Source organism: Melospiza melodia, chromosome 5, assembly GCF_035770615.1.
Source record: "Melospiza melodia melodia isolate bMelMel2 chromosome 5, bMelMel2.pri, whole genome shotgun sequence".
Lineage (NCBI taxonomy): Eukaryota > Metazoa > Chordata > Aves > Passeriformes > Passerellidae > Melospiza > Melospiza melodia.
In genome coordinates this window covers 42,717,028-42,777,975 of record NC_086198.1, presented here as the reverse complement: position 1 = coordinate 42,777,975, position 60,948 = coordinate 42,717,028, and the positions used below count along the sequence as shown (strand labels likewise).

The 60,948-nt window shown below is 42.5% G+C and overlaps 1 protein-coding gene across 2 annotated transcripts; it reads right to left on the bottom strand.

Annotated features, from left to right (window-relative positions):
- Positions 1 to 378: 378 nt before the first annotated feature.
- Positions 379 to 34,963, bottom strand: UGT8 (UDP glycosyltransferase 8). Of its 2 annotated transcripts, XM_063157194.1 has the most exons (8): positions 34,838 to 34,891; positions 32,868 to 32,937; positions 32,648 to 32,702; positions 19,227 to 20,050; positions 6,576 to 6,718; positions 4,946 to 5,022; positions 3,611 to 3,830; positions 379 to 2,681 (listed from the first exon to the last, which is right to left on the bottom strand). In XM_063157194.1, exons 4-8 carry the CDS (start codon positions 20,046 to 20,048, stop codon positions 2,318 to 2,320), a joined length of 1,626 nt encoding a protein of 541 aa, XP_063013264.1. In that variant the 5' UTR covers positions 20,049 to 20,050; positions 32,648 to 32,702; positions 32,868 to 32,937; positions 34,838 to 34,891; the 3' UTR covers positions 379 to 2,317. The 2 variants fall into 2 exon arrangements, with proteins under 2 accessions (XP_063013264.1, XP_063013263.1); XM_063157193.1 differs by lacking the exons at positions 32,648 to 32,702; positions 32,868 to 32,937 and having other exon boundaries at positions 34,838 to 34,963.
- Positions 34,964 to 60,948: the final 25,985 nt, after the last annotated feature.

Genomic DNA, 60,948 nt, shown 5'->3' with positions numbered 1-60,948 from the left:
CCAATCCATCATCTCAGCTAACATCACTGTGAAAAACTCTTCAGCCCTGCTTTTGAAGTGAAGATTTTACCAAGTACAGGAAAATAACAAAACAGAAACCACTGTGCCAGCTATGTCCACCAACCTCAAAAAATTGGAATTGCTTTCAAGAAATGTAATTAACCATTTTCTCTTTCAATTCAAAGCTCCTACAGGAAATGGAGCTACACTCACAAAAACCAGCAATATTTTTGATTTCAAATATATATCATGCACCACAGTAAACACTGAAAAGTTGTGTGTATATCAGTAAGCATCCACGTTAAAGTACACACATACAGTGGGTACTTGGAGACAACCAGCATCCAGCTGAACAAAAATATACTTCCAACAACAGAATTTCTCTATTAAATCCATGTTTATTGCTTAAGTTTTATCACAGTGGAGATTAAATTATGCTTAATCATCCGGTCAGTGCTTTTGTACCTTCTTTAATGCCAAAAAACCCCCACATTTTAAACCAAGTCATTCATACACTCGAAGTCTTCTCACCATCCCACCATTCATCGCCTCTGTGTGCTCCTGTAGTTGCCACGGGCTGCGAGATTGTAAAAAGGTATAGCTAAGAGGCTTATATTTATAATACCATTTTTGTGTTCAAGTATTCAGAGAGCAGCACGAGGAGCCGCCCTGCGTATTAGAAACATATCTGCACTGTTATTTATTGCTGTAGGACCGAGGCTCCTGATGGAATGGTGATGAAATTTTGCATCACTGTGTATGAAGATGAGCTCAGCATCCCGTCATCATCCCAACTCCTCCCATGTTAGTGAGCGACACAAGGCAAAACCTCTGGACTTCCCTCCTTTCCCTCTCAGCCACGGGACCTCGAACTACAAATAAATAAAGCGTACACTCACAACGTGTGTAGTGCAAATTCCAAGTAAACAGAATGACGCAGAAATAAAACTCAGAGTTGCCAACTTTGGTTCAGCAGGGCAGCAAGGATCCCGCGCCCGGCATTCCCACCCCAGTAGCGCGGGGCCCCGTGTCAGCGACAGTGATTGAAGGAGGCTGCTGGGGGCAGGGGGACACGGGGCCACCTCCACAGCCAGGTGACCAGGCCTCACCCCACACATGCCACCAGCCCCAGGCAGGACGGCCGGACACAGCCCGCAGCACAGAATTCCTATTGGCAACTAGGTGGAACATGGATTGCGTGGCCCAGACTAATAGAAGGTAATGTTGCTGTTTCTCCAGAGACAACTGTTGAAAAAGAACATCTACAAACATTGCGATTCAGAAAGAACTTAATGAGAATTAACAGGAAAGACATTCAACTCTGGGGGAGCGCTGTGTGGGGGTCATTCCCTTTAAACAAACCCCAGGGAGTGGATCGAGTCTCGCACAGCTCTGGGCCATCACAAAACCTCCTGCGCTAAGCACAGAGCTAGATTTTTGTAAGTTTTTTTTTTTTTTTTTCTGTTGCTGTTGTTTCACTTATTTTTCTTAATTATGCGAATCTACTTCCCACACAGCCGTATTTGGAACTGAAATAAGACTCCCTAATATTTTTGTGGCATAAATTCTGTATGCAGAGAAAGGCGACAACATTTTGTCTCAGTTAAAGTTAGGACACACTGTAGACTCACTCAGGACCCTTTTCTCCAAAGTACTGGTAGCGAGCAGAAGAGTCATGCAGCTTTATCAGTAAAACGAGTACATATTTTTGCCATTTTTCTTCAGTGCTCTTTAAGATTATTCCTATTTTTTTAACGTTTGTTTTCTCAGTCCACAACTTGCTATTTCTCACATAAAGACTGGGGGAAATCACTTGTGTTTTAAACAGCATTCTTACAACAGGTTGAACCTTCCACAAAGGAAACACAGAACTAGCACTAGAGAGTTCTCTCAGCTAAAAGGATGGAGATATTAAAATAAAAAAATAAAAGGAGAACACCTCTGCAAATAAAAAGAAACCTCTCCTCATTTAGGACACACACACTGAGCTTTTAAAAGCTGAAAATTCATAAATACGGTCATTGTATAGAACTTTAGAGAATTAAGGCTTCTAAAAACTTCAGTGCCAAAATAACCTCTCTGCATATCAGTATTAAGAATAAAATATTTTCCATTTTAGGTTGTGCTTGCCTTTTTTTTTTTGTTTTGTTTTTTAAAGACCTCTCTTAGTTCCGTAGAATTTTGTCACATAATATTACATACTGAAGGGGAGTGTTAGAACTGCTTATTGAGGTTTTAAGTAGTTGTTAGACTAAGTTACAGCGATAAAATTCGATTACTGATCTGATTCATTACTACTTTACATGGGGCTGTTGGCTCATTTCACCTTTTTTTCATGCTTAATGTGGCCGTTCCTTCTATACTTGCCATTGGGGATCCCGTTCTGGTAGTGTCCATTAACAGCACTATGTTTGTCATTGGACCAGAGATGCTTGCTCTGCTTGCAGATTAACTTGGCCATCCTGGCCAAAACATAGTAAAGTAAGGCAGCACCCACTAGTAGGACCAAGGCAATATCCAGTAAGAAATACTGAAAGAGGGATATGCTGTAAACAGCAGCACGCAGGTGCTGGGCTCCGTTGTGGCGCAGGATGTAGTTGATCCAGTACACAGTCCGGTTCACCGGGTGGCCAGGCTGGTCCTTGTGGATCTCTGACAGCCGCCGTGCCCGCTGCCGATAGCTGGGGGAGGGAAGCAAACAAGGAAGAAAGGAAAAGCTGTCATCTCATTGTGCTACTGAATCACCAGAGAAATGGACAACAGTGAGAAACCTGGGGTTGATTTTGCAATAAACCAGTTCTGCCCAGGTCCGGAGTTTCGCTCAAACTTTTGGGTTTTCACCCCAGCAGCTGACCCTGCCAATTTCTCCCTCTCCTGTCTGCAGCTTATTTACACAGGACTTGCTTTCACACCAAGGATAATTGCACAAGGGGAAGGTGATGCAACTGATGTTATCGAGGTTGCTTTCAACATTCCCCCTCTCTGCTGCTTGCTCCTGACAGCAATCTCCTTTCCCAGAAAGACTCAGCTGCCATGAAAGCAAGAAGCATCAGTAGCACCAGGCTCCGAAGTTAGGGTTATCCCAATACAATATTCTGCCAGATAATCCCTCACTCATTTTTATCTGGATATGAATGGTATTATCAGCCAGAACATGAAAATAACACTAAGTATAATATTTTAACAATAAAATCACAGAACTTAGAGTCACTCTTCCTGAATATCTCCCCATTTCAGCTAAAACCCAAACCATGTACATGTATCTTGCTTCAGGCAGCACCACAGCCAGACTGCTCGTGTGGAGTAATCAAAACAGACACAAAGGGACCTTGGTCTGCAACACAGAATAAGTTGGGACAGGTTTGTTTCCATAACCTCTGTGCCCTCCACATGGCAACTGCTACAAAGCGCAAGCAAGACAATTGAGTTTTGGTGCTGAGCAACTAGCCCAGCACCCACACAGAAACTTCAGTTGTTGGGTAATCCTGGGAAATAGGACAAACACCCAGACTTGCCCCAACTGCACACACAAATCATACAAGGCAGTTTTTTTCCACTGCACAACGGTTTCCTATCCATTCACACACAAACACAATGGCTCATTCCATACCTGGGGTCATTAATAACTTTTACTAGGGCTTCATAGAGCTCACTCTCAGTCATGGTCTTCCAGTTGAGCAGAATTCCCATCCCTTTGGCCTGCACACGGGTCATGGTGTCGTAGTGGTCTCCGAAGAGGGGGATGCCCACCACCGGCACCCCGTGGTACATGGTCTCAAAAATGCTGTTCAAGCCTCCGTGACTGAGGAAAGCTTTGATGTTAGAGTGACCTGGAACCACAAGAGGCATGAAGGTTACAAAATGCACTTTATCTCCTGTTGTTGAAGCACCTGGGTACAACAAATTGATCACCATGTTTCTGTAACTGCAACTCAGGCAGATTAAAATTACTGCAGCTTGTTCTGAAGTTCTACCTAAACTCACTCTGCTGAAATTCCTCATGCATTAAATCATTTCCTTACACACTGAGAGAGAGAACAGCCAAAGTAAAGAAAGAAAATTCTTATGTGTATGAGTAGTGTAAAATGATTAATGGAGTAATTCATATGCATTGCCCACTCCTGAGGAGCTGCAGGTGGTGAGTCCAGAAGGTCCAGCAGTACATTTGAGCAAGGGGGAGCACACTTTTGTATGGAATATCATTTTTTTAAATGGCAGGACAACTGAAGTCACACTCTCCCTAAAGTCTCACATGCCTTACTTGAGCTTAGCAAGACCTGACAATCACAGCAACAGCCTCATGTGATGGGAAAAGCAGCCTGGCTGCCTCAGAGCAACGCTGTAACCAAAACAAATCTACCTGCTCTAGGAGTCATCTGCCTACTCACTACCTTCTCCAGCTCACACACACTGATGCTTAATGCACTCATCAGCTCCCATCAGAGCTGTTTTGGGAACACACAGACATCCAGGTGTACCAGAAGCAGTCAAATACTCAGCAGCCTCTCAGATCTGCAAGGGGCTCAGGCACCCTTTGACAGGGAAAAGAAAGAAAAATAAAACATCAAGTTTCATTTTCCCCTGAGAACCTGAAGCACCTCAGTTCAACAGAAAGGTTATCAGCTTGCATCACATACCCAGGTTCTGGTAGAGCTTTCTTGCCTTTATAAAACAGTATTTACAGACTCCTAAAACTTACTCTGATGCTCAGTTTCAGGACTCCTTGAACAGTGCTTGAACTTAGGGAAAACATGCAATTTGCATCAGGGAAAAAGACATTTAACAGAGAGGTGTTGATCTCTCTTCAGACCCTAATTTCATATTCTTGCTCCGTGACAGAAATTATCCTGGCTTTATAACAACTGCTAATTCAGAAGAGTATTTTTGGAAGAACAAACTGAACTCAAGAGAGAATAAGCAATAAATAATGGAAACAGATACTCACCAAGGAGGTCATTTTGTGGCAACCATTCGATCAGCTTGGTATTGTTGCCTAAATTCCTCGGTTTGTTTCCTGAAAACCTAAACCAGTAACATGAAATGGAAACAGTTATCAAACCCTCCCAAGTAACTACCAAAGGAAAGGGTTGTTTTGTTTATTACAGAGGACTGGAACTGCAACTTCAGAAAGAACCAGCTACACTTTCCCAATGAAGCAAAACGTACATTGTTGGAACTCTGGTTACTGAACAAAGAATCCACAACACATCTTTGTAAGTGACCTGTACTTCTGTATGTTGAAAAAAGCCTAAATTATTTATGCTAAGTTATATAAAAGCAATTAATTATGTTAACTAGATAAATAGTTTTTTAATGCCCTAACTAGAAGGGCATAAAAACCTATAAAAATCCCTTGATTTAACACTATGACATTAAGACTGCCAAGTAGTACTCACTATTTTTCTGTCCAACACACAGGTCCATGACCTAAGGAACAAAACCAACCCCAAATCCCCAAAAATTCCAAGTTACACTTGACTGATCTATAAATATCTAAATTTTAATAGAAGGCTTTAAATGAAATTGTTGGGTTGGCATTAAAAAAAAAAAGCTGTCCTTATGAAAAATCCTCCAGATTTATTTACTACAAAACATGGATGCTTCCTAAAGAGGCATATTCCAGGGAAAACATAGTAAAAGGACAGAAGAAAAGCACTAAGATAAATTGGGATTATTAATTAGAAGCCAAGAAGTGTTGTGGGATTCGTAAGAAAACAATGGCTCTACTCCTAACAAAAACTGATGTTACCTTCACTACTGCAGATTCTGTGACAGAGCCTGAAAAAAATTCCATTTTTCCTGTTCATTAGTGAGATTTGATCCTTGAACTACAGACAGCAGCAAGGACAGTCCCTAAAATATTGTGGAGAACAGACCACCAAAACTATTAATACAACTCCAAGAGTGTGGCAGGGTTGTGAGACACTCACATGAAGTCTAAGACACTGCATATTTGAAAAAAAAGAAATAGTTCACATGAACTCCACCAAATCATATCAGAGATGCTTGACACCAAGCAGAGCTGACTAAACAGTTTCTGGATTTTTACAGGGAGTTGTGAGCACCACTCAAGATGTTTTTAGAACTAAGAATGCTTCTTACTGACTCTGACTTCAGAAAATTTCTCTTCCTTCAATTTCTCACAGAGAACAAGCAAGTGGGAAAATCAATAATGAAAGGCTATGTTTACACATAAAAGAGGAAAAGGGCCTAAAAGAGTGAGAGAAAAGGGGAAGAAGAAAGAAAATGGAGGCTTTTCATCATCAGAATTCATTCTTGAGCCCTGGGGTAGTTTCTTCATCAAAAATAGAGACACTATGTCCTTAACGGTATAACCTTAGCTTGTTTTCACTGTCTCTAATCCTTCCAAGGACATAAACGCAGCCCAGGAGTGTAACCACGCCTTATTCTGCCACAACAGTAACTGCTTCTCCTTGTTACCAGGATATTGCAGTATTTTCATGTCAAGCGTTTTTCAGGAGTGTCACATTGTCTGTGCCACCCAGGCAGCCTCAACTCCAGTGGGAAACAAGCACTCTCCAAACCCCCCCAAGTTGCTCCAACAGGGCCTTTACCTCCAGATGACCCTCTGGGGCAGCCTTGCCAGGGCGTGTGCCAACTTATTGGCGATATCTTCTGACAGGTACTTGACTCCAGCGCCGAAGGAGACGAGGACAAAGCCGTTCTCGTGAGCGCCGCTCACCCACGCCTGCAGATCCTGTGGGAAACAAAGTTCACACTGAGCACTGCAGGCAAAGCACAGGAACAATAAGGAAACGTGGCTGTGAAGGAGCAGTTGGTGGTGCATTTGATGCTTCAGAAGCTAAGGTCCACAAATCTCAAACATCCTAGAAGTCACCGGGAACAATGGCTCGAGGTTCAGAATCCAGAGCAGAGACCACGAAAAGCAAAACCTTTCCCTGTTTGTTTTAGCTGCACTATTAACCACCAGCAGCTTCAGACAATTTGTCCCTCCTTAAAGGAGCAGTTGACACACATTGACAAGTTACCAGGCTGCATTTTAACTCAGCAAGGCTTAAACAGATCCATCTCATAGTCTCAGCTTGGAAGCCCCGCACGGGAGAAGTGCAAATGAAGCCAGGGACTCAGCTGCATGATTTCCAGCCTTCAGCAATGGGAGAGTGCTTCAAACGCCTCATTTTGCTTTCATCTATATAAAAAGAATTAACACAACTTGAAAGAAGCCAGAGCTTCTAAAAACACTGTCAGTTCCTACTGCACAAGGAGTAAAGAAAACATACCTTTTACTTTTTAAAGCATAGATTTAAACTCTGGGTTTTTCCTAACACATATCAGTCGGAAGAAGAATATCTCAGGATATGGTTTAATTCTGGTCTCGTCAAGTTTAAGCACAAGCCTGCTCAACACCAGTGCAGCAATAGGAAATGAGCAAAGAGAAAGTGAAGAGCCCTGCTCACAATGTGCCTCTTGTCATGGTAATCAATAGGAGGGCAGACAGAAATGGAGTAACGCTGTGCTGTCGTATCCCAGCACAAAATCCAGCACACTGCACCGGGGGCTGTGTACTGCTCTCTGCTGTAAAGCAAAATAATTTCCATTTTCTTTAAATCCACTGCTTGTCCTTCTCCAATGCATTCTTTTCCTTTTTTTTTTTTTTTTTTAATTCATGTGGAGGGAGAGAGAGAAGGCAAAGGAGGGGAAGTGGCTCTGACCTGCCTCAAAGCTGAATCATTTATTAGGGCCTGAACTTCTGACACCAAAGTTTCCAAGTGGTTTTGTGATTTATTTAAAGCTCGTCCTTGAATCTTACTTCAGGACCTAAGGCACACTGCAAATGTCATTATATTAGTCACTGTAGTGCTTCAGCTAGTTACATCTTCAAGTCTTTCCCATCAGCTGTTTAAACTAAAGAGAAATGAACTTTTTGTGGGCTCTAGGACAAACCATCCTGAAAAGCTCAATATTCACAGGTCCTGGTCTTCACAGGCACTCACCCAGCCAAAGGTGAATGGGACTAAGGACCTGATGTCAAGAAGCTCCAAGTGCTTCCTGCTTTCCTCACTTCAGCCTTTATTGGTTTGACCTTTGGCAATGCCAGGTCCCTCAGAGCAGAGGGAAAGTCTAAATAAACTGGACATAGACTGCTTACACAGGGCCTGATAGGATGAACCCAGAAATGCCAGGTGCCTGGAAACTGGTGTGGAATGGGTGAGGAAACAGGAAAAATAGCAAGTGTCACTTGTGCTTTTATAGAGGAAAATCCATGGAGCAGTCTACTAAGCCCCAATTTGATCCCTAGAAAGTGATGGAAAAGAATCCTGGACCGTCCCGGCATCAGAAGGTCCTACCTGTGACTACCTCTCCTTGGCCAGACACTCAATTTCTGCTGCTGGAGAGGAGCCTGTTCTAGCTGAGAACTGGCTCCCAATGCCACTGCTCCTCTGTGCTTAATGAGAAATTCTGGGAGAATTCACAGAGCCCATGTATTCACACAGTAACAACCACACTTCATTATAGAAGCATAGAGGAAGTATAAATATTTCCCTGTAATGGAATTTCTAAAACAGCATTCAAAAAGTCACCATATATAATACAAATAGCTGCTAAGTATTTATAATTTTATGTAGAAAAATAATAATTTTTAAAAAAGGAATTTAATCACCTACAGACTTTTGCATTTTGCTGTGCAACACGAAAGCAACCTGCCCTGTGTTGTTATGGTGGTTTCATAGCCAAGCCTCTGTAATCCTTCCCTTTGAAGGTAATCCCACTGCTTCAGTGGAACATCACATGGACAAAGGTGAATTCAAAATCTTGACAAGATTGGTCTTGGCAAGACAAGATCCTACCATCAGGCTGAAAGCATGGGATTTGCTTGCCATATAAAATGTGATTACATTAAAAAAAAAAGCTGGAATACTGAAAATAAAATAGTTTTTATCAACAGAACCTTAATATCCCGACCAGAGCTGGATGATGCCTGGCCAAAGCTGAAGCAGAGGAACCTAATGGAGTATCCTTTAGAATGCTAAATTAGAAAGAATGCAATTTATTCCTCAGGGTCAAAACTGCCCAATGCCAACCTCAGGAAGACCCAGAGAGTTTGATCTCAGCTTGGTGTGTTTTGACATCAGCTGGAAAGTTCTTTCCTACCCCAGATTTTATCTGTGTTTTACACGGTGCTGTTAGCAAGAGGAATTGCTTCCCTGCCCTCTGACCTGCAGCCCCTTCCCAGCCTGCTTCCCCAGAGGGGTGCCAGACATCACTGCTGCAGAACATCAGCTACAGACTTGTCAGGATGAAGGTTTTTTCCTGCAAACATCTGTGTCATTCCCGGCATAACACAGCCCTGATTCAAGGGAATCACTACAAATGTAGGGAGCTGGGTAAAAATTAGGCTATGGAAAAGAGGAAACTTAACACTGCATCCTCTTAGAGTTCCTCGAGTTTGTGATCTGGATGAGTCCATTATTCCCAGCTCCTTAAACTTACTGTAATGATCTCTGTGACAGCTCCTTAGCATGGAGTCTCTACACAGAGGATCAAGTGAAACTGAATCCAAGTGAGTGGCATTGCCAGGCCTTTGGCTTTAAGACACATCTGAGTGTCCTGGTACAATCAGCCAGGCCATGGCACAAAGCCTCAGTATTTACTTGTATTTTGCCTGTTCTTTGTGCAGTATACAAGGTGTAGCTGTGATACCCACAACAGATAAAGAGCAGGCTGTGCTCTTGGCACATCTCTGAAAGGGATTGAATACTTCAGCAGCACTGTGACTATGGCTGTGAATGTCACTTCATTCTTGCATGTACACTCCTAATGATCACCAAAGAGAAGTTGGGAGCAAGGCTCACAGAATCTGAGCACTGGAAAAAGCACACACTGATGCCACAGAACAGTTTTTTCTGCCTACAATTTCAGCAGCCTTCAGTCACCTTTCCACTCTCCAGGGCCATATTAGCCCTGACATCCCCCACAGCAGCCTCGAAGAACCCACAAAAAAGCCCTCAGAGACAGCCAAGTTCATCCCCCTGAACTCAGCCCTTTCTTCCCCTTAAATCCACTTACACTTTTGACCTCCAGCACATGCTGCCCGGCGATCTAATTACTCTCTGTATGAAAAGGCACTGAGTCAGGATGAGTCATTAGAGCCACCCTCATTAAAATCAGCATTCCCTGGTCGGGCAGCACACCCGCCTCCTTCTGCCCACTTTAAAGGATTTCCAGGTTTCCTATAAACTCAGGATGGTTTTCTTTTAACACAAGGAAAGGAAATTACCATTTTGGAGAAAAAAGTCGGGGGAGGGAGTTTGTTACATGATGAGCTGCTTTGAGCCTTCCTCAAACTCTGATTCAAACTTCAACTGAGCACAGAAGTGAGAAGTTAATGCAAACTTAAGATATATGTCATCGGGACATGCACTTCTTTAAATGGCTCTTTCTTTCAGTGACTGGAAGAGAACACCTAACCCTCTCCCTCACACAGAAATATAAGTCATTTTCAGGTTTTCTTAAAAGTGAGGCAAGGGTTTTTCTTTCAAAGTCCTAGCACAGACAAGAGACAACATTGCCTCGCTGAGGCTACACTGCCAACTTGACAAAGCCAGCAGTGACTTAGAAACAGGGATCAGGCTCTTCCCTCCCAAACCAGCAACCAAACTGGAGGAATTATAACCCCCAAACCTGGATGAACTTGACACAAAGCTGCCAATAGAAATGCATAATGAGCAATCGGAACAGACTCCCAGAGCTTGAGTACATCATGTCCATTGAAAGTGTAGGCCTGGCAAGCCCAATACAGCACATTCACATTCTGAATTGAACTGTAAACTATATTTTCCAGCTCCATATTGCTTTTCATGCAGTTACAGCTTCATACACATTCATAATAAAGGACCACCTAATACACATATTATAACCAATTCAAATTTTCACTTAAACAGTTTAAAAATAGTAAATAATGCAAATATCACCCAATCCCTACATTAATTACCATTTTCTCCAAAGTTACTTTAAAAATTAATAAAAACTGCATACTAAAGTATAAAAAGCTTAAAGGGCCTCTACTCAAAACACTGTGCCCAACCCTGCCAGGTCTCTGCTTGTTTCCATGCAAGTTCTGTGCAAATCCATGTCCTTTGGGAGAAATAGTACAGGACTCTGTGCTTGCATAGGGACAAGAAGAACTTATTGATCCGTGCTGTACTATAGGAGCGAGGGGGGAGGAATAAAGACATAAAATCCATCTTTTGACCAGTGTGAGACAGGAATGCTATTGTGCCAGCCCCACTGTGTGGGCTTTGTTCTGCCTGGTTGTCTAATTAGCCATTCTCTGCAGGCCCCAGTGCTGAGCACACAGCTGTGAGCAGGGAGCGAGGGCCCAGCTGGCAGTAACCAGTGGTGCCTAATACTGAGCTTTGTTTCAGATAAACAAAGTGCACAAATACAAACATAACCGGGTGTAATATCCGAAGCTCCCCCTGTTCAGCTGCTCCATTCAAATGTGCAATAGCACAAACGCCTGTTCTTCGGATATGGTTGAAAAGCACCCTTTCCCCAAGGCAGAGCACAGGCATCCTATGCAACTTCTACAAAATGCTGCTTAGAGCAGAAAAAAACAGATCTATTTTAAATTAAGAAGCCACATTAAGCCATCTTTAGAAAGGAGATACTCGCTGATAAATTAACAGAAAGGTATAAAGATCATTTTTCTTGAGTGCCTAAACTTTTCTGCTGTCCTCTGAGTAGTGACATAGTTCAATTCTGTATTAATACATTTTTATTTCAGATTTTACTAACTCAACATATCAGAACAGGTGGTCTAAGGTCATACAGGTGCACTTATACAACCTTGACTATCCCAAAACAAACAGAATCATGCCATCTAACCTGAAAGTTATAAAATCCCATAATTCCACAGCAAACTCAGAGAAACTATCACTCCAGGCAAAGTAAGCGGTTTGTATTTACTTGCCATGAATTTTAAGTCAGTCTAGAACCAAAAATAGGAGTTTTTATTTGCTTGGAGCAGCAAAGGACACAGAAGAGGCCAGTGCACACGGAGGGCACGAGGCAGAGGATGGAGTCAACCTCCCTGACTCCGCACATCCAGCTGCTTCTGCTGGCTCTGCATCGCCCAGCGCCTCGCTTGCACTCCCAAAGTGATTTTCCACTGCCTGAACTCCTGCCTTGTAAAAACCAGGGGCCACCAGGCAAAAGCCATTGTCTCATTTTATCAGGACTTGCTCCTTTCCGTATCAGCCATCCTAATTAAGTTCTTGGTTCAATTACGGGCAGACACGCAGCTCCCAATGAGGACGGAACCCTCCCACACCCCCATGTCCCTCTGCATTAATGACAATTAATCCTTCTCCCCCCTGGGCTTGATTAATGAACTCTGCCATATACAAAAAGTGCATGCAGTTCATATTCACACAATTTCTTCCTATTTTGTAATTCATACCAGCACAGAGTGAGCTAGCTCCAAAAGAATACCTTGTGCCCATTGAAGAAGCGTACCCAGACTGTGGCATTACACAAAATCCCTGCTTTCTTGCCGGCTAAGAAGACTAAATCTGGTTTTTTGCTACCTGTTGGGAAACAAACTCTTAAAATCTGAACTGTTTCCTATCAGAACCCCAAACATTGCTAAGTACAGTCACCACATACTAATCTGACATTGCTGTTAGCATTTCCAATATTAGACACAGATTGAGTCTTGCTGAAATACAGACATTTTCCTGCCATATATTTTAACTAATTATTTGCTGGTTTTATATACACACTGTGCATCTGCCTTCTCCAAAATATATGAGGTATAAAATTAGATTAAAAAAAAAAAAGGTTTTAAAATCCTACAAAGCTTTCCAGTGCCTAGAATGTTCTATTTTCTGATCCCAGACCTTAACTGCCTTTTCCCATTTAGCATCCAAGAGGGACAGCAAGTTTAAGTCCATTTAACTTTAAAGAGGAATGTAATTCACACTCCAAACCAGAGTGAGGAAATGCAGTCCCTCAAGCCTTTGCTGCTTCAGCTGAGCCCCCTTAGGAGCTAGGGGCATATCCAGTGCAGCTCTGGGAACAGGCTCTACCCAGAGCTAGAGGTCAAGCAGGAAAGTGCCGCGCAAGGACTTCCCTGGTGCAAAAATCCATTACTCACCAGAGCTCTGGCAAGCACCCTGGGAAAGCAACCTTGCCTTTCAAATGAATGGGAGGAGTGGAAAACAAGGAGCTTGCCCTTCAGGAGAGGTTATTAAAATCACTGCAGAGGGATCCTCACACCCAGGGTTCCAATAGAAAACCCTGCTGGAATTACCCCACAGGCAGCATTCTGTTAAAAACACCCCCCAAAACCACCTTCCTAAGCAGGAATGGAAAACTTGATTATCAAATGGAAACCCTCTGAGCTGCTCCATATGGAGGAAAAAACTCTACAGGCGTTAAGAAAAAACAGTACCAAGTATGGAGACTGTTTTTACTTATTCTGCCTACATAAAGACAAATTCAACTGGTGAAAATACAGGTAAGAAAGAAATTGACAAGAAGCTAAATTATAAATACAGACCTCTGTGCTACAGCTACTGACATACACCCCCACCCATAAATCCACATGATAACCTCATTTAACTGAGAAATTTTGTCTGTCATTGTTCTAGTATGACACCTGTGCTCTGTGCATGGTAGGACATAAGAACTCTAAACTGGAGCCTTAAATCCTTTAATCTAATAATTCCAATTTCTTCTTCATTTTCCTCTTCGGATAAAACAGCTTTTTGTTCTTCCTGGGGTTTACCTCCTCCCTTCTCTTTTTTTTTAACAGCTTTATAAATACATGTAAAGTGTGTATATATAAATATGCATATACAAACCCATATATATTTATATTATATTTACATTAAAAAGCCATCAGTCCCCACAATTTCTTTGAAAATGTTTGGGTCAGCTGCCTTCTGAGCCTGTGTAAAACCCACATCTTCCAGCCAGACTCCCCTTGCTCAGGGTAAGCAGCAGAACATGCTGCCTGCAGAATTTCCCTTGGGAAGGCTCAGGAAGATGTCTCCTCACAAAGCTGGAGAAACCTCATTCCCCAAAGCAAGGTATTAGCCATAAACAAATTATCCACTTCACCTTTAAGCAACTAGGACATCTGATAAGCTGTCTTGATTAATGATTTTTTTTTCAAGTCAGTAATATCAATAATTAGGTTTGCTACTTTGTAAATGTCAAGTTTTGAGCACATCCCAACTTACCAAATTATAGGAATATGGCACCCAAACTCAAGGATATTACAAATACCCCAGGAAAAAAGAAAACCCTTTCAAATAAATTCCTATCTTCTGTTTTATGTTATAAATGGGAGAAATATGAGGAAAACACTGGCTTGTTATTTATCCTCAATGGAGGTCATGCCTCAAAATTTCCAAGAGACGCTCAGTTAAACCACTGCGCATTCCCAAAATGAATAAATCTTGTTAGTTTCTGAGTTCCAATATGAACATGATAAACTAGAATATTTAAAACCACAAAGCCTATTTACAGCAGTAGCTTAATAAAGTGTTGGGTTGCTAGGGACTTTTTTTTTTTGTATGAATGAAAAAAAAAAGTCACTTCTCTTGGTTTTAGCTTTCAGCTTTCACCATCTGACCTATCCAACATCTAAGGTCTGCAACTTCTACTTTCCATTCCCAATACAAACAATTGCTTGAACTCAACAAATCACCATCCTGGACTGTAATCCATGAACCAAGTAAACTCACTTTTTGAGGGACAGCACAGGCTCACTGCAGGTTTGGTCAGCTCATGGGATGCCAGCTTTATGCACTTGGAGAACCTGCCTTCCTCACAAATTTAACTGGAGGCACAACCAAGCTCCACAGTCAGCCTTGTGTCCTTTTCCCTGTGTCTTGCACTAAACAGATGCTGAGTCACATTTCTTCCCAAATTGAAAATGCAGCAGTACAGCAGACCAGACATGGTTCACCAACTCAGTTCTGCTGGAGCAGCTGAGACTGGACACTACAGTTTTAGGACAGTGGGTACAACTCTTTCTTGTGGAACATCAAATTCTGGGGGGAAGAAGCTTTATCTAAAACAAATTTCAAAAGACATGAGCCAAAAGACATGATCATACAGTTCAGTACAGAATTCACACAGCGCTGCATCATCTCCACCATCCTTAAAAGACTTTTTGCCTCCCCAGCTGACAAACACATGCATTTCCAAACAGCTCTAGAATTGCTTTACATCACCAGGAACTTACTGTCCAAACAGGTCTGTAAGAACCAGTCCCTGGACTTGAAAAATAATACTAAAGTGATGGTGCTATGCCATGCACAACAATCCACTGCTACAGTCTGCAAGGGCTTATAGATGCGTCCTTGAATCTGAATGAAGGAGAAAAGCCAGGTTTAAGGAATAAAACATCTCTTGATTCTCTCACCCCTTGTTCAAGACACATATCAGTATTAGCTAACACACTGAGTTAAACATACAACTGTCAGCAAGGCTCAGAGAGAGAAAAAACCCCAAGAAAATAAACCAAAAAAACCAAATGACTTTTTAGTGAAGATATTCCAAAGGCACCAATTTGCACAGACTTTGATCTGTAAAATAACGAGCTCAGATAAGAGATGTCCATGGAGGAGTGAGGAAGTTCCTGTAATTATCTGTTGACAGCTGCAGCTGTAACGACAAGTTATTACTCCAAAATGAGAGCACCCTCCTCTGCAGCATAAATTCAGTTTCCTCATGGACTCAGTACTTCCCAAGGCAGCTGCCTGGAGCACCCCTCAGCTTCCTGATTCAGGGACTTAGCAGGCTGATTAATGCCGGGTATGCACCAACCTGGTCACAAGGGAGAAATGCCAGAGAAGAGGTTTCCCAAAAGAGTGTCCCTTTAAAAAGCCAGCTTCATTCAGGTCCCTCTGGAGAAGTGTAGTGAGGAAGAGGCAGAGGAGCCTGTGATTTTCCTAATGGCCAGTGACAGTTATCTGCAAAATGCTGCCAGGGAACAGCATACCCTCAAATAGTTTAAGGCACTGATGACCTTAAGGACTTGATAACCAGTCTGTTTCTAGCTTTTCATCCTTTGAGGCTAGTTCTACTCACGCTGTCCTCTAAATAATTCAGCAGACGGTTTCATGAGATATGTACACAAATCATGGACTCTGCACCCACCACCGATAAGCAAAATACAATTTCACAGGCACGTGGGATAAGTCACCTCTACCATCTCCTGGTCTTTTACTGAGCAGCACAGCACACTTCGTGCAAGAAGCACCATCCAAACCCAGCGTAAGCAGTGAAAATGTCTCACTGGCTCTCACAGAACCCAACCACAATCGCCCATGCAGAGCTTGGCAAAGCCACCACGGGCCCTCCCAGCACGGCAGAGCAGAGTGACAGGGCGCGCTCACTCCATGCCCCCGCAGCAGGGATCCCAGGGGCGATGTGCCACGCCCGGGCGCTGCAGCCCCCGCCTGCGCGGGTGGGGCCGCCCCTGCCCTGCCCAGGGCGCCGCAGGGAGCGGGCAGAGCGGTCACCTCCAAAGGAGCCGCTGCTCTCGCCGCTGGCTCCCCCTCCTTGGCACGCCGAGCACTGCGACTTGCCGAGGGACACTGCGCCAAGCGCAGCCCGACACCGGGGCACTCGCTGCCCGGGAGGGAGAGAAGCGAGCGGCATCGGAGCCTTCCCGAGGCATCCGGGCAAGCGGCAGCCCAAAGGCAGGCTCGCAGGTCGTGTGCCACAGCCGAGGGCTGCAGCGTAATTGCTACGGAGCTCAGCAGCGACTGGAAATCGTGCTTGGCACATGCTAACTGCAGGAGCAGCAGCGACCATGTGCTCCAGGATCGAAATATTAATGCAGATGGGACAGCAAAGCTGGGTCAGGTTATGTATTTTTACATATATAATATTAACACAGACGACCAGCAAAGCTGCATCAGGTTTCTTTCCCCTCACACTGTTACACGACATGAATATTCAGCACCCACTGCTACATGCTACCTTTAAATCTGTGCTTTTCCAACTTTCTATTCAAGAAGTTCAGGGAACAGGTGCAGAATCTGAGAAAAAAACCAGAGCTACCCCATCCCCTGGAATGAAAGAATGGCTGCGATGTAACACCTTAAAAGATATTGACCTTTATCTCCTCATTGACTGCTTGTTACTACCTGCCTCCTATTTTTAAGATGCTGCTTATGAGCAGAAAGCTAGAACTTTTAACTTACATGTAGGCATTCCTTATGATTAAACAAACTACTGGGTTATTTTTGGTGAGGGAGGAAAAAAAGGAAAAAACTGTTGACAACTCAGGGATGCCACTACTGAGGTGCCCCGGTAGTCTGAGCAGGTATTTTGGACTTGAAAGAACACCCCTGATTTTTTCCCAATACTTCCCTAGCCGACCAAGTTAGGCTACTTACATGCAGTTTTGGTGAATTCAAGACACCTGAAAGACTTTTAGTAACAGCTTTAGTGGGCACATTTTAGCTGCTGTGTCCTGCTCACACTCTCCTTTTCTAATCATTGTCCCTGGACAAGAAAATGACTTGAGAGAGCTGCTGAAGCATCACCAATTCCAGCCCAGGAACATGAACTCTGCTTCTGGCTCACCTTAATGCACCAAACTAGAAGCTGCAGAAAATAAATTAGCCAAGGCTGCTGCCCTGGAGATGCAGCAGGAGCAGAGAGCAGCCACAGCACGGGCTACCCACACTCAGGAATTGCATCCAATTGCTCAGCAAACACAAACTGATTGCCCAGTCATTTACCTACCATACACACCACGGGGGGATGTGTAACAGCTTAGGCATGGACAAATGACAGGATAAAAAAGCAATGTGCTCACTTTGTCCCTCTCTCACTCTCAATGAAAACTCAAGCTTCACACACTAAGAAAGAATTGCCTGATAAAACTGAGAAAGTAAATAATGTCTCAGCTCACTAATAATTATCAGCAGTTTCTTTCCCCCTCTGTAACAAATATTTCCCACCATTTACTTGAAACAGACACTACAGGTCTGTTTCAAGGTCACTGTCACTCCTGTTACCCTGAACATCAAAAGACACAAAACAGACAGCATTAACCTCATTACCCAAATCAATTACTCAAATACCCTTTTTCTCTTACAGGAAGAGGAAATATCAGTCTGGAAAACAAAGGAAAAACTCAATCCAGCCAGCAAAGTTTTCCTGGAGGGAAAAATAGGGATGAAATTTAGATAGCAGAAGGGTACCTTCTCAGGATACCTGACCCTTCCTTAACGCATACACACTGAAGCACATGTGGAAACAGCCACTTAGAAGCAGCACTGCTACGGTCATCTCTGATGACACCCTGGAGAACAGACAGTAGCACTTTTCATACAATAACCTAAGGTTGAAACAGCCATTTTAAGAAGCAAATTGTTGAGCACTGCAGGTCTACCTAGCCCTTTGTGTCATCCAGCCAAAAGCATCCATTAAAAATCCCCTCCAATTCAAGACCTATTAGTTTATGGACACATAAACCAAAGTGCAAATGACATTGTTTTCTGTGAGATTGTTCTGTCACTCACCACTGTATTGCTCAACAGAGGCATTCTTAGGTACAACATATCACAGATCACTGAACTAATCAAACTTAATAATTAATCTGTGCAGCAAGGATTTCTGGAGCCAGTCCAGTCACTATCACTGTTTCAGTCTGAAGTTCTGAGCCTGATGTTGTGCACGTGCACAGTAACAACTCATATCTGAGTGCAGCCTTGGTGGTATTCTGGCCAACTCTTAGCTCCATTTCTCACTTGGTACAGTCTTTCCAGGCTCATGTATTCCTAGTCTTAGAGTCATTATCCTACCTAAGGGAGGTACAAAAACAAATACCATAAAAACACCCATACCATGAAGTTACCTAGCATAAACTATCAGCAGGCTTCTTTAAGCATAAACAGTATTCAAACATTCTCCCTCAGGTTCATTTTAAACCATGTCTGGTTAAAAGCTACTGATGTGATTTCCAAGGCAGAGTGCACTTTCTCACCTCTAGTGCAGCATTAAACACCTCACTCAAAAGCAAAGTACTTCCTGCATCCAAAAATGATTCATTTTGTTGAATTTGCAACCAACGGTTCCCCTCACCACCACAGGAAGTGACTTCCACAGAACATTTCACCAAGCAGCAAGAACAGGTCCCACCTGAAAAATCATTGACATGAAGTCAAGCAGAAAGCACTGGAATTACTGTAAAACTCAGCAAACCTTACTTCTGGCAGAGGGCTGGCCGGCTTCGTTAGGATTCCTCCCACATAAACAACGTTGGGTAGCGTAGGTCTCGGAAACTCCAGCGCTACATCAGTACAAAGCATCCACAGGCTGGATCCATGCACCAAGTCATACATGGACCGCTCTGGAAGAACCTTGTGTTTCTGCATTATCCTTTCATATTTTGGCAGAACCAAAAAACTGACTCCAAATCTTGAAATAAGATAAACAACAGTATTTTTAATCCTCTCGAATAGGTTCATGTGATCCGTGAGCAGCGAGTTAAATTCTGGAACGTAGGACAGGGGAGCCGGAGCGCCCACTTCTGCTGGATACCAGAGGCCAGTGGAAAACACGGCGTACTTAACCCCCAAAAGATGGGCTAGAACAAATCCACACATCTCGTTGGGATCTACCAGGAGCAGGTCAAAGTTCTCCTGTTTGAGGGCACGCATGAGGTTGCGGTTGCCGACGATCATGTCGCAGTTCTTGGAGTAGTGGTCCAGGATGTCGAAGAGCTCGAGGGCGGTCAGCCTCCCCGAGAAGATACTCCTCATCTTGGACTGGAGGAAATCATCCGAGGTGCTGCTGTTAAAGATCCCTGGGTAGCGCTGCAGTCTGTAGTGATTAGATGGAGGAATCTCTCTGCCCTCAGAGAGGAGAAACACTGTCTGGTGACCTTGGTCATGCAAGGCTGAGGCCAGAGTCTTGAAAATATAAAGATGGCTTTCAAACATAATTGGCGGCACAACAACGATTTTGGCAGCCCTCGCTATCCCAACAGCACTCCACAGGAGAATGAAGGCTGGAGCGTACGGCTTCATAGCTGCAAGGAGAAATCAGAGCATTACATCACAGACAACAGGACTGCACTTTGCTGCTTAGGCACACCACCCTTCAGTTTGCATGGTTACAAGTTCTTCTCTGATAGCTACCCACAGGCTTCAAGTTGTTCTCCTTCAAGCTGCAACTTTACTCTGATTTTAGCATAACATTATCTGGGGTTTTGTTTTCACATAAGCTAACAGGTCAGAGAAGATAGAGGACTTTTTTCCTCCTAAAAGGACATGCAAATTCCTGCCATGTTTTTCTTTAGAATCAATGATGATCAGATACATAGGAGTGGAAAGCAAAAAATCAGGCAGGAAGATGCTACCACTGAGTACGAACCAACTTTGAGCCTCCAAAAATTACACTCTGCCTATAAGAACAAATGTAATAACAGGAGTTAGTACTGCACATGTGAACACGGCAACTTCCACTGAAGCACTTGATGCTCAACCTACTTAAATCAGCACTTAAACACCCACTTGAACACCAGCTGAAAAACCCCACTGCCATCCTGAGAGCACTGCTCCTGACAGCAGCACACTGCTGGGGAAAGGGAAAATACTTTTCACACATGGCTGGGTGATTTAAAATGCTGTATGCAGCAGAGGAAAGCAAAGTGCCTCAGAAGCACAACAAGGACATGTCAGAAAATCCTCAGTCACCATCACCCTCCTAGGACAGAGAAATGAGTACAAGCCAAACCAAACAATCTGCTCTTGCCTCGTGCCAAACCAATCCAGGTGGAAGCCTGAGTCTGTTGCAGTGTCCTTCCTAAATAAAAACAACAGATAACACTGCTACTCAGTCCTTCTTATCTCCTTATGGTATAGCCATACAACCCTCCTACAACCCTCCTCCCTCCTGAGATTGTTCAGGACTTTCTCTTAGTTAATGTTACATGGGTTACCAGCTAACAAATAGAGCATTTTATATAGCTATTTATAAATTACTACATTCCTATATGCATATTATGTAAAAATTTTAAGGGTTTTTTTGGGTTATATTACTCTGTAGCGAGTTTTCTGAAGGATGTCCCTTTCAGGTAGCTCTAGGCAGCAGTTAGATCTCACCCGAGCTTCTTTTTCCCCCTAGCTCCCTCAGTTACTCCTCACAGGAATTACTCTCCAGATCCTTCACCAGCTTCACTGTCCTTGTCAGGATGTGCTCCAGCACCGCCACATGGTTCATGAGGTGAGAGGCCCAGACTGGACACAGCACTCAAGGTGTGGTCTCAAAGGGCCAAGCACAGATGGAGAATCACTGCCCTGGCCCATGCTCAGTTATCCTGAACAGGACCTGCTGGAGGGTTATGCTCCTTAGCTAAGAAAGGTGTTAGGAAAAGGAAGTAAACACAGTTCACCAATGAAACATCCAAGAAAAATGATGACTCAAACTCAGAAAAACCCCAATATTGATTCCATGTCCCCATGCTAGAAGCGTTCCCACGGTATTGAGTTACTCCTGTCAACAAGAGCGATATTACAAAAGCACGAACGGAGGCGCAGGACTGGGAAACTCAGTTATGTTTTATCAGCAGCACAAATCAAAGGTTCCAGGAGCCTGAGGGCCCCTGAGGATCCAACACGCTGCCACAGGCCAGCTCCACTTCCATGTCCTGATGCAAGGCCTAGAGCACAGCACAGAAGAGACAATCCTTAGCCCTAAGGCATAGTTTCCATGGCTGGGGTGACACACGTGTCACCAAAAGCCATGGGAACTACAGCTATCCTTCCCCTAGGATGTCGACAGTGTTTCCCCACTGCTTCCTGTCCCCACACTTACCTGGCAGCCAAGTTTTAAACAGGAACCACACGGCACATGCTACTCCTTGTGAAGGTATTATAAATACTAACATGAAAACCTGGCCATATAACTAAAACCATTTACCAAACATTATTTTTTATCCTCTTGCAGTGTATCACTGTCAAGAGATGACACAACACACTTCCCTGGCAGTCTCTACCTTGTGATATCCTCAGAACTGGTAAAACAATCACCACTTCTCAAAAACCTATTATGCAACTCCCCTTTTCAACATAAGCACCTGCTGCCACAGGAGCTGGAAAATATATGTACAGGACCTGCCAAGCCATAGCAATATTAAACACATGATGCTATTAGAGCAAGGCCGATTAAGTGACATTTTTACTGGGGAAAATTGCATTGACCTTCTATTGAACTTCTGCCAGGAACCTGCAGCCTCATCATTTCATACCCTGGCCAGACCGAAGCAGGGAGCTCGGGTTTGAATTCTGCAGGAACAAGGGCAATAGTAACAGCATTCTGTAAGCCAATTCATCACCAGCCTGGGAGACTGGGCAGACTGGGACTGGGGAGTGGGTGGCTGCCTGGTGCCATCAGCAGGGAATCAACACACAACCACCCAAGCTAAGCTCCAGGCTCTCTCCCAGACACTCCCCCACTCCAAGGGCCCTCAGCAGTGAGCTCCCCCAGCACAGCAGGTATTCCCCTGGGACACTTGCCTATTCCAGTGGGAATTTCTGCTTCAGCCCATCTCCCCAAGCAGCAGGCAGCACCCAGGCACAGAAGTCTTTACAAGTGTCAGGACAAGGCCAAGGTGGTGCTCAGCTGAAGCCAGCTAGTAAAAACCAGAGCTCAGGGATTCTTCCTACTAACTCCCAGCCACAATCCAGCTGTCAACTCCCAGAACAAATCACTGGCCAAAAGAAATAAACATCCAAGGATCAAAGGATAAAAGGATCAACATCCAAGGCAACTGCCTTCTGTTTCTGCACACCAGAAGCATGAAAGCAACTGTCAGGTGTCCTGAGAGAAAAGAGGAAAAAAAAAGCCCAGAGACACAGAATGATGCATTTCTCTAAGATGGTTGACAATATAAAACCATTTTGTACTTCTATCTTAAGTCCTTCTTCTTAGGATTTGCCTCCATTAAAGGTGACTGTTTTGGCATCTGAGCTGGCATGCAACATTCTTTTATCACAGAGGGTGAAAAGGAAAATCCAAATTTGCTAACACTTTAAAAAACCCCCAAAACATAACACCCAACCAAACAACATCCATAAAATCATCACTGAATTGAAGCCATTCCTTTCAGCCAAAAAGGCCCAAAAACAAAGATACGGAGAAAGGCCAGATGCAGAGCGGCATTATAGTAGTGAAACCAGCTACTCATTGTAAAGGGTTTTCCTATTGGAACATAACAAGAAAAAGTTAATGTTTAACTTCTTGATATGCCTTTAACTTTATGAGCAGCTGTTGGAGTAAGTTTAATGACTTCTGTGTGGGGGTTTTCAAATGAAAGAGGAAGCATGAGTTTTAAAGTGTTACAGAAAATCAAGCACACTCCTAGACAGTCAGACTGTTGGAGCAGTTTTCAGCTGACCAAAACACTTCTAAATCACAACTGTTGTTTTTTTAAGGAAGTATTTTTCCATTCACCCAGAAGAACCAAGCAGAACCTACAACAAGAAGTGTGACTACACAGAAAATAATGACTTTCAGAATTAAAAAATAGGAGGGAGGATCTTCTCCCCCCTTTGTCACAAAGTTTGATACTTGAAGGCTGGGCAATGTGGAAATGAAGTAATGACTTTGAAATAAGTGTAGTGCTAGCTGACTTGTAGAATACTAATTTAAACATTAAGACTTAATGTCATTTATATAAACATCAATCCTAAATTATTTTAGATGAATTCCAAGTAATAATTGGTATAACAGTCAATTAAAGTCCTAGAACACGTACCAAAGATTACATTTAGATTTGCTGCCAATCCTTAATAATCTGCTAATCACTGCTAATAGAACTTATTGGCATGTTTGAGGGCTTTCTCCTGCTTTACACTCCTGGCTGCCTACCTGTTCTTTCTGAAACTCAGAAATAGCTATTTTCATGCCAGCAATATCATTATCCACATTTTCCTCCATGGTAGAGAGATCCAGAAGCAGAAGAGCCTCTCACTCGCCTCCATCCAGCACAGCCTGAACGCAAACTGCACCCACATTTATCACTACTCAAAAGATTAAACAGTTCTTAGGCATAAGGACATAAAGAGTCCTTTTTATTCACTAACCAAGAACACTCCTGACTTCAAAAGCAGCACAGGAAGTTTGACAGAGCTTCAGTTCAGCGATTCAATCTGCTTTTTTGAGTTCCTCCCTCCCATTCAGCCTTTTTTTAGATCTGTTAAGGTTTGCAAGGTTTACCTGGGCAGTTTGAGCAGGACCTCTTCTGGGAAAGGTGCCCTTCATCCCAAACAGCAGCACTCTCTGACAGCAAAGGAGCAATCTCCGAGCTGCTGATCACTCACCTTACCCAAAGGGCTCAAATTACTCATTACCATTCCACAGAGACAGCACAGGTTAAAGGAACAGGCTGCCACCTCTGCAAGCCCAATTCTGGGAGCTGATTAGCAATGAAATGACTATGCCCAAATGGAAAGCTAATGTGTGCATCCCAGGAATATTATTATTTTTTAAAGCGGGGAAATGTGAGATTTTCATGTAATTCAGCAAACCAGCAATTGCCACAGTTGTGGTGCTAACATATAGATTTATTCCCTCATCTTGCTCTCAGTATTGTCCCCCTCCCTTTACTACAGCTCACTACACAAAACTCCTTATTTTAGAAGGAAGAACACAAACCACTCTTAGAGCTGTAAACTCCCTAAAACTTGACATTACTGTCTGAGCCAATTGGAACAAAAAGGCAGAAACACCATTTTTTCATCTTACCTTTTTTCCAAAAGAAAGGTGTATAAACTTGCATTAAAAGCTGCAGATCTGATGCAGTTTTCACACAGGTAGAGGGACATTGACCAGTTTCCCGTTACATACAGTAACCACCCATGCCAGGGTGGTTTTCTCCCAGTGAGGCCTATTTGGCCTTAGTTATCCCACCTGAGGTCAAAAAACTGGAATCATGAGCAGGGCAGTGTCACCTCAGGAGCCAACCCCACCCCACCATGCCCAACTGCAGCCTTCACCACAGATAAACACAAGCAGGGTGTTCATTCCTTTTAAGACCAGATGTACTGTAGCTGTAGGAGGAGACGTGGTTGAAAGCATAGCAAGAGAAACGCTGAGGGAAGCTGCAGAAGAACTGGTCACAGAGAGCACTACAAACTGCCTCTGGGAAAAAACAAAAAAACCCATAAGCATTAGCTGATTATAGTTTACTACTGTTCTCAATAGAAAGGAAGCATTAAAACAGGGAAAGAAATGACCACTGATCCCAATTGTTGCCTGACATTACCCAATTGAGTGCCACTCCAGCCCTGCCCACTCCAAACTCCATTGACATGAGCGTACTTTGTGTGCAGTTCTGTTTGCTTTAGCTGCTATTAAAAACAGTTTTACAGGTAAAACATGATACCCATCCTCCAGAGGCTTGTGAACACCTCACTTATACAAACACAGAGCCAAGCCCTACAACCCAGGCTGCCTGACCAAAGGCCCTGTAAGCAAAGCCTTTTATCAAGCCCCAGATAGGCAGGAATGATTAACAGTAGGCACTTGCAGTTAGGTATAATGCTGAAAGACAAATAAAATACTTCAAGACAAAGCAAAGGTTTCACTAGTCCTGAGTACAGGATGATTCTATGCTAAAAATGCAGTACTCAACCCAAATCTTAGCTGTGCCAGCCAAATACACGCAGTTGATAATAAAGGCAAAATACAAATACACACAAATATGCATGAAGTACATTGATTCCAAACCAAAGGAGTGACCAGAGAAAACAAAAACTCTTCCCTTTTGCACATCCCTCAACAAGTCTGATTTTTCACATTTCCCCCAATCATTTTAAGATTTAACAGCACTCCACATCAGCATTTTTTTTTTTGCTGAGCACCCAGAAATGGTACCTATGTGAGGAAACACACTTGACCATATTATGTATTATGTCTGACAGCACATCTCAGAATATAATTTTATCGTGGAGACAGGAAGATTTTAATTAATGGCATAACAGACAACAGTAAGGAAGACCATTATCTTCAAGCAAAACCTTGCCTCCTAACCATTCCTTTAGGCAGGGAAATGTAAAACATGTTCTTAGCCCATAATACTGTTTGCTGTGCTGTACATATTCCACAGGCAATCCGAAATACCCTACTCCTTTAGGAGCATTACAACATTACAGTCAGCATTGCACAAGCTGACTTGAGGCAGCAAACTGCAGTTTAAGATTAGGAAGCTCTTGGTACTAAGTGACCTGCATGCTGAAAAGCAGCAAAAAAGCACCAGAAATGCAGAAACGTGCAGAGCCTGGGAGCAACAAATCAGGAAATCATCTGGGAAGAGACTCTGGCACAAGGCATTGTACAGCCTTTGGGTTTATGTCCTTAGATTTTCTCTATCACACATCCTGTTACTAATTGCTGAGGCACAGTGTATGCTGTGATTGCTATTCTGTGTTGCAATGTTTTAGATGAGTGGTGTGATTTGGCTTCCAACCACAGGCTCCTTTTTTCAACTAAATGAATAAATTAAGAAATTAGTAAGACACGTGTATCAACAAGAGCAGGTTTTTGCATTTGCTTTGTAGAGTCTCCCAAACAACAGCTCCTATCCAATGGCTGAAGCACTTCAAAGAGTACAAGAAAATCTCATCCACAGACAAAAGAGGAAGATTTATAGGCATTACAATGTTAGACTTACTGTGTCAGCTATGCAAACAGCAAAGGAGCTGTTAAGAGGGAGTCAAAAGATATGCAATTTATGAAACCACTTTTAGTAACCACTTACTGTATGTGCAACAGGTTTTATCAAACATGGAAGGGTTTTACCTAAGCTTTTGTACTCAACCATGGTAGAAAAAGGATTTTAGAAATCCTCATTTCACAGGTAGCATGGCAGAAGAGGCAGTTCTTCAAAATAAAGGTTCTACAGTTTATACATAACATATTTTCAAAAAGCATGCCAGTAGATGGATCTTTCAGAAGTCACATGGGAACAGAACTCCTATGCAAGGCATTCTGTCCTACTGAAATAACTTTATAGCAAGTGACCAAAGTATAACACTCCTGGTAACACTTCACCACTGGCTTTTGGAAAGAAGCGCTCTGTGGTTCTTCATGGTTATGGAAAATTGCCCCAAACTTCTGAAAACACTGATCATATCTAAAAAGATTAAATACTTACCAATATTATCTTTATAATGGTTCTGTTCTAAATCTACTCAGGATTTCCAAATCTATTAAGAGCAACAATTTGATCTTTTAATCAAGACCCTTAAAATGTACATGCTTTGGAGTCATAATGCTGCAGTAGTGACCGTATCAGTCAAAATCTGATTTCCCTGAGAGTAAAGGATTCAAGTTTAATTAAATATTTTCATAAGGTGAACTAAGTTGCAACAGGGCCAAGGCACCTTCCACTCCACATGACCTACATTCCTTAACACTCCACGCACTAAAACGCACAGCAAAAATTATAAACTTTACAGAAGGTCAGCATTGTACGAGCATCCATTTTCCAAGTTCAGCCCAACTAACTGCATGGAATTGAGTTTCATCAAGATTTTAAAACCTGTGAAACATTAACCTCTGTAGACCTACCAGGTAGGGTAATCAAAACAAATCAAAACACATTCTTGAGTCATTTCAATAACCCAAATAAAAGCAAATAGAGCAAGAACAGCCAGTCCTTTTTGCCCTGTTTTGCACCGGGCATCCCAAACAGGGCATTTCAAGATCCCTATAATTTGTAACACTTTCCAAGGTGAGGATTAGCAAAGCCAAGCACTCGCACACTGCTCCAAAACCAGCGAGCCTTCCAGCAGGGCAGCCTGACTGGGTGCAGCAGCAGCTCAGATTTCTCCGCATTGGCGCTCTCCGTGACACAGCTCCGCTCCGTGCTGCCCATGGTTATCCCAGCCCTGGCACCTTGCAAAGACACCTGCTGCCTGCACAGCCCAGAGCCATCTGCTTGTGAGTGAGACACAGACTCCTGGGGGAGAGATTTGTCAGCTTCACCAACACAACAGGAGAACCTTCCCTGACAAATTGCACCTCTTCCTTCGCAGCTCCTGGGAACTCACTCACTGTGTTTTGGCAACAACACCCAAGTCCCTTGACAAAGTCTCCTCAGCTCCTTGGAGATCTTCCCTCCAAGTACCCAGACCTGAAACCCTAAGTTCCTCCACCTGCTGCAGCCATTTTGCACTAGAAAGAACCAGAAATATTCCTGTGACATCAGGGCTGGAGGGATCAACAGAGCTTATTCCATATTTCCAGGGGACACCAGTGCTGGTGAAGACATTTTTTACCATCCCTGTTTCTGCTGTGTGACTACTGTGCCCTGAAGAGCCCAGGAACAGAATAACTCACCACAGGACTAAGCGCTGAAAATAAAAGGAAACTTTCTACCTGCAGAGAGGACAAGGCATAAGTGCCACAGGAGTTGATGGAGACAAAGATGCCTCCACTGAAGGGTCAAAGCTGCCCATGGTGTCTTTGCTCTCTCACTGGCATCAAAAGATAGGCTCAAAGAGCAGATGAACGAAGTGCCAAAGAGATGGAAAAAGGAAAAAAGAAAAAAACCTCACTCTGATTTTCAGTACTTGAATTAATGACTGGATCTCCCTTGCTGTAACGACCCTCTGAAGAGGGGGCTGGAAGAATTGCAGTGCACTTTGCTGTGAGCCTAATTCCTTGGTGCCTGTAGTTATGTGCTACCATCACCCAAGCATGAATTCTGGCTCACAAACAAGCCCCAGGCCCTAAGACAACGTTAGTTTTAAACTGAAACCCATTTTACTGGGATTTTCACTTAACTTCAATAATTATTGGGGGGATGCTTTGCTTTTCACTCCAGCTGGCTTCAGCTTGGTACAAGCTCTCCCTGGTCACGCCATCACATGACACCCAGAAGCACTCAATGAATTTCTTTGTTCCTTTTCTGACTTCATCCTATAGCAAATAAGCACATTTTAACAAGCCACACAAACACAATCACAAAGGAAACTATCACAGGTTTGTTTCAGCAGTGGGAAATACAACCTGGAATAAAATAAAAACACTGCATTTCATCATGCTTTGCTCTTATTCATCTCCATTAAAATAATTGCAACACCACCACACATGCCAAAAACATTTAGCTTATTCAGTCTGTTAATTAACAGCTTCTGTTTCGAAATTTACGGGTCGGTTTTCTTCAAATTCACTTGTTGTGTGCTGCTTTCAGATTTGTATTTTGAGTGCCTTCTTTCAACTATCTCCTGGTAGAATCTGGGCCTAGAGTAAGGATAAAAGGGTAGTGTAACAGCTTTCCTGTATAGTTTAATCCTGAGATTCTGATTTGAAGAGCAAAACCATATCACTTACCAGAGCTACAGGGGACAAACAAACTTGGGAATCTTCTAGAAGGAACAAAACACACTCCAGTAAGGGTTGGGACTTTTTATGTTTCTGCAGCTGTACAAAATTTTAAACACACATAAGCTTCCTGCAAATTTCTAGCACTAGTAGTTGAGTAAGACTAGAGTATAATTCAAGAAAGGAAAATCTAGAGTATAATTCAAAATGTAAAGACAAGATTTGTAGATTCTCCAAGACAGTCTGACACTTCAGTACAATCTGTTAATTCACAAACACAAAGAGAAAATAAATCCAAAGATTACACAGGGTCAAGACCACATATCCAAGACCACAATTCCCAGAATAACCTGGGTGTAAAACCAAAACAAATGAACAATAATCCATCCAGGTACACCCCAAGTGGTTCTACACATGCATATGTCTGTTCCTACCCACCAAAATGGCACTTGGCAGGTATTCCTCCACTTCTGGAAAGCAACTAAAGCTTTCTCAACATGAACACTGCAGAACAATAAATACCTGATGGGGGTTTAAAACAGAAATAACTTCATAGTCTATATCTGTAGTTATTTCATTGGTAAGGAGTTTAAGGCAAGACTTATCTAATAAAAGTATAGTCTGCAACAAAATTATTTGGAATACTCCAATCCTCAAGTGTACTGCCATAAAAATAAAGCTAATTGATAAACAAGCAAATAATTACCAAACTGTCACAAAGAGCAGTAATTAATGACTTATTAGGAGTGGTTAAAGAAATATGACAGCTTCACTCCTATATTTTGCACACTCAGATCTGTTTCTCAAGATTCTCAACTTAAAAAAAACAAAAACAAAAAAACAACCCCAGATAACCATCAACTGTCCTTGGGCAAGTTTCCACACAAGTCCTCACAAGACTGACAGCAACAGCTCCCGTTTCCTTTCAGCCCCACAAGTCATGGATGCCCCAAGCACTAGACTGGCCTATCCAGACACATTTCTGAAATAATACACGTGGAATTCTCCACTTTGTGCTGCTGGGAAGCAAAATGTGTGTGGACAGAACTTCACATGGACACTTTAAGCTTGATTAAAGTGATACAGTTTTGTGTCCAGGGACCAATCACCACACCCATCACCACACACCCCTCAAAGCTCAGTTTCCAGAAATAATTTTCTTCTAAGGACCAGCAAGGCTTCATCAGGGGTGCAATCCTTCAGTGAAGCTTTGCTGGCATTCACAGCACATTGATGCACAGGTTTGAACCAAGCTGTGGTGACTTTGGGCCATGCCAGAGCCAGCTCTCCAGGGGCAGCACCCCAGAACACTCCAGAGAAGGATACTGCTGCAAGGTCCACCTCAGGAAACCATGCTGCTAAAAAGAATTACTGCTGAACAGGTGTTTGCCTTTTGATCATTTGGCACAAGTGGCTTCCCAAGCAAACAAAAAAGAAAAAATCTAGTTCCTTGCAAACAGCAGCTATGATCTCTAATAACTGTCTCATTTTAAAAATCCCTCGCACTCACAAATCTGAAGCAGCTACTAGATGAAGTGCTAGCTTTGTTTGCTTTGTGCTAACTTTTTTGTGATTTTTTTTTAAAGACGGTACTTAATTTTTGTTCAAAGTTTTTTCAATACTTTTAAAAACATCAATTTCATGAATTGGTACTCCTGGCACTAAAGCACCTTATTCATTTGACTTAAGTCAAATAACTTTCAAACCAGATGGGGGCTGCCAAAAAAACCTAAAACAAAATACAAAATATGTAACTGCATCTCAATCTAAATGCAGTTTAGATTAAATCCTGGACATCTACAATCAATGTTTGAAAGTTTTGGTTACACTTATGCACTCCATCTTCAGTTATAAGAAATAAACAACTTTTTCCAGACTGGTGGTGAAAATAATTTCTCTAATGGAATATAGTCTTGAATTAGAAACTCGAAAGATCCTTAAACTTCTACACTCACACTGTTACCGCCTTCTAAGTATAAGACACAGCTTTAATATTTCATTTTTTTTAAAGCATGCTGTTTCTGCAGGGCATCAAGGCTCACTTCCAGCTCAGAATCAGAAGCTGACTCAAGACTTCCCATTAACTCTCATTAGTTACTGAGTAAGAAGGGAAAATAGTCTTAAGTTGCTTATTTTTTGTGCAGCTGAATCACTCATAGGAGGAGAGAACAGCACAGAGCAAAGAAGAAAGCTTAGCTTGTTTCCCTATACAAATAAAGTTATGGGCATGACAAACCAGTTTATAGGCACAGTTTGGGCTACAAATCATTTAAATGCTTATTTCTTGCACAGAATAGCAGGACCTCACACCCTGAGCATTTTAACAGACATACATCCAAGTGTCATAAAAGATCAAAAACAATTCATCAAAAGGTTCAAGAAACCTTATGTCACAAGTCTTGGAAATTTCCTCCCAGCAAAACTGTCCTGGAGGAAGGACAGAGAATTCTATTAAATGCTTCCAGTGGATTTTACTTCCTGGAAAAACAGGGAGAAGAGCCCTCCACAATACCTATTCACAAACACTTGGAGCTGTATCAGAAAGTCAGTTTTCAGCCCAAAGATACTTTCTGAAACAACAATAAGAAGTCAATCCATGATGAAATTTTTGTGAGGACTAGAAATACCAACAAAGGAGGTGAATGATGTCAAATGCTTCTCACGTGTCAGCATTTCTCAAACACACTTCTGTTCCCTTCACAAATATGACTTTGTAATAATCAAAAAGAAATAAAAATATTTGTTGAAAGTCTAGAGCTGGAGGAAAAAAGTTAATTCATTTGCTAATCATCTCGTGAATTTGATCTCACCACAAACAACCCAATAGGCTTTAATACTGCAGTAGGATTTCTCTGGTGAGTAAAAGGCAAGAGATTTGACCAATAAGGAACAAACCAAGGTAAATTCTTGTACTGTTCTGAAGGGAGAAACCTTCAGAAAGAGCAATGTGGACAAAAAGGACTTTAAAGAGCCCAAGTGGAAAACAGCAGGAAAGGTAGGCAAGGGCAACAAACGCTCAGCAGTTTAAGTCAAAACTAATGTATCTCATGGTCAAGAGCATCAATTAGAAAATAACCAAGTCAGGACAGAGGCTGTTTTTTTTAATTAGCTCAGAACACTCTTCAAGTCGTAGGAAGAGTATTCCAGCAAATCAATGTCCTCTGTGCATGTCTCAGCAGGGGCAGGGAAGGCCCCCACACAAAGCCATGCCAGCGAGGCACAGCAGCCACGCACCCAGCTGCAATTGCCACGGTTCCATCGCCCAAAACCAGCCCACTGCTCCATTAGCACTTACTCAGCAAGTCACTCACACCGGCAAGGAGAGGACTCAGAGCTCAGGTGACATCACCCTGCACAGAAGAAGGATGCAAGATCATTTCAGATGTCCTCTCCTCCAGCCCTGGTTAATCTCATGGGTTTCTCCACCCAAATGCTGCTTTAGAGCAACCCAACTGTTTAGAAGCATCCTAAGAAAATAAAATCTACTGTTTATAAAACACTGACATGATTCTCACCTCTGAGTCTCAATATTTAAGACACATCACCAAACAAATATTTTCTTTGCTCAGGTTCCATAAACAGCTTCTGTTAACAGGAAATACAGACACACACACACACAAAAAAAAAAAAAAAAAAAAAAGGAAAAATAAGTCACAAGTATTTTGTGCTAAATAATCATTTCCCTGTACTTCAGCTGAAATATTTTCACAACAGCATGAAAGCTGTCTCTGAGCACAAGACTCCAGCACAAACTGGTTGGTCTTTTGGAAAAGAAAAGCCACTGCAGTATCCAGTGTTCGGCCTGGATCAATGACTGAAACAAGCGAACAAAAACAAGGAAATGTGAAGCAAAGGTTAATTGCACACTAGGTAGTGTCAGTGCTTTAAAACTAGCTCAGCTAAAAATCTAAGTGACCTTGTGTGATAATTGCTTGGAAAAGCAGGCAGCTTCAGACTGGAAACACTAACTAAGAAAATGTTGGCATAAAAGTCTGGAAATAAGTAATATCACGTGAATTATTCCCAAAACTAAGTAATTTGGCCATAACACGAAAAAGACATAAAAACCCATTTATTTCAAGGTGTTTGCGTTGGAGGAGAAGGCCTTCAAGGATGCCTACTACTAGAGTTGCTCCCTGCTGTCCATCCCCAGGGAACTCTGAACAGCACGCAAAACGGGCTGCGCAATTTCCAAAAATTCCCTGTTGTTCCACAGCCAGGGCTCAAACGAGTAGGTTATTTAGAGAATAAGAGACAAGATGCCACTCGATACCCGCTTAAATACCACAACTTCAGCGATGTGTCGCCCAAAAAGTTCACGCTTCACCGTTCTCCTCCTTTCTGAGCCCAGCCGGGAGGCGCAGCAGCAATTACGCAACGCTGTTCCTTCAGAGGCGGCTGGGATGGAAACTGAGGGAATATCCAGCGGGGGCACTGCACCCCAGGCACTCTGGGAGCCATCCCAGGTCCCCGCTGTCCCTCACACCGCATCCCCAAGCCGGGTGGCAACCCAACAAGGGAGGGAGGGGGGGCTCTGCGCGGTGCTGCCCGCGCTGACACCACCGCGGGGCCGCTGTCGGCGACAGCCCCTCACGGCGACACCAAGTAATAAACGGGGACCCGCCGAGACCGGCCAGAATTCGGCGTCCGAAAAGCGGCGCCTGCCCGCGTCCCCCCCCGGCCCCGCTCCCGCCCTCAGCGCCCCGCGCGCGCCGAGCCCCTCGCGCGCGCCTCCCCTCAGGGCTGCGGAGCCGCCGCTGAGGGACCCCCGGGCAGGCGGGCGCCCCCTCAGCCCCCCCCCCCCCGGCTCCCTCTTCCCTCACGGCGCTCCAACTCCCTCAAGGAGCAGCGGCAGCACCTGCCAGGCTTCCCCGCACTCGCCGCTGCGGCGCCGGACGAGGACCACGCCAGAGCCCGGCTGATGAGCGCCCGCCTGCCGCGCCGCACAGGTAGCTGCGCGCCGCCCCCGGGCCCCTCTCGTGTCCCCGCCCGAGCGCCCCTCACGAAAAGGGCGGGAAGGGACGCGTCCTTCTGGCGCCCCTCAGGACATGGCGCTCCCCCTCACCCCTCAGCTCCCTCCTCAGGTCACACCGTCCCCTCGCTCGGAGGCACCGCATCGACGCTGCTCCCCTGCGCCTCCTTCTCTCAGCTCTCACCCCACGGCACGGCTCTCACCTCAGCTCCCCACTTCTCACCCCGACTTCCACGGCTCTTCCCCTGAGCCCTCCTCCCCCTTCCACAGCTCTTTCGCTCAGCCCCTCGACTCTCACCCACCCCATCCCCTTGAATGGCTTTCCCTCCTCCCGCTACACCAGACCCTCCACCGCAAGCACCCTTCCCCTTGCGGGAAGGGAAGAGGGCGAAGGTAGACTAGGACAAGCAGCGAGGTAGAACGACATTGCCTCTCCACCTCCCCACCCGGACCCTCCGCTCCGCACCGCAGCCGGGACCCCTGGGCCCCCTCGGTACCGCCGAGGCCCCTCACCGCTCTCCCTTCAGGGCCGCTCCTCCGCGTCGCTGCCTCTGGTAAGGGGCCGACGAGCACAGCTCCGCTCGGGGCTCTTGTCCTTCAGCCGGGTCCGCCCGGCCCGGGCTGCGGCGCTGCTGCGGCGCCGAGAGCGCCGGGCCCGCCGGTGCCTCCGCCCGGGCTCTGCTGCACCTGCTGCGGGGCTGGGCTGCCCTGCGAGCAGAGGAGGCTCCCTCGCTCCGTCCTCCCTCAACTTCGCATCACTCCGGGCTGCCCCCGCTCCGCCCCACCGCATGCACCGGCGCTGCCGCTCGCCCCCGCGTCCGGGGAAAGGCTCGGCTGCCCTCCCGCCCCATGCACTGCCCCGCTGCCGGGACGGCGGGCAGCTCCCGGCACAGGGCAGCTCCCCTGGGCCCGCCTCTGGCGGGCGGGACCGGGACCGCCCCCACCAATCGGCCCCAGCGCGGCTGCTCTCCAGATCCAGCCCTTCGCCGGGGGCAGAGATACTTTCTGCCGCACCAGGATGCTCCAAGCCGCGTTCAACTTTCAGCCAACTAAGCACCAACTTAACGTAGTTATCGCGATTTCGCTTCCCCGACCGTGTTTAAATACAAGCACTAACTACCCAGTTGGTTTCACGTCTGTGTGGTTTGGGTGGATGCGGATTTGGGGTTTTCTCCCGTGTTATTTGTTCATTATCTAATAATGATATGTCAAAATATAATAAAGCTGTTATCGCATAGCTGACAGACAGTAAAGCTCTTAAAAAACAACAAGATTTGCCCCTCACCTCTCACACACTCCAAAGTCCAAACTTTCCCTGTTTCTTTTCACTTTCACGTTCACTGCAGTTTTTGCAATGAGCTTTAAAGGACAAGAAGTGTCAGATTGTCTTCCTGATTTGACAGATCAGGTTACTCCTTTAATAAAAGTGAAGGTTTAAGTTTCATCAGACAAAACAAAAAAGTTAATGAAATTGGAATGATAGGTTAATGAAACAGCATGATAAGAAAAATGAGCATAAGTTTTAAATTGATTTCCATTTTAGTCAAGATGGCTCACAAAAGAAAATGAAACTCAACTTTCACTCAAATTAATCCAATTTATTTGGGGCCTATAGTTTTCCTCTATGTTCGTTATACAGCTCTTTAAGAGCTATTCTGTTTCTTACACATGGAACAAATCATTAAAGTTTCTCAAATCTCTAAAAGTGGCAATTGGTGCAGGTACCTGGGGAATTCTATTACAATTATTTACCAGACTTTGCTAAAAAATTAAAGGTTTCTTCATGGAATATTGTACTGAAGATGTCTCACAGTGCTGGTAGCATATTGAATTTAATTACTGAGTGCTATTTAATTCTCAGGAGTGAATGTTACTTCTAAAATCTTTTGTATTATTTCCCACCCACTCTTCTGTCAGTACATCAGACTTGGTTGATTTTGTCGTTGTTCTGCCTTCCCAGTTTCCTGTCTTGAGCAGATGAGAATAGGTCAGACACAATGTTTTACCAAAAATTAAAGTGTTCAAGAGCTAATGATTTTCTCATAACATCCTACACTTACTGTAATGACATCTTTCCTTGCCTCTAATGGCAACTTGCCTTGAGTTTCCATCATGTACATCATAGTGTCCTGTCTCTGCCTGTTATTGCCAAATTGATTTTATTTCCAACTCCAGATATGTGTATAATTTTGTATTTCTTTCAAAGTAAATATGAGGCATTCATTATTAGCTAAGGTATGATTATTATAACTCTAAGGTGTATAAGGCATCCAGCAAAATACTGAAACAGGGATTTTTTCACTCTCCAGTATGTTCCAGACCCTGTCAAAGAAATTCTGTGTTGCAAAAGTTTTGGAGTCTTGAAATCTGAAATTGTGATACAGAAATCAGATTCAAATAAAAAAACATAAAATCACAAAATGCTATAAATATGAAGCATTCTTAATTTTTGTTAAAGTTTTACAGAGTTAATAAACACTTCAAAGCATTTTTGAAGAACCTTCAATTGTTGTCCAAAGGGACACCTTCATATTATATTTCAAGGGAGGAATTTAATTAATTTGCTTTTAATTTGGACAGTGATGTCATCAAAGTTATTTTTACTCGCTGAGGAGCAAGAAATGCCTCTTGATGTGACATATTTCTCTGCGGTTGTAGAGTGCCTTCATCCAAGAGAATGAGGTTAGATCTTGTGTTGGAGGAAGACAATGGCTCCCTGTCATGTTTTTGTCCTGGTGAAGTTTTTATCATGCTCATAAGAATCAAGAAATGCTACACTGTTAATTCCAGATTTGTGATTCTGCAAATCCAGTTCATTGAACTGGACAATATGTGTAGGGTATACTGAAGATTACGTCCCTCCTGCCTTTCTGCTGATTTGCACAGGTCTGGCCAAAGAGGAAGGAATTTCTCCAGTAGATTGCTGGATCATGATGATTCACATGGCGTTCTTCAAGTGTTTTGTCCTCAGCCTTGATTGTTTTGGCTATACATGCACACACCTTTTTTACAGAGCAAAGTACAACTATCACCTTCCTTGTAACTCAGATCCCAAGGCAGTGTTAGCTGCCTTTGCTGCCTACTTGGTATGCAGTCACAAACAGCCAAAACCACAAGGAGCTTATTTATTTATTTAAATAGGGCTTGTAGTTCTTTAGCTTTCCCAATATGCCAGAAGGAACTGATCATCTGAAATGTATAGTAGTCAATTGAACTGCAGTGTTACCAGACAACCAGCACTTCTGGGTCTGCCTGTCAGGTCTTTGGAACCTGCTCACAGATCCCCACCAAAGTGGGAAAAATGTACAAATGAGTCTGCCTTTGCAGTAGGCAAGTGTTGGCCTTATTGTCTGCCACAAGTGGCACTAACACACGAGTTAATTATGCCTGAGGTTAAATCTCACAAAGGGTGAGCCCTTAACTGTGTGCTACAGCTGTAAACGGCGGCTCCCAACAGAGAGCTAAAGCGACCACCCCGTGCTCTGTGGCTCGTGGAGGTGTGAAATGGTAATTTCTACTTGGCCGATGCCGTTTGGGTAGCAGCAGACAGCTTTTCTCCTAGGTGAGAAATCTGTGATGCACCTGCAGTTGTTCTTTCAGTGCAGCCCGTGTAATTACAAAGCACAACGTTCTATTTCCTGGGGCAAACATTTTAACAAAGGAAGAAAGAATCCTTTATGGACAAATTTAGGTGAGACCTCATGTCTTGTTTATTCCTTGCTTGGCAGTAAGTTTCTGAGCAGGTTTGTTGACCATGGGGCCAGGAGGCTTTAATGTTGAAAAATGTTAAAACCATAAAATCCCACTTTGCTCTGCCTTGTTGCAAGGCATGTTCTGTGGTTAGAAAAGGCACAGGGAGGGGCACTTCAAGCATTTGAGCAGATCAAGCATCTCTCCTTTGAGGAAAGACTAAAGAAGGTGGAACTCTTCTGTGTGGAAAGGGAATAGCTGAGAGGGGATTTGGTCAAGATCTGCAAAAGCATGAAGGGGGTAGAGATGACAGCTACACTGCTGCTTTTCACTAGAAGCTGTGATTCAAGAACAGGGCAGTGAGCACCAAAGCAGGTTGGAGAGGAGAGGAAGATTTTAATGACAAGCAGCTGACCTTGATTTCCTTGATTACCCCAAGAAGTTAAAAAGGCAGGCTGGGTGAGCAGGGTTTGTTGTGGGGTGAGCAGCTTGTGGCTGAGGGTGCTCTCTTTCAGCTCTGGAGGTTGCCTTTGACCCTGTGGTGGTACAAATGCAATAATTGAGCATTGTGAGTGAGTAGCGAGGGAGTGGGTTAGCAGAAGGGGTTGTGCTGTTTTTAGAGAGTGTCTTCTTTTGCCACTGTTAGAAGCTGATTAGTGGCTTGCCAGAACTTTATTAATCCTCAGAGAAGTTCTTGTGTTGAGATCCATAGTCCAAGGAGTAGATACTCTCAAAAAGTTATTATTTTGTATTTTTTTTTCTGCTTTAAGCAGAGGACTTTTTTTAAATGTGCAAATATAGCCAGAAAATGGAAAGACCCTTTAGGTGGCTTTCCTGTTAGTAAGTGGCAATAACATGTTTTTACAAAAGTTGCTTCTGGAAACTTAGGCTGTGTTTATCCCAGAACCCTTTCAAGTTCTAGGTACTCCTGAAACAAAAGTAGGCAGGAAGTATTAGGTATGGGGTAGGTGCTTCTTAGTTGAATAAATCTGTTCATGTCAGGTGTTCTTGTGACTTTTTGTTCACTTGGTTTTGTTCCTATGCTTAATGGTGGTTTAGTGAAGGAGGTTCAAAACCTGTGCCACTCCCTGTTTCAGTCCTGTGTTTCAATACTGTTTCTCCCCAATTGCTTAGTCACTTCTTGAATTGTGTGGTAGCATATTCCTCAGTGTGCTTTTAAAAAGGAATGTGGAAATAGAAATATTAATGTTTCTGTTCATGCTTTGGTGAAAGCTGTTTTAAATTCGATTTCATAAAATTAGTCATTAAGTGTGTAAAAACCCTGCATGTGAGAACAGTGTTCTCTTAGTTGCTGTTAGAAATGTTTGTACATGTAGTTTGCTCTTTTACAGGTTTCTATCTCAGCAAATAACATCATGATGAGCTTTCTTCATCATCCTTCAAAGAGGCACTAGGACTTCATCTCTTTAAATTTGAGGAAAACAACATGAAGTAGGTATTTGAGATAGTCTTTTTTCAGCTTAAGATACCAAAATGTGTTCCAAGTCTGTTACCTGGTGGAGGTTGCTTGTTCTAATTAGTTCATTAGAGAGGAAGAAGTAATTACAAAAGGCTACTGCAATAGTCTTATTTCACAAGGCAAAAAAGTTGCTGAAATACCTGAGCGTGGAGCCAATACTAATTTTATGCCTAGCTTTGCAAGAGGCTTTTTCAGCCCCTACTGACATTATGTATATCTTTGAGCAAGTACTGCATTCAAAACCTGACTGCAGAGAAGTGAGCCAATCCAACAAGATGCTTGTTTCTGTTTCTACACTTCCCTGTGAGTGGCTTCAGGAAGCACTGCTTAGTTTTGCATCTGTGGTTCTGACTTAAATTATCCATGATAATGAGCTATAGTTTGTGTATCTTTCCTGTGTAAGCAGAAAAGGTTAGTTTGTGTATAATAAGTAAAATAATTAATAGTGCCTGGATACTCTACTGAAAGGTGTTGCTGTTTGACTGAAAGGAATAAAAAGAGCAGTAAAGCAAACAAATGTATTGCTCCAGCAGTAGTGTATTGTATTTGGCTCGTGAACCATTTCTCATTGATAAAAGGGCTCTTGCCGCACCTATTAACAAAACACCAAATGCCAAAGCTCTGTGCATCTTGTTTGCTCTCCTTAGCCCATCTGGGCAGTAAGGGACAGAGTGAGAGGGTGGCACCTCAAAATGGCTTCAGGGGAATAGTTAAATGAACTGAGATCTGCTTGGTAATCCCATAGTGACACAGGTGATAGGAGTGTGGCATGGTGTGTGCATGTTTGGCTTTCTGATTCATAAATTATTGTAGGACAGTCTTCACAGCCTTGGCTATAGCACGGTAAAGGCTTGACAAAAGATAGTTGTGAAACTCTTCAAAAGAAGTTCTGCATTTCCTTTGTGTCTTATGCAATTGGCTCCTTTTCTCTTTTTCCTTCTCTTTTCCTTTTCCTCCTCCTGTTGTCAAGCCCTACTGGCCTTGGCATTTTGGAGCCTTTTTAGTCAAAGGTGACACTAAGCGGCAGTATGAAAATACTTGTTAAACAGTATTAAATGTCTGCTGAAAAGACATCATGTCCTTCCTTCATTGGATGTGTTCTGTCTCCTCAAGCAGTGCTAAGTTCTACTTGGTAAACTAATTATGACCCTAACCTGTTCTACCAGTTTCTTTGTCGGAAATCTTCTCTGATTTTAAGATCAATTTGATGGCTCTGTGAAAGCCATTGTAGGGCTGGGTTCTATGTGATTAATAGTCCCAGCCCAGGAGGTCCCTTTCAGTCCTGAATTGCTGATCAGATATTTAGAAGTGAGAGATTAAGAACTGGAACAGGGCTCTCCAGCCTTCTTTTTGGGATGTTTGGGAGCACGGCAGAGGTCCTGAGTTTAAGCTCCAGTGCCAGGTGACTGATGTAAATACACTTGGATATAAAGCTGGGAGGGGTTGGGGACAGTGACTTCCAGCAATGGGTAAGAAGCAGAACAACCCAAGTCTGGTGAATGCAGTCTACTATGGGGATCAAGTATGGCCCCTGATGTGAGTCTGGAGAGAGGGGAGAGAATATGGCATTGCAGCTGCCACAAGCATGTCTCAGCTCTGCAGTGCTTTGGGAAGGTGGGAACTTGGGATATGGAACTCATGGCACAGCTGTGGGCCCTCAGCAGCAGTGCTGGTTCATCTTGTTTGTAGCTCTGCTGTTGGGGGTGATGGGGAAGCATGCCAAAGTCACTCCATGTACCTACCACATGCCAAGAAGTTGTTTCCCAATGTTTGGGTAGCCACCACCACATCCTCCTGCCAGATCTTCCAAACTAGTTCCTCGCCTGCGTGTCTGTCTTTTGTTTTGCAAGCATTATGATACTGAGACTGTCATACTGAAACCATTGCACCCAATATCAGAGGACCTCTTTGCTTCAGGTGGAGAAGCAGGCTTCCCAGGAACATCTTCTGGTTTTATATTTGATCTTTACAGTAAGACTTTCATCTTTAGGCATTTCTGTCTGCCTTACAAATTGTTTTTCTTCTTCTGTGCTTTTTAAGTAGCCCTAGTAATAAAAATGTTCTGACAAACTGTTTTCTGAATGCTGCAGAAGCCTTTTTCACTTAGGTGTCCCTTCTGCTCAGCCCTAAGAAATGTATCCTTTCTGTGCAATTCCACCATCAAAGTCTAAGAGATCACAGCCTTTTGCAGCTGAAGTTGTCTTGTTTTCATAGCTACACCTTTTACAGTACCTAAATACCTGGGTCATTTTACGTTGTCCCTTTTGTGGCTTTACCATTTCTTACTGGTTTATCTGTTTTTAAGGAGTATGTTCAGTACCATTTCCTACAATGTCAAGTTCTTCCTTTTTGGTTGGTTTCAATTAATTCATGCTGCCCTTGTGCTTAAGGCACCCAGAGAGCTTGGAGGCCTGAAGTGCAGAATGAATCATTTAGGGCAGGCGATCGGCTTTGGAAGAGAGAACAAATTGAAAGTCATTTTCTCTCAAAACTGCTCTTGTTAATTTAGTTCCCAGTGTAGCCTTTCTTCTTCCCTTTTATTTAGAAGATGGGCTAAATATCAAGAGAAGGATGGGAAAGACATTTCTAAGAATGTCAGGAACCCATTTCTATTCCTCCCAAAACTAGGGAAAAGAATAGCCTTAACAAATTAGTGCTCCAACAAGCTGAAATTTCTAATTATATATGTAGATGTTAGAAATCTATTGGTGTGCCATGTCGTACCCCTGGTGACATACTAGTTTCTTTCAAGTCAAAGGTCTCAAATGAGTCATCATATGTATATTTGTCCAAGTTCTTAATGAGTTTATGTATTGACTTTTGGGCTTTTAGCACATTTAACAATTTTGATGTAATTCTGAATAATGTAATGTTAAAGGCTGCATTCTAATAACAATAAGTGTTAAATAGAACAGGGGAAATATCTTTAAGCAAGTAGCAAGTTTGTACAGAATATCAGTAACATGATTTATACCAACTCTAGGAAGTCAGTTTTAAACAACTGCAGAAAAAGGAAACTAATATTTTTTATCACTGAAAATCTGTTCTCTCCTTTTTAAATAAACCTTTTGTCTGCTTTTATTTTCTAGCAAACTTTTCTCTTGGCAGGGAAATTTGCCTTCTGTTAAATCCACTGTTTATTTTTGTTGCTTTGTTTTTTCATTACTACCTTCTCATATAGTTGTGTGAAAATGGAGCTAACTAGCTTGTCTCTTGTATCTGTGGGTATCTGTGTAACCCCATCTGTGCTTCTGATGTGCCAGGTACACCAAAATTGGCTAGGAAAAATGTAATTGCAGACAGATATGTTGGCCCAGTTTGTGATGTGGGGCAGGGCAGATGCTGTGTCCCAGTACAGAGCTCTTCCGTCTCCCTGCCGCCTGGGGCTGATACCATCACATAATGATATGTTTCCTGTGTTTGTCTCCTCATATCAGTGATCTTTGATGTGTTTCTTCTATTTGTCTCCTGTATCAATGGTATTCCTCGGCAGGACCTCGTCCTTTACTCAGCCCTCAGTGATTTAATTGATGCTATTGTCTCTTGCTGAGTACATCCATGTTAATGCCCTCCTAGGAACATTAAATAATGCATTGAAGGGTTTGCTAAGAGAACCTGGATCCTATTTCATATCGAGAGTGTGTTCAACATATGCAAAAGCATGAGAATGTTTGGAGCAGTGAACTGTTACTCTTCCCTTTTGTCCCGTTTTCCTGTTACTCTAACTGTAGTGACTGAACTGCAGCTGATCCAAGTGTATGTTTGGGGAAGTAAAAATCTGCCATTTCCCAATTAACCTCTCCCCTTACACTCTTGTTTTACCAACAGTTTTGAAGGTTGATTCTTTTATTGACAATGCATGGTAAATCTTGATCAATTTGCAGTTAATGTAATTTTCTCCTTTTGTTGTGGTTGAGGGAGAGTTTAGATATTTTCTATATGTGATTTTTAACTGAGACTTAGATTTTTGATTTTGTGTGCTGTGAATGGAGCGATGTGCTAAAATCCATTACAGAACTGTCATATGTAGAGTTGAATATTTGGGAGCCTTAATTCATCTTCCTTCTGTAGAAGTCTGCTGCTTCGTGTTGCCCTTGTAGAAATTTAGGAGCGCAGTTTTGGAGATACAGCTATCCTTGAGCATAGGAATCCTAAAATAATCCAGGGTGGAAGTTGTCTGGAGGTCTAGTCCCACCCCAGCAGGAATTGATCATATTAGTTTTGAGTGCTTAGGGCCTGCTCTGCTCAGTCTGGAACATTGGAGAATCAGGGTTCCACAGCCTATCTGGGCAACCTCTTTTGGTGTTTGACAACTATGTTGGTTTTTTCAAGTATCTAGGCAGCTCTTCTTGGCCTTTGTGTCCACTGCCTTTCATGCTATCACTAAGCACTTCCCAAAAAGCCTTGCTGTTCCTTTACCCAACTCCACTGGACAGCTGAGGATGGTAATGAGTTCTCATCTCAGCTCTCTTGAGATATAGGACACTAAAGAATTTATTCACCTGCATTTTTTTCAGTCTTGCCAGAGTGGGGATTTTGTGTGAGAGTATGGAGATATCCCTCTACACCTACTGAAATCTTGGCTTGTTTTGTAACTCTGGTGCTGTGGGGTTTGTGTGGATCAGAAACAGTGATTCCCAAAAAGAAAGTGTTCCTGATTGGGATTAGATCTTGGAGTCTGCTAGGGCTGGAGGGAAGACAGAATGGGTTCCTCCCTTTGATTTTGTATCTGTGAGATGGCTGAGAGCACACTTGGGAAGGAACTCATTGCAGAAGTGGCAGTTTGACAGATGGAGTACAGCCAAAAAAAAAGAGAATTAATGAAAATGAAGGGATTTGTAATAGCAAAACCAAGAGTTAAATGTAGGTGGTGCAGATGCAAAGAGCAAGTTGGAATTGTGGTGGGCAAGGGATTGCAGACACTACTGCCTTAATTGGCTCAGACTTTCTCTTTTTAATATCACAGTAATGCCTGTGGGCAAGTTAAGAGCGAAAAAATGAGTACAAATATTGCAAGAGGAGCATCATGGATATCATGGAGTTTGGTTTTCCTAGAGTGTAGAGGGGAAGATTATTGGTTGAAGGGGGAGGAGTTCTTCTTTTTCAGCCACTGCTTTGAATAATGAAATATTTATTCCCTCAGAGAAGAACAGCTGAAACAATAGAGCTGTGTTTATAGAAAAATGGTTATTTGTCCAGACTCTGATTTCTGGTTCATCAATACCTCTTTGTGAGAGGTACTTCCCTCAAATATGCCTTTGTTTCCAATGGAATGCAACCAGGGGCGTATAGTGCAAGGAGTCTCAGTTGGGCTGGCTTAAACAAACAATAAAACAGTGCAAAGGCTGAAATTAAAATGTATATATTTGTTCTATGCCATGTTCTATTCATTACCTGATTGGAGCATGAGGCAAAACAAAACCTCTTGAGGCTTCCAGCTGGCTGAGCTGTGTATCTGTACAGCAATGTTACATGTGTTTTAAAACATGATTAACAAGGCAGTTGCCAAGCTTTTCTTATGGTTTAATGAGCTTCTGAATGGTGGAAATAATCAGAAAAGTTCTCAATTCATGCCTATCCTTAAGGACAAACACCAACTTTTTTCCTTTTTTTTTTCTCAGACCGCTGAGCCCAGTGATCCAGTCTTACACTTGGAGGGACTGTGACAGGTGGTAAGTGAGATGGCTTCAGGTCACTTTGAGTGTAATTCATCTCTTTTCTGAAAAGGACATCTGCTTGCCCAGAGGGTGCTCCAGTCTATTTTCTTCTCTCCATGCCCTGGTATCCTCTGCTGGAAGCAGTTGGGAGCTCGGAATGTTTATTACTATGTCATTGCTCGTCATGTCCCTGTTGTGATGGCAGGGTGTGTTCAGGCTCCCTTTCTCTGCCAGGGAACCACAGCCTGGCCTAGAACACAAGTTTAATACCATAAGGCAATGTTTGTAATTTGATTTGCTGTGCTTTTTTCTCTCCATTCTGGTGTGTTGAGCTTGTCTGCTGCTTTGACTTGATTTGTTTGGTTCTCTAGAAAGCACCATCTAGTGGTACAAGCTCCTTAAGGAATAGGTTATGTAGCTTCTTTCTGGGGTAAATCTGTCTCTTGTTTTACCTTTGCTAAAAATAAAGCTCAAGCACATTTCTCCAGATTGCCTACCAGCCTAGTTCACTTTTGGAAAAATTTGGCTGCATCCTCCCACCTTTATGGTGCCTTTTAAAAAACTTTTTTGACAGGGGCTTAAATCAAATGGATTGATCTCCAAGAAGTGATCAATGATAAGTAAAAGAGATGGTTGCTGTATTAGAGAAACAGGTGGTACTGCACTGTGGTCTGCTCTAGGGGCAGACATGAGTCTGCAGGAGGGGTAGGTGGAGGAGAGCTGCTGTTCTTCCAACTGTTTGGGGTTTTCCCCCAGGGGTTTATGCATATTTTGGATCCAGCCAGGTAGTAAGGAGGATATTGCCCTCTCTGCAGCAAGAAGGATGGCATTGAAGGAACAAGGAGTGCACACTTAAGCAGGGTGTGAAACAAGGACAAGGAAGGCAGCTGCAGAGAGACAGAGACAGCTTTTGCCACCCATTGCAGAGCAGGCAACGCCATGGGATACAGGTATGCAAGTGACCAGGAGCTGGAAATTGAGGAACGGAAGGAGCGGTAAATCATGGAGAATCTGAGTGAGAAGTCAGTGAATACAACAGTGTGAAGAATCCATTGAGAAGTCAGGACAAGTCATCAAAGAATTTGTGAAATGACTTGCATGTGTTGGTGACAGGGCTGGCAGTAGTTGCTGTGTTGTGTCCATATGACAGCCTGGGTTTAAAAGGATGGACATCATTGTGCCAATAATTTATTTGTTCTGGTCAGTGAACAAAACACAAATACATGCAGTGCTGTAAAATTATTCATATTTCATTCTAGAAAACAGAAGAAACGTTCATGAACAGCTAAATTTCATTACCATTGACAACCACAGTGATGGGCAGATGGTGTCACACCTTGCTGTCTTGCCTGAATTAAACACTTTGTGACTAATAATGGGAAAATCTCTCTTAGAAAATTTATTTTTCCCTCCCAGATTAACACTACCTGCCCTTTTTAGTGTCCCAATATAGAGCAGCAGAGGCATCTTTGAATTTCCTTAAAAGTATCAAGGAAAAAGTGTTTACTGATGCCCAGTAAATATGTGAATATGTAAGGGTGGCATCTTTACAGATCCATCATAAAAGACCTGCCCTGTAGGGTGGTACAGCCTGTTTGTTTGAGCATTTGGAGAGCAAAATCTGAATTTGAGCATCTTTAAATAGAAAGGGATTTGAAGTCCTGTGTTTTTTGGCCCATGAAAATGACCTATAACTACCAAGATGAAAATGCCTTTAATGTTTTTGATTCTAGAAATATTTTCAGCCTAACTTCATTCAGTTTTCAACGAATTGATATGAGGTTTGTGGTAAAATCCACCATTAGAAATGAAAGGAAACAAGCTGCTTGTCAGAGTTAGGCTTCCCTATGAAGCTCCTGGTTACAACAGAGCTGAGATGGTTTTTAAACAGGCAGCTTAGCTTCAAAGATACACTTAATAAGCAAGAGTGACCAGCTGTTTTGACTATAGAGGGAATGACTACAGACTGATAATGAAGGTGAAACAGAACTAATTTTTTGTGTCTGCGGTACATAGCAGTACCACCACTTAATGCATGGCATTAGCAGCATAAATTACATCCTGTTTTACTCCATATTGTGACAGTATATGCCCAGAAGGAAACACAGGAGGAGAAAGTCTACAGACTGGAACAGCAAGGACAGTGGGCAAATTGTGGAAATGCTTCACTCCTAAAAGGTTGCTGAGGTAAATGAAATTGAAGCATGTGAAGCTTGCCAAAATAAAAGTTACTGGCTCCTATTCCAAAATTGCAACATCCTGGTAGATAAAGCGTTTTGTAAATAGTGACACAACGAGAAAGAAATGCATGCTAAAAGCTGGGAGATATGGTGGGATTCATTGACATTAATGAAAGGGTCATGGAATGATGCAGTGTCAAGTTATGTGTGAGAAAAGGTATTGATTTAGATACCAACTGTATGAGATAGGAAGTTACAGTTCATGCTTGGGGACTTCCTTATATACAGGTTATATTTACCTGGTCAAGTATGAGAACATCTAGGGCTGGAGCAGTGCAGGTTAGCCCTGAAAAGCAAGGACCTCTACTGGTATTGTGCTGGTATTCTGCTCTTGGTACACCACATACACGCAGAAACTCTAAACAAAAAACACTCCAATCCCAAATAAGAAAAATGCAAACAAAAAAACCAAACAACCCACCAACCAACAAACCCAACACTACCCAAAAAACTCCAAAAAATGCCAAACTGAAAAACCTACCACCAATTAATCAAAAAAAACCCCCAAACAAACAAAAAGACCAAAAAAACCCACCGACGATACCAGAAAAACTTGCTTTTTAAGATGGAATTATTTTTTCTAGCTAACAATCTATCTATTTGCTGATTCTGACCAGGTTAAAGACTAAATAAAACAAGTAATTTTAAGGCCTTTTATACCAATAAGGTGAAGAAATCACTGCTGCTGTCTTTGGTTATGTCTCTTTGCAAGTCAATCAATTTTTATTTTTTTTTTCATTTCTTTAGTCTGAGTTGAATTTCATCTGTGTGGTGGAATTTTCATTATCTCACTGGCCTCTATGCCATGGTATTGTAGTTGATGAATAAATGAGTTTCCCAATCATACTTGTATTAGTGTGTTGTGGAGAGATAGAATGTAAAAGAATAGTGCAGAAGGCAGTCTCACCCTGAGGAGTTGCAGCTGTACCGATCACCAAAGATCAGGAACAGGCCTGCCCTTAACAGGCCACACTGTGTCCAGTAAGAAGATGAGTGCTACAAAAGGGTGGGTTAGCTGGGTGACGGGAGAGCTGGAGTTGGTTGGCTGTGCTGAGAAGGAGGAGCCAGTGCTGCGAGGAGGAGGAGCTGTCTGTGAGAAACCACAGAGAAGGTATGGGACTTTTGCAATATGATGACAGCCGTGTATTGGGGTATTTTTTTCTTGTCCTTTCTTGGACTGTTCTGTGTAATGGCTGTCAAATTATTTTCTTTGCATAATGCTGCTCATCTCCTTTTGGAAGGGAAGATGTGACACATGCCCCTGATTTCTGTTCCACTACAATGCATCTGGGCTAACAGAAGTCTTGAGTGTCCACTAATCTGGCTGTGTGACCTGATAGCTTTTAAAACAGTGGGTTTATTGGCAAAGGGCTTCCCAAATGTAGTTTTTAGTGGTGCTTGTGTTCAGACTGACATAAAAAGTGCATATATTGATATTTCAAAGTGCAGTCATGCAATATATCTATACATTTCTATTAAAAAATAGGTGAATTTCCAGAAATAGCTTGGAGCTATTTGCCATGTAATGCACTGAAAACACATGTGAGCAGCAAGAAAGCAGTGTTTGTGCCATGAGAAGTTAATTGGTAAGCAAAGTATCATTTGAGTTGTGGGCTCCTGAAGCAGTCGGAGGTTTTGTACCCAAAAGCCACATCCGATAGATGATATCTTGCATGTGTGTCATTGTATGCAAAGGGTTTAATTTTCCAGCTTCCAGAACATCAGCATCTGTAGTTTTATTGTAATGCTGATGGGTCATGAATACTCCTTTTTACATACAGAGCAGACCTCACAAGTGGCCCTACTACTAAGTTTCACATTAGGCAAGAATTTGTTGCATGCTCAGTCATCTTATTCTGCTGATTTTCAGTGTGTTCAGTTGAGTTCACCAAGGTGACCTTTCACTGAATTTTCTGTGACTGTGTGCCCAAGGGTTTGCCTAAGGAGACTGCCTGTCCCTATGAGCCTGACCTCTCTTAGATCACCACAGCTATGGAATTACTATCTCAATTTATTGTGAAAATCCTTGACTGGCACAGCTTTTGGGACATGTTTCTGCACGTCTTGATCTGAAGATCCCATTAGCTGTCTGAGGCACTGCCTTACAAGTTCATGGCAATTAAGGAGAACACAAAAATTAACTTGGAAATTTTATTAGGTTCAACCAAGGGATTTGGGGCAGCATAAGTTGGTTTGGTTTTTGGGAATGCACTTTACTCTTTACAGTAATTTGAGGAACAGAACTCTACAATGGATTCATTAGTGCAGGAGTTCCCGGCATGTAATTCTTCAGGGTAAGCTTGTAGGTCCATGGTCATTGTCTTTAGTATGTGATTCTCTCACATGTTTTTAGATGTACTAAAGAAAAGCAAAATGGTTCTTTTCACAAGTTCTCCAGTCAGAGTTGTTGATAATATCCTGGTGTGAATGAGAAAAATACCTTCATCTGTTCTTTTTCTCCTTAAGAGGAATGCTGTGAAATGTGTGAAGCGTTATCTATGGGGTTTCTCCATTCCTATGCAATTCCTCTTTTTATTCTTCTCTGTGGTAATAAAGATACCCCTTTATTATAAGATATCTCTGTGCCCCTTGCTTTTCACTTGGTCTGTTTGTTCTTCTTCCAGCTCAACCCGTCTTGCTACTGCTTCCATTTTAATTTATAAGTTATCTATCAGTTACAAATTATAATTATATGTGTGAGAATCAGTGTATGTATATATTTAAGAAAATCTGGACACAAGTGTTCAGTCTTTTTCTCCCTTCATTCTGAAACCTTCTGGTGAGTGAAATTAGGATGAGAATTTCAATACGGAATCCTAAAAATTGATGGTGACTTTTTTGTGAGATCCCACAAGGGCTTCAGTGAGGGTTAAATGTGGGCTTAACTCTGGTTTGGGCCAGAGGCAAACTTCCTGCCTTAATCCATTGTTTTAAATCTCTCAGACTCTGCAGGGGAAGGCAAGGGCTGATATGTGACACTGTGTAATGAACACTACAGCAACAATCTCCTGTGAGCCATGCTGGGCGTTCAGATTGCCTGTACAATCCATGTCCCAGGACATCAGGCACTGGATACCACAGACATTGCTCTGGCTTTTCAGTAACTGTCACCCAGTCTGCTGGGGAAACTCACTGTGCATCACAAGGAAGCTCTGGACAAATATTTCAGGTTCCAGTGCAAACTGAAGTCAATTATGATGGTGAGATTCAAGCAACTTAAGCCATTGGCTGCTTTGGTAGTGGTGACTTGTTATCTACGCAATGGGGAAATCGGGTTTATGAAGAGAGTTTATGACCACAAAACTGGGATCATAATGTACTGAGACTTTTTAATCTATTTTCCTTATTACACTGAGTTCCCCTTCTTTCAGGATATTTAGTGGCAGCCTGCCTGGTTTTAGTTGACTGGTGTACAGTGCCCACAAGACCACAAGCACATTTGGTCTAGACACAGTTTTAGCAGCAACTCATCAGGGGGAAAGGTGTTAAATCATCTTGAAGATTTTGGTTTCTTTAGGCCTATGCTGTGTGATTTTTCACAGCTCTGTGTCTCTGGCCTTGCATTAAATATTGTTTGAACTTTGTGGTATGGAGAAGCTTCTAAGAATGTTGATATTAAGGTTTTCTCTCCCTCTATAGATACAGATTTCGCTACTCTAGTCTCAAATACTCTGGATCCACTAAAGGAAAATCAGTAAAATGATTTTTGTAACAGAATGACTGTTGAATTTCAAATTACTTGATAGGTTAGTTTGAAAATAAGAAAACATTTATTTTTCCCCAGCAAGTTGATTTCTTATATGAGGTCTTTATGATCATGTCTCCTTGTAATTCAAGTATTACAGATGTTCAGGAAAAAGTTTTGTAGCATGCCCACATTCCTTTTAAAAGAGTAACAGGCTTGGGGGATAGTAAGTTGGAAGTAAAAATACCAACCTGGGAATATAGGCAGCTGTGATGAGGAGTTGTCCCAATGATTAAAAAAATCGTTTTTAAAAATTACCAAAATATAGCTTAGAATAAAAAGATGCTGAACTTTCTCACCTGTTCAGACAATTTGACCAAGGACACCTAGTGTTCACAACTTCTGACATCTGATGGCCATCTTGACTATTGGGAAAGCTCTGTTCCTCCCTCCAGGAAAAAAAAAGGAGAGAAACCTTCTCTGTTTGCCTCAGCAAGGCTTCTAAAGCTCTCTGTAGGTATTAATGCTTTTAGGACACCATTGGTTTTAATACAAGCCTCTGACGAGCTCAGTTAGCCTTCTCTCCAGAATTTAGAGCTGTTGGAGGGAAGCAAATCAAACTGTGATTTCCAAGGTATAACCTGAACTGTTCATAAACTGAACTTTCATGGGTGTTGCCCACTACACAGCAGTATAAGTCCCTAAGGGATGTTCTCTTATCTCATGCATTTCCTTCTTAAACTGTACTTTCCTTTTCAGGTCTAGTTCTGGGAGTTACCTGAAATAATGCTATCTCAATATGTGCTTTAAAGATGGGAATGTAGATATTGGTGATGCTAGATCCACACACATTGTTAAAAGTTTTGGTATTGCCCCAAGTTGTACAGAGCTGTCCTGTGCTCCTGCTTTGCTATCAAGTAAATTAGATTGTCTTAGAATTCAATTAGCAGAATAAGATTTCTGTAAGCAGAAGTAAGCAGAAAAGTTTAACGTGCTCTTGGCTTGAAGTATTTTGCTGTTAGACCTCTAAGTACCAATAATATTATCAACTTGTTGTCCTTTGATGTGGTCCTGAAAAGATGTTTATAAAAAGTGTTGCTCTGATGAGCAGGGCAGTCACATCTAGTAAAAGAAGTTGCACTATAAACATGGGATTCTTCTGAATAATGTACCTCCACTTTGCATCTTTTCCCCATGCAAACAAAAGGTACTGTTTGTGCAATAGAAGTAATTTCCTTGTCTGCTGTTGCTGTTGGGAAGTATGAATATGTCCCCTCTACACAATTCCCACAGTGGCCAAGGAGGTGCTAATGCCTCACTGAGAGTCCCAAGCTGTTGGCAAGTACCCCTTTTAGGCATCATTTTGTGGGAAAGAGAGATGTAGAATTAAATAAGAAATTAAGCAGGGATGACAGCAAGTCATCCTACCTTTCCCTGTCCATGGAGAGTAACCAGATTTGGGTCTATTTCCTGTGAATAGGGTCCATTGTTAAAACCGTGGTGACCCCTCCTGGGACCACAAGCTGCTTTTAAAAATGTCAGAATACTGTGGTATGAAGCTTGGCTTGCCCTGTCACTACCTGGGTGCTATCTTGTGCTTGCTGTCAGACCAGGCAAGGCTGATTCCAACGGTACAACAGTGCAGAAGGTGAGGCTGAGAAAAAAACCAGTTCATTTCTTATGCGTGAGCCAATGGGGCTCGTAATACACTCTGCAGTCTGTACGGAGCAGCAAGTGTTGCCCGAGGCTCCAGGGCACGGAAACTGCAGCCTGGGGAATTCCTGCATCCGCCTGAGCTGCCGGCACCAGCTGAGGGCAAGCCGAGGGCCGGCCTCTGGGCTGTCCAGGGAGTTCCGCGTCCTGGGAGAAACGGGCATGAGACTAGAGATGCTTGGAGGCACTGCTGCTGCACTCCTGCTGTGGCAGATCAAAGACAGCCTCGTCCTAAAAGGGAGTTTTATTCCACAGGGGAAGCCATGTGTTTAGCTTAGTTTCAGCCAAATTTTATGATCATGGGGAAAAAAATCAAGGTTGTAACCACGGGGTAGAAAGTGATGCAGTTAAGTGATGCAATGCTTCAGGCAGGTGCCCGTACAGCCATCCAAAGGCATTTTATCTGTTTGATGAACTGCATAGATTCTGGGGAATTGGATGGGGTGGTTTTGGGAGGTCATGTGTAAGGGTAAGAAAAAGGACAAGATAATCTTAAAGGTGACTTATTGAGACACAACTAAACTGTTTCTACTTTGTTAGTTTAATGTTGGATTTTTTTTTTTTTCTGGTACTTGCTGAGTTTGGGGTGTTTGCATTCCCAGCCATGTTAGTGCTTAGAAGTTGAGTAGAGATGTTATTACACCTGAGATGTAAGATCTCATTTTAGTGAGTAATTTATTGTACACTTTATGGTTATTAGCAGAGAATAATCTCTCAGTTAAAAACTAAAATACAACTCCCGGTTTTCTGTATGGCAGCTCTGAGTCTCTGATCTGATGCTAGTTTTATTGATCAACTTAGTTACTTCTGTGTTCGTCCAAAACAGGTTTCTAAATGGCAAAATAATTGTACAGAAGTGTTATCTTCTTTTTCTACAGTCACAGATGCCTTGCATGTTCAGTTTTGGGGAACCTCAGTCTCCAACCAGAATTCAGTTCATAGTGACAGAGGTCACTGTTCCATGTACAGATATTGTGTTGGTACAAGGGGAGGCAGGTGTTTGCTCTTGTTTGGAAGAGTAGCCAGAGGAACATGACAGATCTAGGTGATTGCATCACAGAATGTACGCCCTGTGTGTGGTGTGCTGTATTTTATTACTGGTTAGTTTGGGGAAATAAAGAGCTTTCTGTGGAATATATTAAATCATCATATGTGAGAAATTGTTGTCTTATCCCAGACAGAAATACTAAAAAATGCCTTATTTTCTCTGTTGTGAGTTGGTCAACTTCTGAGCTGTGGTCCTTGATTTATGGTCCAGAAATTTTTCTTACTATTGCAGAGTTACTATAAAACCAGTGTAGGTCAGTTATTAGGAAATTACAGGTACAGCTGCACTCTGGTTCCAAGCACCAACAGCGATGTGCAGATTAGTGAAAAAATGATGCATTTTGGATTTGGAAGTCCTGGTTGTTTCCAAAGGGTCCACACTGAAACAACAAATAGATCCCTTCTGAAAGCTCAGTCAGGCATGCACTGGGAACTGCTGTCACAGCAAGAAGAGCCTAATTTGAACAGCCTGAGTAGCACAATTGCTCACAGCATTGCAGCAGCCTCGAGGTCACTCCTCAAGGTCTCACAGCACCATTTGTGTAGTTGGGCTTTTTCTTCCAAGGAGTTATGATGTGTATGCAAGCTTTTTTTGTACTGTCTGTATTAATAGCAATTGGGAGATTTATTAGTTTTCAGAAAAGCTGTTTGTACAGAAAATGGAATTTTTCCTTGAGGGTTGTGTATCAGTGGTTCCAGAGCAGAAAGAGGCTGGCTGTGGGAATGGGGAGGAGGAACAATGGTTTTAAACTGATGGGAATAGTTTTAGGTGGGATATGAGGAGGAGCTTTTCATTATGAAGGTGATGAGACATGTTGCCTAGAGAAGCTGTCAATACCCCATCCCTGGAAGTGTTCAAGGCCATGTTGGATGGGTTTTGGGGCAGCCTGATCTGGTCAAAGACGTCCCTGCACGTGACAGGGGCTTGGAATGAGATGATCTTTAAAGGTCCCTTCCTACCCAAACCATTCTGTGATTCTGAGGACATCAAGTTGTTCTGTGCAGCCCCTGGGCTGCCTTTCTGCAATTGGATTTTCTCTTTTAATTATAAACTTTGCCATGGTGTCCAGGGTGAGGTACTTGGGATTGGTCGCAATTGTGATTAATGTGTGATTTGTATCTATCAGCAACAATCACTGACATAATTGCATTTAATTATTTCTGCTATTATGTGATATTAAGGACTTAGAATGTTGCAAAGTAACAATTACATGGAAGTTGTTTTTCCTGTCATTAAGTAGCCAGTATTACACTATCAAGTAGAATTTGAACCCTAAAATAGAAGCATTTCTTCTCAACTGTGTTTTTGTATCTTAGCAAAGCAGTATCTGGGTTCTGGGAGTGTCTGAAAATGCAAATGAGAGCAATAACTGATCCATTTTAGAGAAGCAAAGGTATGATGTTTGTCTTAATTTCCTTTTTCAGCAAAAGATGTTATTTGAAGAATAAACATACTTAGTTCACATTTAAAAGACTTGAAGGCTTGAGGCAATATGATCAAGTTATTAGTATACAAAGTACTTGATCAATGTAAATGTTCAAGATTTAATTATTTTTACTAGCTGTTTGATTTATTTTTTTCTGTAGCATGTTTCTTGGACTTGCATCTTATTAATGTTATCATTGCACTAATAGCAGATACAGTTCTTATTTCCTAAAAGTATGTGGTCATTCCAGAGCTAAAACTGCTGTGTGCTCCTGTGCAAATGTTGTTTCCATAATTCTCAGTCCTGATGGGGGTGTCCAACTGCAAGTTATGTGGCTGTGAAAAGGACAAAAACCTGCATCTCCTCAGATTTTCTTGCTGTTTAACACAATGTCTGACATGCTGACAAAAACTGATGCTCTGTGTTGTCTACCTTCTCTTCTGGCAGTGGAAGATTCAGCAAGTCAAGGAGGCCCAAAGAGCTTGTTGCACTGTTAGTGCTCCACAGCAAACATGCGTTAACTGCATTTTTAAGATGTAATATGTTCCAGCCTAACTCAGATGGAATAGAAGCTGCCGAGGAATAGGAGTTAGCATTGTAGTTAAAAATAACAGCTTGTCATTTCTATGGCTTTTGCCTCTTGGATAGGAAAATGACTGTCATTCCAAAGGGGCTGTGTTCTGGTAATGTTCTATACACAAGTACTTCTCTGTCTGTGTACACAAAATATTAGAGATAACAATACATCATATAGAACATGGTCTGTACATTCTAAAAGGAAGCTAAGACAGGAATGAAGATGTTAAGCTGCTATTTCTATAAGGAAAAGCATAATCTGCTGGGCATCACACATTTAAAACCAGACAACCATAGATAAAATTATGCAATAGTTACTTCTTGAATTGATAAGTTACTTGAGCTGTAATGGAAGCCCACTTGTGTTCTTCTGACTCATATTCAATCCAAGATAATTCATGGTCTCTTACTAATTGTGTACAGGCCATAGCAATAGTTGAAATTGTGCAAGTGTGTTCTGGCAACAATGCCATTATACCATAAGCACTGAAGTACTGAACCCAGCTCCAATGTGCTCAGCATCAGCCTGGAATTCCCAGCCAGAGTCTCAGCCTCTTGCTGATAGATGCCCCTGTGTAATGGGGAAGTGAATCAGCTGTAACCTTAGTTCACAATGATTTCCCAGTGCTGTTTTTAACTGTGCACTTAAAAATGGTCAGTGGCCAGGACCCAAGAATTGTTCTTCATGGTTCATGATCCGTCAAGAGGAAGTTGGAGTCCTAAGATGAAACATGTGTAGTGAATGGCCCTGGAAAAGAAAACCTGCAGACAGAAATGGCAAAGGAAAGTGGCGTGTTTGTTGCCATAGAAATTGGGGATTAGATTTGCTGTTATTTATGGGGGGTACCTGAGGTAGGCTTTCTGGTGTGCAGTTTTTCTGGCACATGTGCTGCCTGTCATTCTACTTTGATTTGACAAACAGATTTCTAATCAGTCATATCTTGGTATAGATTGTCCTTTTCTGCCTTTTATGCCTGTTGTAACTTGGACCAGCATAGTCCAAAAATAGCTTATTAACTGAAGAACTGTTATGTATAGAATTATGTACTTAGTCCCTGGAACTTGCAGAATCTATTTTTTACAGCACTGCTTATGAATACATTTCAAATTACTGATACAAAATCAGTTGGTCTTCTTTCCCTGTTGTATTTATCACAACCATGTAATTATGGAAGAAGAGTTTCATGAAGCGTGGCATGTCAGCAGTACTACTTTATTAGGAGTAAAAATGTGTCAAGCTCTGAATAATATGAATTAAATAGAAGATGAATTCTGCAAGAAGTTGGTTCATCCTGATATTCCCTGATGCAGTTCTCTGTCTAATCATTTGAGTGATGCTTGTGATTCACGCACTAAGTATAGGCTGGGATTTTGGTTTCTACTCCTTAGATGATGATGGGAACATCTGAGTAACAGAAGGTGCTGGTAGAACAGGATGATACTTGTTCATTCCTCCTTCTGCCACCCCCCAACTACATCTCCCCAAAAAGGACTCCTCAAAGTCCATGTCAAGCATGGAGGTAGAGGGTGACGCTATGGAAGCTGCACCATTGACTAACCCTGGGGTATGTTTCTGCATGTTCTGCTGGGTGTCCTTGAGGTGGGCCTTCTTGTGTCCTTTGGGACTAAATCCTCACTGCAAGTCAGTGTTGCTCCATGAATCACAGCTGGTTTGTAGCCATGGGACTTGATAGAGAAAGAGCTGGGCACTCCTTGTTTCACTGTTTCATGAAAAGCACCTTCTGCTAAGCAGTGGTTTTTTTACTTCAGAGAAGGTAGTGCCTCTCTACCACAGTTTTATTTTGAAAGAGAAATATTCAGAGAAAAAATTTTGTTTGCAGTTGTGTGAGAAGTTGATTTCAACAATTTTTTTCTAAATACTCTAGAGGAGAAGAAAGTTAATAAGCAACTTTATTTACATTAGAAAATAGCCTAAAACCTATTAATGACAGAAGCAGCCAAAACACTCTCGGGTTTTCTTTTTACTGGGTTTTGCATTGCTTGTATCCAAAGTTCTGAGTCATGAATATAATTGGATTATTTAGTTTTAACACCTTCTCACTTTAATTCAGGTGGGGGAAAAAAGGCAAAAGGCTCTGAGCTTTCTTGAAAATCTCCAAAGGTAGGAGAGAAAAAATAAGTGTACTCCTCTTTTGGTTAAATCTACCCCATTTCAGAGCTCCAGCAAGGTAAATTGGCTCCATGTAGCTGATTTCAGTGTCAGTTTTGAGACTCCTGTGTGATGAGTGTGGAGGCTCCTTTGTGTGGCAGGGTTAATTCCTCTCTCCAGAAGTTCAGGATTTAAAACCCATGCTAAGTGCAAGTAACCTAGAACAAAGTGCTTTGGTTCTGTGCTGGATTTTTTTTTTTTTGTCTGACAACAAAGAAACACATTCATTTTATAGAATGCATTTCTCTCACAGTTCTGGAAAAACTCATTGTTTATTCATGAAGGAAGGTCAGTAAGGCCTTCCAAGCATTAATTAATCCAAGCATTTCTTATTTGTAATTTATTTCCTAAAAGGGATGACTCTTGCCTTATCAAATAGGAAGACTCATAGGGAAGATGTCTGCAGCTTGCAGAAGGGAAAACAAATGGGAGATGCCAAGTGGGTATGTGTTTAGAGGAATTTTAATTATCAGAGCAGGTTGTGTTTTTAAATTCTTTTTGATCACTGACATCAATACTATTTGTGTTTTAATTTTATTGAGTGATGATGGGTGAAGAGAGGAAAATTATACAGCCGGGGCAGTTTGTGTGCTTTACCATTGTCCATTGGGAGAGCTGGTTCTGAACCTCTCCTCTAGAAATGTGGTCCTCAGGTTCCACAAAGCTGCATCCTTTCAGTAAGTGAGACACACTGATTCCCATGGAGGAGGGAAGAGGTGTATGCAGGAGATGCCATGGCCTCCAAGCTGCTTGGCACGCTGCAGTCTGCTGTTTCCTGAGCTGTGACTCCAATGGATGTACACATTGCCTTTGGATTTGTCCCTGATGTCATGTCTGTGGCAACTGACTTGGCCTTTTTTTAACAAGTTGCTTACCTTGTGCATTGCCCTTAAAAAATTAAAAAGCCTATTAGCTAGTTTAAATAATTCAATTAGAAGAAACTAAAGGTCTAGAATTCTTTCTTATTCTAAAATAAAACACCAAACTAAAGCAAATTTTGGCTCCTCAGCATTACATCCTGACAAGGTTCTAGTACACAGTGACAAAATTTTCCATTCTCAATTATTAAAATGCATTTAAGCAGCATTTCACAAGCATTGCAGAACACCATCTACTGCTAATAACTTGTTTATAAGAGTATGTGTTAAGTCTTCAAGGTTAATGGAAATGTAGCCAATAAATGCTGATTTATTTGCTTGTGTTTTTTAAGGCAGCACTGAAGCAGTTTTCTTATTGACATTGTTAGTGCAGCTGCCTCTGTTTTGATTTGGAGTTATTGTTCAGTGTAGCTGAGAGAGTGAACTGAGACACTGACAGTGTGGGAGTGTGCTCAGAGACAGAGATATCAAGTGAGCTATTTGAGCTGCTCATCAATTGTTAATTGTCTCCTGATCCTTAAACCAGATACCTAAACTGAAAAGACCACTTTCAGCAACAGATGCAAATTATATGGATCCTGTAGGTGTGTGGGCCCTACGACATAAGTGGGGTGCTAAATTTTTTATTATGTATTGTAGCTTTCATATCTGGGCAGTTCTAGTGTGGGCCACCAAACCTAAATTTGCTCTGAACTCATTTGTGATGAGAAGGTAACACCTGAACTGAAGCTGGATTAACAACTGCATGTTGGCCAGTTGTCCATCAATATATTTATTTGGATTTCCCCTGTCAAATGCACTTTGTCTAGAATAGGCCAGGAGTTGGAGACCTTAGGTGTATTCCATAAACTGGGAGTTTTAGGTGCATTTTCAGCCATATTGCTGTTAATGCCTCAAAGCAACAAAATGCAAGTGTTGTTCATGGTTACCAGTAATGTGGTTGAGGTGTTTTGATGAAGGAGTTATTTGAGTGAAGCATCATACAGAAAATGTATTTCATGTTCAAACTCCATGGAACATCACCTGTTTGCTTTCAGTGCTATGGGATATTGTGCTTGTGTTGTGAGTCTGCTGTGCCAAGTTGGAAGAGTCCTTGATTTATGACTCTGCATGCTTTCCACAGTTACTGTGTGGAAAGAGGAGAGAAGCACTGCTGGGAACAAGTTAGATTAATTTTTTTTTTTGTGACAGTATAGGTTGTTTGCCCAAACTGAGCCTGTGTGACTTTTCATATTAAACAAAAAAGTATGTGTTTGTACCTCAGATGTTTTTGGCAGAACTGTGACAGTTTGGGAGAGCAGTGGGAGTGAAGAGAACAGCAGCTTGAAGGCTGTGATCTTTGAAGCCACTCAAGTAGTCAGAATCAGTCTCAGACATCAATGACTGGGCCCTTTTCTACCCTTGCATGTAATTCTCTTGCTGCAAAGGCTGCTGGCCATTCCTAAGGTAAAGATGTGAAAATAAACATCCTCTCTATTTTTAACTTTTCTCACAAGTCAAAGTCAAAAATCAAAGTCAAAAAACCTGGCCCTGGCGCCTCACCTGTCCCACAGTGGTTACTCTGTTGTATGATCCCCTGGTTTGGTGCTGCCCTTTGCATTACACAGATAATCTGGGAGCACAGTGTTAGATCTGTCATCCTAGTGGATGCAGCAGTGCTTGTTGTCATGTGACAGCACAAGCTGCTCTGCCTGGTGACCCGATGGAAAAGCTGCTGTTCATCAGGGTACATTTAAAGTCTATACAAATAAATAAGGAAGGACTGTGCCCTGATTTACAACTTCATGGACAAAAGAGCAATGTGGCTGGAATTGGACTGGTTTTGTTGGTTTGAGGATTTTTGGAATGAGTTCCTGTGTTGGGTAGCTAGTTGGTTTTTTGGAATATATGATTTGGAGCTTTTTGACAATTTGTTGGGGATCCTTTCTGAGAAACCTTGGATCAAACACTTGGAGTGCATCTCCCATAGCCTTTGTGATCTTTTTTTGCACTTTAGTTGTAGGTGAATTTGTTACTTTGAAAGTTAGCAGCTGATGTCTATTAACTCTAGCTTTGTGTTGA

Coding starts and splice junctions, on each gene's coding strand:
- UGT8 (XM_063157193.1), bottom strand. CDS start 20,048: ATGAAGCCGTACGCTCCAGCCTTCATTCTCCTGTGGAGTGCTGTTGGG. Junction 6,719..19,226: donor CGGCCAGCCCTCTGCCAGAA/GTAAGGTTTGCT, acceptor TGTTTCCCACAG/GATCTGCAGGCGTGGGTGAG. Junction 2,682..3,610: donor AAAGTTATTAATGACCCCAG/GTATGGAATGAG, acceptor TCCCTCCCCCAG/CTATCGGCAGCGGGCACGGC.